This window comes from Miscanthus floridulus, chromosome 8, assembly GCF_019320115.1.
Source record: "Miscanthus floridulus cultivar M001 chromosome 8, ASM1932011v1, whole genome shotgun sequence".
In the NCBI taxonomy this organism is placed as follows: domain Eukaryota; kingdom Viridiplantae; phylum Streptophyta; class Magnoliopsida; order Poales; family Poaceae; genus Miscanthus; species Miscanthus floridulus.
The window spans coordinates 159,678,806-159,750,894 of NC_089587.1; the positions used below are offsets into that span (position 1 = coordinate 159,678,806).

General features: G+C 45.9%; 3 protein-coding genes across 3 annotated transcripts; 1 reads left to right on the forward strand and 2 right to left on the reverse strand.

The window, feature by feature from the left end:
• Positions 1-14,388: 14,388 nt before the first annotated feature.
• On the forward strand, positions 14,389-15,673 carry LOC136473844 (uncharacterized). The gene has a single exon (XM_066471489.1). The coding sequence runs from the start codon at positions 14,487-14,489 to the stop codon at positions 15,291-15,293; it is 807 nt and encodes a 268-aa protein (XP_066327586.1). The 5' UTR covers positions 14,389-14,486; the 3' UTR covers positions 15,294-15,673.
• Positions 15,674-19,995: 4,322 nt separating this feature from the next.
• LOC136470073 (NDR1/HIN1-like protein 6) lies at positions 19,996-20,718 on the reverse strand. Its single transcript, XM_066468039.1, has one exon. The coding sequence runs from the start codon at positions 20,716-20,718 to the stop codon at positions 19,996-19,998; it is 723 nt and encodes a 240-aa protein (XP_066324136.1).
• A 1,197-nt stretch (positions 20,719-21,915) lies between these two features.
• LOC136473845 (gamma carbonic anhydrase-like 2, mitochondrial) lies at positions 21,916-25,041 on the reverse strand. Its single transcript, XM_066471490.1, has 2 exons — positions 24,530-25,041; positions 21,916-22,523 (listed from the first exon to the last, which is right to left on the reverse strand). Exons 1-2 carry the CDS (start codon positions 24,939-24,941, stop codon positions 22,147-22,149), a joined length of 789 nt encoding a protein of 262 aa, XP_066327587.1. The 5' UTR covers positions 24,942-25,041; the 3' UTR covers positions 21,916-22,146.
• Positions 25,042-72,089: the final 47,048 nt, after the last annotated feature.

The window sequence follows — 72,089 nt, forward strand, 5'->3', positions numbered from 1 at the left end:
CCGTATCCTTCTTGCATATGCATCACATCATGAAATGAAATTATATCAAATGGATGTGAAAAGTGCATTCTTAAATGGCTTTATTAATGAACTAGTCTATGTTGATCAACCTCCCGGGTTTGAAGACCCTAGATATCCTAATCATGTTTATAGGTTGTCCAAGGCACTATATGGGCTTAAGCAAGCCCCAAGAGCTTGGTATGAGCGCCTTCGGGACTTCCTTATTAAGAAGGGCTTCACCATTGGGAAGGTGGACACCACACTATTCACCAAGAAGCTTGATGGGCATATCTTCATTTGTCAAGTATATGTTGATGATATCATCTTTGGATCATCAAATGAAGACTCATGCAAAGAATTTGGTGAATTGATGTCTAAGGAGTTCGAGATGTCAATGATTGGTGAGCTTACATTCTTTTTTGGTTTTCAAGTCAAGCAAATGAAAGAAGGCATCTTCATCTCTCAAGAGAAATACACTAAAGATCTTCTCAAGAGATTCAAGATGGATGAATGTAAGCCAATCAAGACCCCAATGCCTACCAATGGACATCTCGACCTAGATGAGGGAGGTAACTCGGTTGATCAAACTCTCTACCGTTCTATGATTGGTAGCTTGTTATATTTAACCGCATCTAGGCCCGACATCATGTTTAGTGTGTGTATGTGTGCTAGATTTCAAGCTAGTCCTAAGGAAACACATTTAATTGCCGTAAAAAGAATCCTTAGGTATCTTAAGCACACACCAAGCATTGGCCTTTGGTATCCCAAAGGAGCTTTATTTGAATTAATTGGCTATTCCGATTCGGACTACGCCGGATGCAAAGTTGATAGAAAGAGCACATCCGGAGGGTGCCATTTGCTTGGTAGATCACTTGTGTCTTGGTCCTCCAAGAAGCAAAATAGTGTGGCTTTGTCCACCGCCGAAGCGGAATACATTGCCGCGGGTGCTTGTTGTGCACAAATATTATACATGAAACAAACTTTACTAGACTATGGAGTAGTTCTAGAGAAAGTACCTCTTTTGTGCGATAATGAAAGTGCGGTAAAACTTGCAAATAATCCGGTTCAACATTCTCGCACCAAGCATATAGATATCCGCCATCACTTTCTAAGAGATAATGTAGCCAAAAATAATATATCACTAGAGGGTGTAAGATCCGAAGATCAATTAGCGGATATCTTTACTAAACCGCTAGATGAAGCTACCTTCTGTAGATTGCGAAATGAGCTCAATGTACTTGATTTTAGCAACTTCACTAAAAATTGAGTTTGTGTTGTCCCTTGCATTCATTGTAATATACAACATGTTTAATTTGTGGCAATGCATATAGGGCTTGTCTAACATGGTTAAGATAACCGCCGAAAAGCGTGTGAAGAAGCTTAACCTTGGATCAAACTTGACAAGCAACTAGATTTACTTACAAGCATTACATATGCATGAATGTTGTTTTGTCGTTTTGTTCCATTTGCCCTCTTGTTGCCTATTTTCTTAAAAAGAATTATAGCCTAGGGCAAAATATTTTGAAAAATATGAGGGTTTGAGAGAGGTCACTCACATCAGTCTCAATTGGTGTTTATTTGGATCTTATTCAAGTTGGGACTTGATTGGGAACAGGCAGCGCGAAGGAAGGTTGAAGGTTTGCTGGAAAAGGTGCACCGGACGCTGCACCGGACGCTGCTGTCCAGCGTCCGGTCAGTTCACAGGAGGTGAACTGCTGTTGAAGGAGTGACCGGACGCTGCGTCTGTGCGTCCGGTCATAAAGGGTCCAGCGTCCGGTCGATGAAGAAAGGACAAGCTGTACTGACCGGACCCTGCCTGCGTCCGGTCATGGACCACCGGACGCGTCCGGTCGCGATTTTAGAGGATTTGGACCTCTCTGGAATCGACCGGACGCTGGGTGATAGCGTCCGGTCGCTACCACCGGAGCGTCCGGTCAGTGGATCTCGCGCGTCTTAAGGACTTTTTTCCCGTTTCCTGTTTTATCACGTGTTGGGGGATTACTTAACTGCCAGCAACCCCTGTCTCCCATCGAACCCTAGCCCGAGCCGCCGCCACATCGCCACCGTGACCCACGCCCAAGTCGCCGCCGTACTGTTGCGCCGCCGCCTCCTCGCGCCTCACCTCGTGCCGCGCCTTCGTGCCCCTGCCCAGCCGCGCCGCCGCAGCCTCCCCGTGCCCGCAGCCGAGCCTCGTGCCCTGGCCTAGCGCGCCACCAAGCCTCGCGGCTCGTCCAACGCGCCACCGCCTGCTCAGCTTCTCGCCGGCCTTCTCGCGCCCAAGCTCATCGTTCCATCAGTGCCAAGGCTGAAAATCCTCGCCAAGTGATCTTGCCCTATCCTCCCATTGTTTGGTAAGGCGAGTTTTTGCGTTTCAATCTTGATCTCCAATTGTGACCTAGATCAATTCTAAATGCTCTAATTCCCCATTGCATTCAGGGCGTTTGACCTAACCCTAGCCCGATTCCGAGTATCCCCCACGTGATACCTTATCTCTTCTCGGATCGCCGTTCGTCAGGTAGAAAGCCACTCGATTCAATTTCGCATCTACATTGCTTTCTCTATTAGGATTTCGCATCTATTAGACATATGGTATTTATTTGTATATCCATCTATTCTATCGTGCAGCGAGTTGGTTCCGTTGTGTTTCGTCTGGCAGTTGGCAGTTAACTCAGAGCCAGCTCGCGAGTAAGGATCGAGGCCAAGCCTCGAAAGCGGCAGGTTGACAGTTGATCTTCATCAGCGTCAGTACACCATCTTGTTAGTTCAGATGGCTCGCACCAAGAATGTTGGTGGTGGCCCAGGTGATGATGATCGGAGGCCCCCGCCTCGCCAGCCAGCCGGATCGAAGGGCAAGGCAACCAAGCAGATGACATCCAAGAAGCGGAAGTACCCCAACGCAGAGACAGCGAGAGCAGCAGCTGTTGCAGAGGCTGCAGAGCGTGCCGAGAGAGGAGGTGCCCGCAGCGGAGTTGTCATTGCAGATCAGCCGGTTTCACCAGCACTCAGAGCTGCGATTGAGGAGGTTGAGCATCGTCACGGTAGTCCAGCTGGGACTGCCACGTTTGCAGGACGACGGGTCGCCATTGAAGAGGGTCCGTCAGCACAGCAACAGCCCCCACCAGCAGAGCCTCAGCCAGCCCAGAAGACTCAGGAGAGTCAGGAGACCGAGCCGGCACCTCAGCTACGCCGCTCGAGTCGTACCAGTGCTACAGTTCCACCGAGGCCAGTTACACAGCGCAGGGGTTCACGCCCTCCGCCCAGACCACAGGGTCCGCCTCCAGTGGTTCACCTCGACTTGAGGGCCGCTACAGCCAGGCAGGTTCAGCAGCTGCGGTTTGTTGAGTTTGAGGTTTGGTTTCCTCCCAGGAGGGATGAGAGAGCAGCTGAGGGGTTCTACACGCCACTGCATGAGGATTTCTACAATGCATATCTTAACAGTGGGGCAGTGTTCAGATCACAGAGGGTCTGTCAGATAGAGTCCATTGTGGCAGCAGCCGGAGAGGGCATTCGGCAATACTTGTCATATTTGCCAGGACTGACAGATTTGATTGGACGGACGGGCATATATGTACCTTCTTGGGTCCGTCAGTTTTATGCCTCGCTCTACATTGATCCTCATCACAGATTCATTCACTTTGCTTTCAAAGGCAAAGACTACAGAGTGACTAGTGGCAGAGTCAGGGAGATACTGAGACTACAGGAGCAGCCTGTAAAGATGCATGAGGTTTGCTATGGACATCAGGAGCCTCCTAGGTGTCCTCATGGAGGGCAGGTGCCCCCTACAGATCTAGTGCGGCATTGCTTCAAGGAGCCGTTTAGTGAGGGGTCGAGCAGGAACCCCAGTGACTTGACTCCTACAGCGAGGATACTAGAGGCCATCATCAGGAGGACACTGCTTCCCAGGTTGGGATACAGGGAGGGCCTGACTCGCTTACAGCTCTGGCTTCTTAATGCCATCATGCAGATGACAGTGTTTGACATCTGGGACCTCCTTCTTTCAGAGATGGAGGATACTATAGCTGAGGGATTCAAGGGTCGCAGGCAGCTTCCCTATGCTCACTGGATCACGTTCCTCATCCACAGAGTTGTGATTGATAAGCCCCCTGGCATGATGGATGAGTATACAGGTGCCACTACAGAGTTCCCAGCTTACAACCTGTCACAGAGGATCAGACACGCCACTCCTCAGGCACCCAGTCAGCCTAGCCGTCGCCCCGACGTGCCAGAGTCTGCAGCTCAGCAGGATGAGATCATCAGAGGGATTGCAGCCACTGAGGAGGAGGAGCTAGAGGCACAGCAGGGAGTGAGTGAGTACAGTGACAGCTCTGACGACGACTACCAGCCTATACCTCAGATGCCTCCACGCAGACACGATGCAGAGGCCGGTAGCTCCAGTTCTGCTCCACCTGCTCCATAGATAGACCCCGCTCTCATTGCTATTCTTGAGCGGATGCAGCAGGATTAGACACGACAGGCACAGGAGATAGCTACAAACTTCGCACAGTTTCAGGCTCGTCAGGACGAGTTTCAGTGGCAGCAGCAGCTCCTTCAGCACCAGTAGTTACATATGCAGCAGCAGCTCATGGGATTCATGCAGCATGTAGTGACAGCCATTGGGATCCCACTGCCACAGACTTCGCCCCAGCTTGCACAGCCACCTACCACTTTGACGACTCCAGCAGTACAGCCCATCGGGCTTCAGAGTCAGGGACAGCCTCCAGCTCAGTTCACGTCACCTCTAGTACAGGTGTCCCAGTGGTTAGCTTCACCTGGTGTAGCCCCGCAGTTCACTCCTTATCACATGGGTTTCTCACCAGAGCAGACTTCTTCGCTATTCGTGCCTGAGTCGTCAGTCTCCAGGAGCCTTGGAGCATCATTCAGTGAGTTGACCGGCATGCCTACTCCGCCTCACATGCATCCTGCCGGTCCGTCTACAGCAGCTCCAACTATTATGACCACTCAGAGGCTCCCCTCGTCTGTCGCCTCGTCAGATCCTACGACAGACATACTTGCAGCGTCACAGGCAGCACCAGCCCCTGCTCAGACCCAGACCACTTCAGCGACACTTCCTGCTTTAGAGGGTTAGTCAGTTCAGAGCTCAGGGTCAGATGATGATGGCGCCCAGTTCCATCTTGCTCCACGTACTTCAGCGCCCGACTCGTCCACTGCAGCCCTGCCAACCGACCCTTAGGTTTTGGTGTTTGATGCCAAAGGGGGAGAGGGTTTTGAGTATGTAGACTCAGGGGGAGCGAGCTTTAGGGGGAGCTAGTTATCCAGTATTAGCTTATTATATACATTTGGAGTTTTATTTGTGTGATACACTATTACTTATGCATTCGTGTGTTTACTTTCATGCATACTACTATATATATGTGATAGTGCTATCTACGTGATTGTGATATTTGACATGTGTGATTTCTATTTTGCATTATCTATATGTCATATCACTTATGTAATGCTCATTTGTTTTTGCTTCCGCGTTTATACTTCGAAGCAAATGAGCTTTGTTAATTGTACTCATGCTTAATTCATATCCTTTGAGTACATTGTGTTGGCTTGGGTCATATAAGCTTGACTAACTCTTTTGTTCTTATTGACAAAAGCTTATATGAACCAAGCCCGTCAAAAACCTCACTCCATAACATACTCGAGGTGGTATTGTCATCAATCACCAAAAAGGGGGAGATTGAAAGCATCTAGGCCCCTAGTTGGATTTCGGTGATTAATGTCAATACAAGATTACTATGACTAACGTGTGTTTTGCAGAGGCAATTAAGTTAGGTCATGGTAATGGAGATCGATTGGGCAATCGAGGTTGTCATGCCCCTACGATGGAAATCGTTTTGGTTTTCAAAGGATGGACGACAAGGTTAAGGATGACTAGTTCTAAGTGTCGATTGGAGTTGGAAAGACACTTAGAGTAGTTTAGGACTTTGTTTTTCCTTTGGCCGTACTATGAAGGGGGGTATGAACGGGTAGCTTGACCTAGTTGAGTCTAGTGAGTTAGGTGTGGTGCACACTTGTTAAAACTAGCTCTAGGTAGCTCCTATGAATGCCTAAGATCCTTTGGAGCAAACTTCATTCACATATGTTCGAAAGTTGGAAGTGAATGGAGGGTCAAACACTGACCGGACGCTGGCTCCGGTGCGACCGGACGCTGGCCGCAGGGTCCGGTCAGTTCGTTTGACTGAGGTGGATAAGTCTGTTGTGACCGGACGCTGGAAGGCCTTGTGATCGGACGCTGAGGGCTAGCGTCCGGTCGACTCCAGTAAGGGTCCAGACTTGGGAAAGAGTGACCGGACGCGTCCGGTCAGTGCTGACCGGACCCTGAGGGTTCAGCGTCCGGTCGAGTCCAGTAAGGTTCCAGTAAGGGTTTTATGCGACCGGACGCATCCGGTCAGTGCTGACCGGACCCTGCCAGCGTCCGGTCGACTCGTTACTACTGGTTCGCGGGTTGAACTGACCGGAGCGTCCGGTCATCACGACCGGAGCGTCCGGTCATCCCGCAGAAGCTTATAACGGTTCGTTTTTCAGGCTGGCTTATAAATAGAAGCTCCACTCGTGAGTGGAGCATCCTTTGCTCATTCAAACAGCTGAAAAACATGTTTGTGAGTGCCAAGAAGAGCAAGATCCTAGTGAGGTGTTTGTGATTTGAGAATCCAAGAGAGTAGCCTCACTAGCAAATCAAGAGTAGCAAAGTGTGCATCCATCTTCTCATTAGGCTTCGCGTGGTCAAGTGAGAGTTCGTGCTTGTTACTCTTGGTGATCGCCATCACCTAGACGGCTTGGTGGTGATTGGGAGTTTGGTGTTCACCCGGCGGAGCTTGTGGGTGACCCAACTCAAGTTGTGAGCGGCTTTGGGTGATTCGCCGTGACGGAGTGTCGAAGAATCAACCCGTAGAGAGCACTTGATCCTTGCGCGGATCAAGGGGGAGCTACACCCTTGCGCGGGTGCTCCAACGAGGACTAGTGGGGAGTGGCGACTCTCCGATACCTCGGCAAAACATCGCCGCGTTCCTTTCTCTCTCTATTTACTTTGAGCAATTCAATACTTGTTTTTACATCCATAGAATTGCTTGCTAGAGTAAGTTTGGAACTTAGGTTGCGAGGTTGTTGTGCATTAGTTTGATATAAACACTTTTCTAGGCACAAGGGGTTAATTGGGCTATCCGTAGGATTTGATTATTGAAAGAAAATTTAGAATTAGCCCAATTCACCCCCCCCCTCTTGGGCATCTTGATCCTTTCAGACGGCCACGACAGTGTCGAGCCAGGCCGTGCCTAACTCCCCTGTCTCCGCTGTCGCCATGGCCGGCGGGGCCATTTCTTTTGATTCGCCATGATGGCAGCACCATAATCCAATTAGTCGCGTCCTCGGCTTCGCTGGGTAGCCAGCCATCCAACTGACCCCACCTCGCTACTTGTGTCCCCGCACTGTGCCTCAATTTTGAAGTGCTGCTCCACCGGGCACTTAAGACTGGGGTGGCCTACGTCGTCGGCAAGCCACGTAACCAAAGCATATCGTTTCAATTCTTTGCGTCAATAGACTCGTCTCCACCGGCTAAGCACCCCGCGCACCTTGGCCATAACGCTACCATAGCCTAGCTTTCCCTAACGCGGCTGTGCCATCGCCGTGCGCCGCCGCACCACCCCGCGCGCACGCAGCCAGCTCGGCTCGGGCCATCTCTGAACGAATCACCGTCTCGAAGGGTTCCATGGTGAGTCACTAGAGCTCGCTAGCTACCTATTTTGCCCTAGCCTTGCTGACATTCACTGGAACAGCACCGTCGTGACTGCAGGACCTCCGCCACCGTGGTCAGATTGCGCTGCTACATCCCGGCTCACGCTTCTTTCACCCGGCACTTCGTGTTCGATCCTAGGTAAGGGTCGGCTCGGTTGTTGGGGAGGGGAAGGTCTGCTGTGGCCACCGTATGCTGCTGGTGCCAGCGACACCGCGCCAGAGCATGAGCGCGGGTGTTGGGGATGTAGCTGTTGTGAAGGTAGGATTTTCCGAGGCCGTAGCTGTAAAATGGTAGACTAGCGGAACAGGGCGTTTAGCGCTCGCGGAAATACAGAGTAGTCCGAGGGTGTTTCTGCTTATTGCCTGGCGCGCGTGGGTCTTTCCCTCCGTGGGCCATCATCGGGCTGAACCGCGCCCCCGTGTGGGCCGCGCTGCGCTTGCGTGCGTGTCGCGCCGTTGTGGGCCTAGCCGTGCGAGTTGGGCCGCAAGTTAGAAATTAGTTTCTTCAATTTCCAGTAAAGTAGAAATGCTTATTTAATTTAGTTATGAGCTGAACTTTGATAAATTGTAGTAAATTGTGTAGTTGTCCAAAAATAGTGAAACCAATTTTGTTAGATTCACAAAATTACCATCTACTTGTTAGTACAGTTAGATTACAGTTAGCTATGACGATGGTAGGGTCATAAATTTAAACTAAAGAGCTTAGTATTATGTAGATTAATATTTGTAGGAATATTTGTGGAAAATTAGTGATAGCTATAGATATGAAATTTTTACAGTAGGCTCACTAGGTTGGTAGGTACTTGCTGTAAATTTTGTAGTCCTAGGGTAAGTTGATAAGTAGAGTAGCTATTATCCTTGTTGTATCATATATAGCGTAAATCAGCAATGAGAGTAAGAATACCTGTAGCTGCTATAATAATGTGTGACATGCTTCAAACTTGTTATCAGTAACAATAGATAGCTTAGTACCATAGTCGGTAGTACTAGCTTAGTAGTTAGACAGAGGTACTTTTATTTTAAGAATTGTTGTTGCTATATTACTAAGCATTGCATCATCATTTCAAGCATGTAGATCACGAGCTGGTAGAATTCATGCCCGTCGACGAACAGGAGTACGACGAGGTGATTGAGGAGTACGAGGAGGAGATCCTCGTGTAGGAGGGAGCCCTGGAGCTATTTGGGGCTGACCTTACGACCCGTCGCCTGCCCAAGGCAAGCTCTGGTGCATAACCCATATTTTAAATGATCACTGAATATATATCTATGATGTGCATTTATGTTACAGGCATTTTATGGAAACTACATACATAAATATGTCTACCTATGAGTCCTACTAGTACAGGTCGAGTAGTTGTTATGCTCAGGATATCGGTAGCGTGAGTAACCTGCTGTTACTCGCAAATAGGTGATAAATATGATCACTCATGGTAAAATGGTGGAAAGAAAAATGATGATCGTGCAGGAATATGGTTTGGGTACTGGTGGGTCTAAGGGGTTGTGTCCTGCGGCCAACAGGGTATGACTTGGTTACAATTTTTTCCTATCCGTGTCGATTAAGAACCGGTCGTTGCAATGGACGCTAGGCAAGTCACAGATCTATTGTCCCGAGCGCATACTTGGGTATGGGCGCAGGAAAGACTTGTTGCTCTCTTGTCGCTGATCCAGCTCTTTCCGGACCGACTGATTGGAGGCGAAGATGGTGGAGGTCCTTGCACCACACTGAGTCCGAGACTCAGGAGTGGGGGCTTGGAGTCCAAGTTTGGACGAGGACCGGAGACCCGGGACAGGAGAGTGATGAGTTAGTCCTGCTTGTGCCTAGGGTACAATCGAGGCGTGCGTTTTTGGGGCACCCAGCTGGGCACATTGATTCACGAATCGTCACCGAGTCGGTATGACTTGTCTTAACTCTAGCATCGTAGTAAGAACTGAAAGATGAAAGATGAGGAAATATAACCGATTGCTCATCTCTTGCTTAAAAGTAGCACATGTGCTTATATAGACTTGCTAGATAATAACTTAATACGACTGATAATAATAACATAAATAATGACTCACTATTAGTATTGCTTTCGATTAAAGAAAATCAATAAACCATAAAGCTTATCATATTCCTTGAAGTCGGGAAATTATTCCCACTAGTCGGATAAGTCTTGTGAGTACATTGTGTACTCAGGGTTTATTTACCCCTGTTGCAGGTGATGCATGAGAAGTACCTTGTGTGGAGGATTCTTCTGGTGGGCACAGACAGATCCTCGTCCCTTATCGCTAGCTGTTATTTTTAAATTCCACTGTTTATTATTCCACACTCTGATATTTGGTATTGTAATAATGTACTTTTTAAGAAACTCTGATGTATGAAATGGACCAGTATTATAACTCGTTCTCATTATTGGATTCTTGGAAAAAATATGGATCTTTCGGGTTCTCCCTTGGGCTGTGCCCGACGGATACCGTCTGTTGTACCTTGCTTTTCAGGGTGCTTAGTGTCTGATGGAAGGCGATCACCTCCGTAAGTATGTTATTTCGGACGGTTCTACCACAAGGTGTCAATCTAGTTTCAGTCTTTCAAATGTGTTCATAAAAATAGAGAGTATATGTGTTCGTATCGGCTAGTGTCCGCGACTGCATGTGACATTTCAGGCAAGCAAAAGTATCAAGTCATTTGTCCTAATTTGAGGGTCTGTTCGGTTGGTATTAAAGCTGGCTGAAGCTGTTTTGTTGTGAGAGAAAAAATACTGTAGATTAGCTGATAAGCCGGCTGATAAGTTCAAACGAAAAAACCCTGAAACATCAAGTTATTTGTGAAAGTAGCAATGTTTTATGCCCAAGAACCAATACCAATGTAGCAGCATATACTATCTCTCAAAAGAATGTAACTCTACATATAGATGATTAATTCGTGAACAACAAAGGATGTATATACCATTACATCTTTTTTATTCTTTCCATGCGTTGATTGAACTTGATTGCATCCATAATCTCTGTACTTCTATTGCATCATGTATATATAGCGCCCCTTTTTAGGTTGCGGCACCTATACTTGAGGGTCCCACATTCTGTTCTAAAGCTAGAGTGATATTCCTTTTTGATAATATGTGAGTACTAAAACTGTACTCTTTCTAGATAGAGTACACAACAACAGTCATAACGTATAAAAAAACGTTTTTTTATCAAATGACATGTCAATTTTGAAGATCAGACAGTACATCGGTACCCCCTTCGTCCCAAAATAAATGACGTTTTTTTACTTTCACACATCTTATTTGACCGTTCATCTTATTCAAAATTTTTATATAAATATTATCTATTTTTTACTTAATTTATCATTAGAAATACTTAAATAATGATTTATTTATTTTATAATTTATAGAAAATTTTTGAAGAAGACGAGCGATCAAACATGATGTCAAAAACGTTACTTTTTTTTTTTGGGCCAAAGGAGTAAGTCATGGCAGTCGCCTGAGACACCGTATAGATATAAGTACAGGCAATATATAGCTTAGGAAAAAAAAGAGCAACACGTAGAACAATCATTTTCCCGTGTTTAATCAATGCAAGCATTCATCAGTGAAAAGTAGACGCGGCAGAAATTCATCACTCACTCCTGCTTAGCGTGTAAACATTGCTGCTATGTAGACTGCACCTTTTTTTTTACTTCGTAGACTGCACTAATTGCCTGGCTGGTACTGTGAACAGTGCTACCGTACGTGGCATTTACAGAAAAAGGAAATCCTTCGGCCCCTTCCCTTCCCCAATTCGAACCCATGCTAGTACAGTAGCACTGTACCCCGGACACGGAGCACGGTATACTGCGGCTGCTCCAGGACGCACGAGTTCCCTCCAGCCGGTTGGAGCGACACCACTGACAGCTGGCCCACCACCATCGTGCGTGGGCGACCGCGTGGGACCCGGCCCGGACCTGGGCTCACACACACTCCAGTGAACTCCTGTGAGCCGGAAGCCCGGAATCCGCGAGGCCCCCCCGGGCTGGGCTCGGACCTCCCGAGACGATGCCACGTCGTGAGTCGTGACCCACGCCCTCGCCCGTCTCGATGACACTGTCTCCCTCGACTACCACCCAAAATATAGTCCAAAATTCAATATCTATTTTTGTCTTCTCAAATAATAAAATTAAAAAAATAATTCTTTCTATAAATAGATCTCTAAAAAAAATTACTAAGATTTAAATTATATCACTTCTAATATTTAAAATAGATTTTCTATATGGATACTCTGTTAAGACCTATTTTTGATTTGAGCTGGGTCCCGTCGGAGACAGCCTCACGGGCTCCGGCGAAGCCGCTAGCGGCGATAAGATCGCCCGCGCGCGACCACCCCGCCACCGGCAGCTGCCCGTGGGTGCTCGCGGGCTAACGAACGGGGAGTACGGGACGGGGGCAGCGCCCGCGCGGAACGGACGGCCCCAATGGGCCTGGAGCGGTTACGTGGGCGCCATCGGACGGCTTTGCATCCGTCTCCGGTCAGGGAGGCTGCTGATAGGCGGTTGTTCTGCTCCAGGCGGAGAATCCTGGGAAACTGCGTTCGCCTAAAAAGAAAAGATGCAGTGTTCCCCACTCCCCCCTCGTTAAACTGCCATATTGCATTGCATCATATAAAACCTGAGCACACTAGACACTTGCTGCTCTAGCACACCACGGAAGCCGCTGGTTGGTTTGCTCTGTTTTGTGCATCGGTATCTATACGGATTTAATTTAATCAAGAGCAATGCAACGCACAGTAATCCTTACAAACTTTGGCACGAAAATACTCCTGTTAAAATAAATAAACTTCTACAATTGTTGTAAGTCAAACATTTTGAACTTCAATCAACCTTACCGAAAAAGAATGCCTCACATGTAATCCCTCCATCCCAGAAAGAAATATGTTATGGGACGTGTGCAGGTCAAACTTTATCGAGTTTGATTAGGTTTGTAAAAAACACGTGCAACATTTATATCTCCAAATAAGTTTATTATGAAAGTATATTCAATGATCTATCTAATGATACTAATTATGTATTATAAATATTAATATTCTTTTATATATAATTGGTCAAAGTTAAAAAAAAATTGACTTCTCAAGAAGCGAGAACGTCTTCTATTTTGGGACAGAGGGAGTATGTCATCAAAAATCATGTTATGAAAATATGTTTTATAAATTATTTAAATACACTAATTATATATCATAAATATTGGTGTTCTTTTTTCATAGATTTAATTAATAAACTTATAAAAAGTAGAAAAAAATCTAGAAGTTAATTTATTTAGAAGAGGAAGTAACATTGAAGGCCCCTGCCATTGAACATGGATTGCTATTATTACACACACATTATCAATACAAGTTGGTCCAACCACGGCCATGTTTAGATCGCCGACTCCGCGCCGACCGATACACTGTAGCTACACTGTAGCTACAGTGTGTTTTGTTTTTATTTGTTAATACTTGTCCAATCGTTGGCTAATTAGGCTTAAAACGTTCGTCTCGCAAAGTACAACCAAATTATGCAATTAGTTTTTGATTTCGTCAACATTTAATACTCTATACATGTACCACAAATTTGATGTGACGAAGAATCTTCTTTTTACATAGTGTCAAAATTGAGAATTTGGAGTGAACTAAACATGGCCCACATAGTGAATTACTTCTTTTGAGCTGTGACCTATTGCTACTCTAGCACTCACAAAAGCATTTAGTTAATGTGTCATCATTCATCGGTTTCTTGCTCTCCCATTACTGCATAGTATGATGATATAATGAAGACTAAAGATCGATTGGTCAATCTGCACGAGGAGTCATCTTTTCCGCCTAATTCGTATTATAATAATCTATGTTTGCTATACAACTCACACACGAGCTGCTTGCATGTGCACACACTTTGGCTCTTACGTATGAATCGTCTATGTTCTTTAAAAGAGAACTCATATACGTTATCCCTAACTATAGTTCTAACGGTGGTTATCATTTTCCACTACATGTCAATGTTATACACTCAATTTACCACAACTGAGGTTGGAAGAAAGATCCATCAACGATTTGATGTGAGTTGCAACAACATTGCATCTATATTTATGCTAAGCATAATCATTTTAGCTGGACAAACCAAGAACTCATCATCTACCATACTACATTAAAATTGTTTTTTTTTTGTCAAGGAAGTAGTCTATCTTCAAGAGAAAAGTGAGGCCACATCATTCATTTTCTGGCGGGACGAACTGGAAACACTGATGAGAGTGAAGTCGTATAGTAGAAGCATTTGCGTCTCGTTCATTTTCTGGGCGAGATGAACACAAACACTGATGTGGGTTTATGAATATAAATGAAGCTATATAATAGAAGCATTTGTGTATAAATGAAGGGTTTTTTAGCCGGTTGGCTGATTCGTATTGTTGGTGGTTCGTTTATGTGAGAAAGAACTGCGGCTGACTGGTTAATGTGATTGAACATAAAACAACTGCATTAATGAATGACACGAAGTAGGACTGTAGGAGGAATGCAAAACGCGAAAATTCGGAGGAGCATCCTGAGAGAGCGGCAGAGAGCAGAAAAGTTGAGCGGAGAAGGCAAAAGAGCAGCAGCGCACCTCGCCCCTATAAGCGCTCCTCCCGAAGGGCCAACCCCGCGCCCCCCCCCCCCCCCCCCATTCCTCCTCAGCCCCAAACCCTAACAGCCCACCAGCCCTCCGCGACGAGGTGGGGCTTAAACCCTACCGCCACCGCCACCGCCCCCGAGGCCCAGCGGCGGCCATGAAGGCGCTGTGCCCCAAGCCCGGCAAGGGCGGCAAGATCCACCCGTCGCCCGCCGAGGACCCCATCGCGGCGGCGTTCCGGCTCCTCCCGGCCGCCATCCTCGTCCTCGTCGCCGGGCTGTGCCCCGAGGACCAGCGGGTGCTGGCCCACCTCGTCACGCGCTCGTTCCTGGTGGGCTGGGACGCCGCCACGGCGCCGCCGCCGGAGCAGCAGGCGCGCGGAGGCGGCGGCACGCGTCGCCGAGCACGCGGCCACCCGCCGACCGTCGGGTGCCTGTGCTTCGAGTGCTACGGCAGCTTCTGGTCGCGGTGGGACTGCTCCCCGCAGCACGACCGCATCCACGACGTCCTCGAGGCCTTCGAGGAGCACCTCAGCGCCGCCGAGTCCGCCGCCGCCGCCACACCTCCCTCCTCCAAGCGCCGCGACAAGGGCAAGCGCGGCAGGGCTCCTGCCGCCACTACGCCTCCGCCGCAGCCGCCGGTGCCGGCGCGGAGCAGCCCCGAGTCCCCGGAGCCCGCCGCTTCCGAGGTGGTGGCCCAGGAACCCCTCTCGTCGCCGCTCCTTCCTTCCTGCCCTTCTACCCCGCCGGCTCCCGCGGCGTGCCTCTCCGAGAACAAGGAGAATGTCCCGGAAGAGACTGCCGCCGCGGAGGAGGCCCAAGCGGAGGAATGCGGCGGCGGAGAGGTGGCGGTGGAGGCCGAGGAGGAGAGGAAGCGCGGGTGGGCGGACGTGATGGGCGGGGTGCTCAACCTCCGCCGCTGGGGGATTTGGAGCCCTGCCGCCGTGGAGAGCGGCGCCACCTAGGGGCAGCAGCAGCAGGCGGCGAATGGCATTCCTGTAAATGCCGGGCCTCTCTAGGGTACTTTTGGCAAAAGATCGGACTCACTGCGTAGTAGGCAGCAGCAGCAGAGGTAAAAAAAAAAGCGCTGGTAATTCTCTCAGTTGGGGAAGGGAAATGGAAATCTGCAAGCGCGGGTAGCTAAGCTATATTGTAGTATGGGGATAATTATGGCAACCAGTGACGGTGCAACTGATGAACATCACTTGGTGCTGGATAACTGTGTGAATTATGGTCTTGCGTGCCTGCTCTTGCTTGACTGTTCCATCTGTGGGATGCAGGTGTAAAGCCCTTTGCTTTTGCGATGTAGTTCGGCGGCAGGTTCATCCCGAGTCAATGATTGATCCGGTGGTGTTGGTGCCGGTTTAGTTTTCAAAATTTTGCAAAATTTTTCAAGATTTCCCATAAAGTATTAAATATAAATAAAAAATAAAACTAATTACATAGTTTAGACGAAATTTACGAGACAAATCTTTTAAGTCTAATTAGACTATGATTAGACACTAATTACTAAATAACAACGAAAATGTTATCGGACTTTTTTCTAAAAAAAAAAATTTCGTCAACTAAACCAGGCCTTAACTCTTGCCTGGATTGCCCTGCTTATCCCCAACCGCAGACATTAGTCGCTCCGTTTGTGCCTTTGTGGTCCGAGTCAGGTTGCCGGATTCGTACACTGCCGTCCCGTGCCGTGGCAGCCGGGCAATGCAGTTCGGTGGTGAATGGTGATCGATGTGACCTGACGACTTGCGCTTGGATGGGTGGTCCTGGTCCAGGAGCGACGAGACGCTGCTGCTAACGGAAGCGCGTCGCCGACCCGTCGCTGTACGCATTCACTCCTCCTGCTCCTGCCCCCGTGTGGCAGAGATGAGCACAAGCACACCGCATACGCGCTCCTCCTTCGGTCCTCCGCGTCCGCTCTACTCCGTACCGAGTACTACATATGGACCGCTGGAAACTGAATAATATTTCAAAGGGAAACTGTTGGAGCAAAACTGCGAGGGTATATATATGTGCATCGGCAGAGCACCCTCTCAGGTGAGGTGCTGGGGACACGCCACTTTTCACTGTGTAGTACTACGTATAATACAGTACGGAGAACGTAAGTATACGCTGCCCGTGCATATGTCTTCTGGACGGCTGGAGTGGAGAGAGGGAGCTCTGCTCATGGGCCCCTCCCTTCCCACAGGCTGCCGATAGACCACACCCGTCGGGCCACAATGGCGTGTTCGGGCCGTGGCTATATAGAGTACAGTACGTTGGACCACATGTTTGAGTACAAACCCACTAACCCCATCCGGTGACTAGTAACTCGGCCTGACAGTGAGCGCTAGCGCTCGAACGTCCGGACGGGACGTCGCGTCCGGACGCAGCTACCTCGCCCGCATTCCGTTCCATGCCCCACGTCCGCGTCCGCGTCCGCATCCCGCCCCGTCGCGTCCCCGTGTCCGCATCCCGCCCAGCGCTCGTGTTCGTCGCAGGACCCGCGCCCACACGAGGAAACCCACGTGGGTTGACCCACGACTGCACCTAGCAGCAGGCGGCGGCAGGCCCCTATCCACCAGCCCCTGGCACCGTGCAACACCCCGATCTACTTTCGAAACATACAAAAGAAACATTTGTAACATACGTATAAAACAAATGAAACACTTGAAACATGCTCTTGAAACATGTGTGTATAGGCATAGCAATATATGCACCATTCAGATCTACTGTTGCATCATCTAGATGAAACATTTGCAACATAAGTATGAAACATACGAAACACTTGGAACATATGTTTGAAACATGCGAATAGAGCCATAGCAACATATGCAACATCGAGATGGAACACTTAAAACATAGGCTTACAACATGCGTATATTGTGATTGCAACATATGCAACATTCCAGATCTACTTTTGCAACATCCAGATGAAACACTTAAAACATAAGTCTGAAACGGCTGAAACACTTGAAACACAGCATCGCCGGCGACCACGGCCTACCTAGTGTCCTGGTGGGGAACTGCGGTAGCCAGCAAGCTTGGGTCAGGCAGACGTCGAGAGCTGCCCAGCATACACCCAAGCGTAGGGGCAAGCCTCCTCTTCCTATCGCGGTGGCTTCGGCTGGCCACGGTGCACGCCATGGCCGTGACAGCGCGAGGTGGATGGGGGCATAGCGCGGGGCGCGGAAGAGCGCGGGATGGGAGCTGAGTGCGGCGCGCCCACGCTAGAGAAGGCGAGTGGCGCGGTGGATGCGCCAGTGGATGTACTTTTTGGGTAAGGAGAAAGCTCAGTGTCTACCACAAGGCTCAAGCTCTTCTTCAACCTTCTCCTTTCTTCTTCCCGAGCTTACACAACAAGCATCAGCACCATGCCAACTCCATTCCCAAATCCAATGTAGTGGCACTTCCCTTTTCCTCTGCTCTGAGCCTCTGATCCTCCTCCTTGGAAGACCAATAGGAACGGTGGCCGAGAAACACAAGCACCTATTTTTTTTTCGACAACAACAGAAGTGCAGCAGACAGAGGAAGGAGAAGAAGAAGATTGGTGTGGCGCCGATTCATGATTACTCGAGAGGACCTATGGAACCTCCTAAATGCCCATTTTTCGGGTCTACAGGGGCCAACCGATAATGTTAGGCCGTGTTTGGCACCGGCTCTATGTGTTGCGTACTGTTCGTCCCTGTAGCTAGGAGCCGGTCAGCTCTTTCTCTTGCAAAAAATAACGCCTAAGCAGGAGGAGCATGCAATTGGGTGCTCCGGCGGCTCCGCCACAGTGCTGCTACAGTGTCGGAGCCCTAGCCGCCGGAGCTCCATCAAAGACCCTTAGTGGCGACGCATGCATGTGTGGGTGTGGCGAGAGCATGCATGACAAGAAAACGGTGGTATCTTGTATGTACGTGAACTTTAAATCTCTGACAATGATATTTAGCGAAGAGTTTCTTAAACGGCTAATAGCGAACTCAAATGAAGCAATAGTCAGTAATGTTTTAAATCTTATATAGTAGCATCTAACGAGAGTCTCTCAATAAACGGCTAATAGTAGAGCTAGATGAGGCTATAGTGCTATAGCCACCAAATTGTATATGAACATAGATAGTTTCACCCTGTCTCAAACAGCTATAATAGCAGCTATATTGGAGATTTAAAACCTTGACTAGACGAAGAGCACATAGTCGAATCAAATCAAAGTTTTCAAATAAAATAAAGTGCAAGGTTCAACCGGCAACAAAAAAGTGACAACTCAAACATCCTTTGCATGGGCAACCTTCACAGAAGTGGATCACAATGTTCGGAAACACTTATTTAATATCTATAAGTTATACAATTTTTTACGCCGTTCTTCACTCTTGCTCTTTCTGTATTTACGGGTCTGTCTACCCAACAACTATGTGTTTTATGCAGTTTCAACACATGAATTTTTTTACACCATAGGATTAAGATCCAACAGCCTCCACCCTTCTTTTACATCCAGCCTCCACAGATCACACGTCACAGACCACGTATCACAGATCACAATTTTTTTATGGAAGGACAAAAAGACAAAGTCAGTGACACGCGGGGCCCACGGGGTGAGTTGGCTTCGGGAGCTCGTCGCCGCCATGGCCGGCGGCTGGAACGCCCAGCTCATCGTCGACGCCCCGGACACCACCCCGCCGTCGACGTCTAGCAGCCGCCGCCCGCCCGCCACCAGCCTCTCGCTAGCCGCCGCCGCGCGACGCACGGGCGGCCGCTACGCCCGCGTCGACGTCTCTCCGGAAGAGTCCGACCACTCCGGCTCCTCGTCCTCCGCCACAGAGGCGGCCATGCCGCGGCTGGAGGCCGTGGACCTTCTCCTGCTGGACGCGCGGCGCCGGGAAGAGTCCGACCACTCCGGCTCCTCGTCCTCCGCCACAGAGGCGGCCATGGCGCGGCTGGAGGCCGTGGAGCTTCTCCCGCTGGACGCACGGCGCCGGGATGCGGCGGCCGTGCTCAGGGCGGCGTGGGGATGCGACGCCTACAAAAAATGGTGTGGCAGCTCTTGATAAAACACCCGTGTGGTGTTTAGCATTTCCGAATATAAAATCCACGATAGGTACCTAAAACCCCAAATGGCATATGACAAACGTAGACGTATAGCAACTCATAAGGCTCGACATAATATTGTAGTCACGCTAGTGTCGTTCTACTCATGTTGTGATCTAATTATTTGAGCCTGAGCCTATTCGATGACGTGCCACGCACGTGACTCATCTTCTACCTTTATTAATCACACACAGGTGCATAAATAGCAGCCTATTTATGGTGGGTCAACCTCTACTTCAGTCAACTCTTTTATTTAAGGCGAGTTAATCGATCTCTAGTCAACTTTTCATTCGAGATTAATCATTTTATCGCATCTAATATTCATTATGAGAGTTATAATGTTTCTTACTCAATTGATGCCAAGCGCACTTAAATCCAACAAAGATAAATAGCTCATTACTATTGACATATACACCGGTCGAGAGAACCGTACAACAAATTATATGTTCTATTGCAACGCATGACACGTTTGTTAGTAAACAAATCGTTTCCTACAAATTTTAAAATGGCTCGTATTCTTGTATATATATTGCAAAAAAAAAAAAAAAATAGTTCCCTAATATCCTCGCCGATAAACTATATGCCTAAACCAAACCTAGTCTAAGTCGTGGGTGATGACGATCACCAGAGCTTGATGCTTAACTTGCAGTCCATGCTCTTGACCCCGAGGCTGCCCTCGGTGGCGAGCCTGTTGAGCACGAGGTCGCAGCGGACGCTGGGCGTGACCTTGGCCGTGGTGAATGGCCCGACCTTGACCCGCACGGGCACCTCGCCGCGGAACACGAGCGGCAGCTCCCCGTCGGCGTCGTTGACGTGCCTCATCACCTCGACGACGCCCGTGCCCTGCAGGCGCGCCTCGCTCATGGCGACGCGCACGAGCGCGGCGTCGCCGTGTGGGCCCTGGTAGAACGCCGGGAGCGCGCCCCGGGACAGGCGGTACCCGCCGAACCAGACGGAGAGGTCGGAGCCTTCCTCGTAGCGGATGCCGATGGCGCTGTTGGGGTTCTCGAACCGCACCGACGCATCGAACGTGGCGCGCGCGGTCATGTCGTCGTCCATGCCGAACGCCGTCACGTTGAGCTCGTGCACCGTGTACCGGGGCACCTTCGGGTCCAGCGCCAGGTACAGCGCGCCCAGGAGCGCGGCGACGAGCGCCGCGGCGAGGAGGGCGGCGCAGGCGACGCGGCAGCAGCAGCCGACGACGCGCGCCCGCCGCTTCTGCTTGTTCTTCCGTGAGGGCTTGTTGTTCGCCGATGTGGAAGGTGATGACGCCGGCGCCGGAGAGTCTTGTCGTCCGGCCTCGAGGTCCACCTCCACCTCGTGGGTCGTGTCGAGACGTGCCATTGCTTTTTTTTTCCCCTGCTACTACGTCGTCGCCGCCCGGGCAGTCAGACGGCAATTCTGCATGCAACGGCCGGCTGAGGCTGACGCAGTACGTACACGTACGGGCCGGTGTACTAGCTAGTATCACGGCGAGTCGTGGACAAGGAATTGCATGCAGGGATCCTCTGATATTTATAAGGAAGGTCTGTGCCGTGCCCACCTCAGCACTCATGCCTGAATCGGAAAGGGAAGTAGTTCGATTTTCGATCGATGCGCCCGTGCGTTCGGAGTCGGATTAGCTTCTCCGAAATCCGAATAGGAACCCGAATTGAAATAGTAATCGTAACACATACTACCCGTATAGGTAGCTCGAAGCACGTACTTGGAGTCTGGACCACGCACCATGGATTGGATTTGTTTGGCTTTCGCTAGGAAGGATAAATATTTCATATGAGTTTCAGTGTTACCGCAAACAAAGCCAAATCCTGAGAACGAAAGGAGCAATCAGCCGGGTAATGCATGTAAACAGAGCCAAATCCTGAGAACGAAAGGAGCAATCAGCCCGGGTAATGCAAACAAAGCCAAATACTATGTTTAAATGGGATAAGAGAGTGGTCGTTAAAAATCTACAGGGTGTTCGGATTTACAGATAAGAGAATTGCATTGGGACTAGGATTTAGGCCCTTTTCTACCCCTGCAATTGTCAACCTCAACTTCTAATCAGCCTAAAGTAGATTGGGAATCCTAAATCAGTCAGTAACTTCAGATTAACAATACAAAACTATGATTGTGGCGTCAAATAAAAGAGGAGAATTCAGGGTTTGGGTGATGTTCTCCGGAGCTTTGGATGCGGCCTCAGGTACTAGACTGGCAGCCAAATCTGACCGTTAGGCAGCCGGTTTTCACAGCCGCTAGCCTGTTCAATTGGCTGATTCGTATCGTTGCTGGTTCGTGAAGAAGTACCGCTGATTAGTTTATGTGAGAGAAAAATACTGTTCCGGCTGAAAATTTACGATCGCTTACAACAAGCCACAGCCAAACAAACAGGCCGTGGCTGCTGCCGGCTCTCACAGAAATACTGTGCTAACAGCCAGCAGCAGCAGCAGGCCATGCCAAGGGACAGGCAGGACGGCCGAAAAACGTCGAGTGCAATTTGTTCCAACTTCAGCTAACTGTAAAGTCTGCAATTTGGCATCTCCCATTGAGTAATAAAATTGAAAGTGATCGACAGAATGAAAAAAAAGACAGTTCATTGGGTTGGGTAAAAAGATACGAAGACATGACATGATTCCTGCACGTGTCCCCATGCTCACAACAACAATGAACAAAAAAAAAATTGATCAGAACAGATCCAACCCAGAGTAGAAGTTTGATTCAATACAAAACATCTAGTATTTGGGAACCTTTATTTCCTCGTTCATTCAACTGGACGAGGGGGGCAACATGCTCTTACAGGGGGATCGAGAACGACTTCTTCAACTTCTCTACCTCCAAATAAGCGTTAGAGTAAGGAAGGAACTCCGAGAAATGGCTTTGCATCAGATCGTTGATGGCTGTTGCGAGCTTTGGAATCTCCATGATCTCCTCATTGGTCAGCTTCCGGACAAACCTAGCTGGGCTTCCAGCCCAGAGTTCACTGGTCGGAATCCGCCTTCCTGGGGGCAATACAGAGCCAGCTTCAAGGATTGAGTTGGTCTCGACCAGCGAACCTTCCATGAGGATAGAGTGCTGGCCAATGATGCACTCAGGCTCGATGGTGCAAGAGCGCAGCAGACAGTAGGCACCCACTGTCACATACCGATCGACAAGTGTCTCAGCTGGAAGCCCTGTAAACAGCACACATTGGAGATGAGATCAAATCCAACCTTTCCCAACAGGTTACATACAGAGTATGGACATTATAATACAAGGAGGTGAAAATCTAAAAATTCCTTCTCATGGTACCTTATAGCAAGTTGGTTTCCAGTGGTGGAAAGTATTCACATATGTCCAGAACAAATTTGCGTAAACAGGGGAAATCTAATAAGGTAAAATGATGTCTATTGGATAGACCCAATGATGGCCAAGTGAGGACCAAGGCTAAAGCAAAATTTGAATTTTGAACAAAACCAAATAACACATGTGGGTTTCTTTTATCAAATATCCGTGCTTATATTTGCAACTCATGCATCATTTCTGTAAAAATAGCAAGAGATGCAATTAGCGATAATAGATAGATTTAATGAGTCAGTAGGCAAGTTTCCAATCCAACAAAGATCAAAATTTAACACTAACAGAGATTTCCAATCCATCTAGACTTAAACTGTATGCCACGTGGCAAGGCTGCGTGTTCAGAGTAAAGGGAAAGTACCACCCAGAAACCACAGTTCACAAATTGATTCTAACAAATGTTTACTAGTGCAACTTATAATAGAATGCAATCTTATCATGAAAATTTATGAACAAAGCTATGGACCACTAGGAGAGATTACCTATTAAAGGACGTACCCAGTGCAGAGAGCTCCCGCTCTGTGCGGGGTTTGGGGAAGGGTGTCAGTGGCAAGCCTTACCCTCGCCTGTGCAATGCGAGGAGACCGCGACTCGAACCCGGGACCTTCCGATCACAGGCGGTAAGACTCTACCGCTTGCACTAGGCCCGCCCTTCAAAGATTACCTATTCTAAAATAAAATACACATATAGTGATATAAACATCACATTCAGCAAAAAAGGGCATGAAGAACAACAGACAAGAGAGTTAGATGGTATATTCATGTATAAGAGCACATGTCTAGCATCCTAGACAAACAGGTTCAGCATTAGAGTTAATTTACAGAATTTAGGTTGTGCAGTGAAGAGAGTCACAGAACAACAAGACACAAGAGTGATGGTGGCGCAGGGGATGAAACTAGGCTTTGTGCCACAGGAAATGGGAGTAGAAACCACAGAATGCCAGACAAAATGGACATATCTAATGGCAATACGGCCCATGTGACAAGGGTGGCACAACTACGCAAGACAAAATAGCACAATCTTTGAGTGAACCAAAATCTGAAGTACCATGAAAAAGAGTAAACAAAACTTTCATAGCTGTCTGACATAGCTCCCTCTAATTGTAAAGTACCTTTTGAGCTGACTGAAATTGACGTTCTTTGCACCACATAGCATTACAAGTTCAGGGACCTCCAGTGTAGTACATGGATGTCCAATAACAGGCTAACTAGTGGGTCATCAGTAGTCTAAGATAATTATTGTGAGGTATGAGAACTGGTATATTACCAAAAACAAATGTGGCTCCTTGAATGAGTTAAAGATAGTAATTTCACATTTTGCTATGAGATTGCAAGTGTAACAGAACAGTACAATATATATTGAAATCAACTAAGTGCATCTGAGAATTCCAAGAAACAGCTTGTGAACAAACTCGCATGCAATCTAGTTAATATGGATCCTTTTTCCATCTAAATGAATCAAAGATTAACTTAATGCACGACTAGTGTAATTGGACAGCCCTATCTACAAGAGCATTTTTTACAGGTAAACACGGTTCAACTTTCCTTAACAACCTGCTATGCAGTATCCATCCAGTACGAGATGAACCATGGAATGGAGCAAATGTTAATGCCGATTTGTACACGAAATTCGTAAATCATTCAGGGCAAGTAACTCCTCAGAAACGCAATGGTTCAGTTCAGTCTCAAGCTGCGCAAGGCATCATCAAATTACAAGCCACACCTGACTGCTCACTACACCAACCGAAACGAAAACAGTCCCACCGTGTCCTAGATCCCCTAAGAAATTCAGGTAACAGTTCTAAGCCTAACCAGATCTAGCATTTCGAGTGATGAGGGTGACCTGTGGGCGCCGCCCATGCGGCATGGAGGACGCATCGCTCCTGGACGCTGGCGCAGAATCCGAGCGTGATCTTGTTGAGGTCCCCACGCAGGACGGCGCCGCTCCAGACGGAGGCGCCGTCGTGGACGGTGACCTGGCCGGCGAGCACGGCCTCGGGAGCGACGTACGCGTCCACGGCCACCTTGGGCATCCACTGTCCCAGAGGCACGAGCTGCCGTTGCCCGCGGTAGTCCCACCGCACCCGATCCGCACCCACGGCCGCGGCGGCGGCCGCGCTGGGGGGCGGCGGCGGGGCGGATGCCGCGGCGGGGGCGGTGGAGGTGGCCGAGAGGAGGCGCCGGAAGGATGGCGCCGCGGCGGCGGCGGACGTGGTGGCGCGGCGGGAGAGGCGCGCGAGGGAGGCGGCCGCCATGGTGGTGGTGGTCGTCGGAGGTGGAGAGGTGTGGCCGTGCGCGTGGGGGAGTGGGCGGAGCGTGTGATGGGTTCGAGGGGACGTTCACGACCAGCTGGTGGACTGGACGTTTGGGCTGGGCTGTTATGTGCAAATGGGCCTGCGCAGTGTGGTTCTCTTAGCCCAACATTTAGCTGTCTGTACATGTTTGCTACAGAGCATAGAGTAGTAATAAGGGACGACTAGCGCCCGGACGTCCGCAACGCGGCGTCTGTCCGGACGGCAGCTCCCACACCCGCCCCACGGGCGGCGACCTCCTAGTGGCGTCAGGGTGGTGGTGGCGCTTTGCATGCCATGGCCGCGCCTAGCGAGGTGGATGGGTCACGGCGGTGGATGCCCCGCGTGGCGCGGGATGCGGCGTGAGATTGGGGTGGGTGCGGTGCAGGATGGGGTGCGGCGGCGAGGCAGAGCAGGTGAGCGGACGACGCATCGTACAGTCAACACGGCGTTGCGAGGGGATGACGCGATAAAAAAGTGGTACAAGTCGCGAGTGGGAAAATATTCGGGAGTAGAAGAACGGATGTTGCGTGTTGGGCCCAATCGATACGCAGGCCCAGGAACGGGGCGTCGGGCCCGACATGCCCGGACTGACATCCTCATCAAAGCATTATCGTAGTAGTAATCTCCGATTTTCTATTTTTAGAAAAAAGTGTAGGATCTCTGGTACGTCTAGAGGGGGGTTGAATAGGCCTGTAACAATTCAACTCAAACCAAAGTCTAATTCATTAGCGGCACTGCCGTTGTTTGAGCGGTACTGCCGCACCTGCAGGAGAGATTAGTTCACAGTTCAAAATCTACCCAATAAAATTTAGATCGGGTAAATTTCTTAGCTTCCTGCAGAGTGGTAGATCACAGATCGACAGCTGAAAGTGGTGGAAACACCACACACAAGTAGATCAGCCTTAATCTTATAAATTACCTAAACAACAACAAGAACACAAGTGTAGCAACACAAGCACAGGATGACACAAGGATTTATTCCGTGGTTCAGCTTGCCACCAAAGCTTGTCGAAATCCATGTTGTTGAGGTATACCACTAAGGCTGAGGGATTTACAACCCTACCTCGTTCTCAAGTCAAGAGAGTAAACTCTGGAGATGAGGGATGATTTTACTTACTACAAGAGATGGTTACAAACCTCCCGAGGCTACCACATAAGTTGGCAAGCTCACCGGGCGACGCTATAGCCGGCTAGGATCTAAGCTCCAAGAGTAATAAACACAACCACCGGCCAAAACGTGAACCAAGTGCTCTTTAGAGTTTGGAATCAATGGAGATGCTCTCTTATCAATTTTTGGACCCTTATCCCTCAAGGATTGATGGGAAAAATCAATGGATTTGCTTGGGGGCTTGAGATCAACAATGGAGTGAGAGAGAGAGAGCTCCGGCTCTATTTTGAGTGTGCTAAAGTGAGGAAGAAGGGAGTAGGTTGGTTCATTGCCATTGGGAATAAAAGGGAAAGGTATATATACCCCCAGGCCCCAACGGTCACTTAAATCGCAGATAGCCGTTGGTGAGAAAAAGAAAAAGGTATATATACCCCTAGCCCCCAATAGACATTGCACCTAATAGGTCACAAGAGACGAGGTCCACGGCCTTGAGGTCGGGCGAGATGAGGCCGCCACCAAAGGGTCGGGCGAGCCAGAGCCCACGACCAAAGGGTCGGGCGAGACGGAGCCTGCGACCAAAGGTCGGACGAGACAGAGCCCGCCACCAAAGGGCCGGACAAGACGGAGCCCACGACCTTGGGGTCGGTCGACATGAAGCCCATGACCAAAGGGTCAGACGACCCAGAGCCCGTGACCTTGGGGTCGGGCGAGACGGAGCCCGCGACCAAGGGTCGGGCGAGACGGAGCCCGTGACCTTGGGGTCGAGCGAGATGGATCCCGCACCCAAGGGGTCAGGCGAGTCAGAGCCCACACCCAAAGGGTCGGGTGAGCCGGATACCGCACCCAAGGGGTCGGGTGAGTCAGAGCCCACACCCAAAGGGTCGAGTGAGCCGGAGCCCGCACCCAAGGGGTCGAGCGAGCCAGAGCCCGCACCCAAGGGGTCAGGCGAGTCGGAGCTCACACCTCGCAAGACAGTAAGGATAATAGTGAAGTGTAGACTGTCTTAGCTATGAATCTGAGGATGCATGTGGTTGTTTGAGCATTTGGTAGCACAGATTAGCTTAAGCATTGTGCCCCCCCCTTTATAGTACGGTTTTTCCTATACTCAAATTCAATATATAAAAGAATTTAAACCTCCTTTGAGTTTGAAGCCATCTATATTTGTAGTTGGGGGCTCCTCCGTTTCATGTAGCATCCTCGAATAGAAATTTCCTGCTTGTCATCTCGATAAATCTCATTAGTTCTCTAATTACGAGGTCATTATCACCAAAACCCACAATTAAGGCTTGATTGCACTTTCAATCTCCCCCTTTTTGGTGATTGATGACAACCCAATTAGAACTTACAAAAGATATGAAATAAATACTGAGGCTTTTCGAGCCATGGGTGTAGAGTCTCTCCCTAAATAGGTGAATAGAGAATTAAATTCTCAAATTGGCATAAGAAGCCAAGATTCACATTTTAGTGAAAGTGATGAGGCTCCCCCTACATCCAAGCTCCTGTGGGGTGCTGCATACTGTGTCAGGTATGTAAAACATGATACAAATGACAGTTTATGCACACATGTTCTTGCTATTGTGCGGCAGAGCCGCACCTAACTGTACGAGCAAGATAGAGTCAAGCACCACACAGCTAGCTCAGACAAAAGGATATGCAACCTAGCACAATAAGATGACTTCTAATCCACACAACGATACATGTACATATCCGATAAACAAAGAGTCAAATAGTAGCATTATTTCACAATTTAAAGTTTTGAGCAACTCTCAAACTTTCCACCTAGCAAAGACTAACACTCATCGAATAGGACATGAAGCGCAGTTGTTGCTAAAAGTTGTTGACCCCAGTTGTTGACCCCTCTAATTTTCTTCTCCTTTGGCATAAAGCACCAAAAAGAGAGGAAAATAAGAAAGATCAACACCTACTCGTCATCTCCCTGGATGTTAGTCCAATCAATATCATCACCTCTTGCAGTAGTCCTAGCACCACCATCATAATCATCATCATTGGAGTCAATACGTGCATGGCCCTGACGGTGAGTGGTGGCGGTGTAGCAAGTGGAACGAGTGGAATGCCTCGGCTCCTGTCTCTGACAGTATCCCTCTAGGGTCTCATCCCAATTTGCTGCTCATCCCTACTGCTCCTCCTCCTCATCTGAATCTATGTTAGAGAGACTCGAAAGGTCATACTGTGGAGGAGGTGGAATAGGAGGAAGTGGTGGAAGGTCCTGTCCATGCTACTGATGTTGCTCAAGCTATGTCTCATACGCTCTGTCAGCTGCATAGGTGCACTTTCTGAAGATTGCCTTCAACTACTTGCCAAACTTCTTCATCTTGCCTCCACTGCGAGACCTAAAGCGGGGAGATTTAGGGATATCTATATCAGCATGAGAGCTCTCCGCTCCCTGAGTAGCTGCAACAGGCTAGGTCTTCTCAATTTTGTAGACGGTGTGCATCCCATCCTTCGGAAAAAAAATCCAATGACCCTCTCAATCATGAACATGAGGTAGGGGGCATAGGGCAGACCCCTCCTCCCATCCTCCACAACAAATCTCAATTCAGTGCACATGAATCTAGGGACATTGAACCTGTCCCCACCTAGAGCAAATCTAGCTAACACATTTCTCACATAGCCATTAATATCTAAGGTTGCTCCTTCCTTTGGGTTGATGGTGTTCCTGATGAGGTTGTCGAGGATGTAATAGAAGCTCTGTAGACCACTCCTCTTGCCATCTGCAATCCTTCTATCTCTCCACATGTAACTGATGTCACGGATCTCAGCTCGAGGCTCATCATGAATGTAAGTGTAACCTCTGTGCTCCTCGCTAAAGCCAAGAATCTAGCTAAAAGTGATAAAGTCAACTCGGTAGTGCCGGCCATCAGTCATCCAGTGAATCTCATCAGAGATCTTGTCATAGAAGTATGTGGCATGAAACTGTGCAAGGACTTCCTCATTCCAGTTATACTGGAAACCCATGATGTCTGAAAAGCTGGAACCTATCATAAATTTTGATCACCTTGTCAAACTTAGGCTCCTCCTTCTCCTTCATCTCATCCCAATCAATATACTACATCTTGATGATCTTGGTTTTCTTGGATGCAAGAATGGTAGTAGCATAAAAGTTAGAATGAAACTCATTCCAGAATCTATAATCAATGCCCAAATCTTTGCGCACTGCATAGGGATTGATCTCCCTTGCCTCTTCCACCAGCTTCCAACTCTTGGAATAGTTGACAATTGCATGCTGACGGGAGTCATCTAGAGGTCTCATGATGATCTCACCCTCAAAATCTCTCATGTATCTATCATCAAACTCAGAAAGATGTTGTGGGGTGTTGGGAATGACATCAGTGGTACAACCTATCATCTCTAGCCTCTCCTCATCTTTAATGTATTGCTCATGCCTCCCCTTGTCACCAAGTCTCCTTTGAGCTGCACTACTGCCTGCTCCTGTTGACCTCCCTCGACCACGATGAGGTGGATCCTTGTCTCTTTGCTCATTCATCTTCCTTTTCCCCTTCGGTCATTATCTCTGTGCTCCATCTTCTCAACCGAGGATAGGAGAGGAGAGGGAACAAACTGCTCAGGCCAGGGGTAGTAGCAGCTGTCAGCGTCATTGAGGGAGAGCTAGCAGCTGCCACGACACTGCCAGAGATTGGCAACGCGTGGCCAAGCGACGGCGACGCCGTGGGCGCGAGAGGAGAGTGAGGTGTGGGCGTTGGCGTCGAGGGGAAAGAGAGAGAGGGAAGGAAGTTACTACAGTCCTGAGGATAAGAGGAAGAATAAATGGGCCCTGCAGTAAAATCGTTTGGGCTGAATCTCAATTAAGATTCAAAGTGCGACACTGTCGCATGGCAGGCGCGGCACTGCCGCACTCCCTAAAATAGTGGGAGTTAGCTATAATCTATATGACTCTCTCTGTATTAGATATGGACACATGTCACCTATATACCATGACCAGAAACAAATAATCAGTACAGGCCATGATCATGATATATAAGTTGTCTTTTATAAATCATTTTCATGCACAATATGAACTTTTTCAACTCTTTTGCCTAGATACTGGTTTATCAAACAGAGGCATGCTAAAATTCAAACCACGTTACGAGAATCAAGTATATTTAGCTCACTACGTAAAGCACAAAACATTGACTCATCGAGGGGCTTTGTGAAGATATCGGCTAGTTGCTTTTTGGTGCTCACATGGCGAGTTTTGATATCTCCTTTGGTTTCGTGATCTCTCAAGAAATAATGACGGATGTCTATGTGCTTGGTTCTAGAGTGACTTACGGGATTGTTTGCAAGCTTAATGGCACTCTCATTGTCACATAATAATGGGATTTTGGTAAAATGACATCCGAAATCTTGAAGGGTTTGCCTCATCCAAAGTAGTTGAGCACAACATACACCGGCTGCAACATACTCGACCTCGGCGGTGGAAAGGGCTACACAATTTTGCTTTTTAGAACTCCAAGACACTAGGGATCGTTTAAGGAATTGACATGTCCCTGAAGTACTTTTTTTATCTACTTTGCAACCGACGTAATCGGAATCCAAATACCCAAGTAGATCAAACTTGGAGCCCTTAGGATACCACAAGCCAAGGTTAGGAGTGTGTACTAGATATCTCAAGATTCTCTTAACGACCACTAAGTGACACTCCTTAGGGTTAGTTTGAAATCTAGCACACATGCACACACTATGCATAATATCGGGCCTAGATGCGCACAAATAAAGTAGAGAGCCGATCATGGAACGATATACCTTGGTATCCACGGCTTTCCCTTCAATGTTGAGATCAAGATGTCCATTGGTTGGCATGTTAGTTTTGATAGGCTTGGCATTCACCATGTCAAACTTCTTGAGCATATCATGGGTGTACTTTGTTTGGCTAATGAAAGTTCCATCCTTCACTTGCTTGATTTGAAATCCAAGGAAGAACTTCAATTCACCCATCATGGACATCTCAAATCTCTTGGTCATGATCCTACTAAATTCCTCACAAAAAGAATGATTGGTACTCCCAAATATTATGTCATCGGCATATATTTGTCACACAAATATATCTTTCCCAACTTTGTGAGTGAAAAGGGTAGGGTCGGCTTTGCCTATTTCAAAGCTTTGTTTAAGCAAGAATTCCTTAAGGCATTCATACCATGCTCTTGGTGCTTGCTTAAGCCCATAGAGTGCCTTTTGGAGTTTGTAGACGTGGTTGGGAAACTTGGGATCTTCAAAACCCGGTGGTTGCTCAACATAGACAAGTTCTTGAATGGGGCCGTTGAGGAATACACTCTTCATATCCATTTGATATAGCTTGAAATTGTGATGAGCGGCATAGGCTAGAAGCATTCGGATTGCTTAAAGTCTTGCCACCGGTGCATATGTTTTCTCAAAGTCCAAGCCCTCTACTTGAGTAAAACCTTGAGCAACCAATCTTGCCTTGTTTCTTGTCACTACGCCATTCTCATCTTGCTTGTTGCGGAAGACCCACTTGGTGCCAATAATATTGGTGTTGGGTCTCTCTATCAAGGTCCACACTTGGTTTCTTTCGAAGTAATTGAGCTCTTCTTGCATGGCCATCACCCAATCCGGGTCTCCAAGTGCTTGCTCAACCTTAAGAGGTTCCAAAGAGGAAACAAACGAATAATATTGGCAAAAGTTTGCTAAATGTGAACAAGTTGTTACCCCCTTTCAAAGACTCCTAAGGATGTTGTCAATAGGATGATCCCATTGTATTGTTTACCTTCGCCTTGGATAATCAATGGCCTCTTGTCCATCTTTTGGATCTTTATTATCTTCTTGCTCGAATATAGGTTGTAGGTTCTGTCCTTGAATCGGAGTTGGACTTGCTGTTGCTGTCAGAGGGAGTGCGGCACTGCCGCTCTTATGTGCGGCACTACCGCTCTTATGTGCGGCACTACCGCTCTGCTGATTTGTAGCAGGGTGAAAGGTCCTAATATGGCTAGAGGGGGGGGGGTGAATAGCCTATTTAAAATTCTACAAATCAACTAGAGCAATTTGATTAGTAAGACAAATAGCGAAATGCAAACTTGCTCTAGCTCTACGAGGGTTGCAAGCCACCTATCCAACAATTCTAGTTGCAATGATTACTTAGACACAACTTGCTATGGAAATACTCACTAAGATCTCTCAATCTTACTACACTAAAAAGCTCCACTAGATGAACTTAAATAACAAATCAAGCTCTCAATTCTAATTACACTAAAGAGCTTGCCACAACTAGCTTGCAAGAATATTAAAGAGTGAGTAGGGTGATTATACCGCCATGAAGAGGGATGAACCAATCACAAAATGAATATGAAACCAATCATCGGGAGAATATCAAATGGCAAGAGACAACCAATTTTTCTCCCGAGGTTCACGTGCTTGCCAACACGCTAGTCCCCGTTGTGTCGACCAACACTTGGTGGTTCAGCGTCTAAGAGGTGTTTCACAAACCTCATCCACACGATTGGACACCGCAAGAACCTACCCACAAGTGAGATAACTCAATGACACAAGCAATTTACTAGAGTTACCTTTCGGCACTCCGTCGGGGAAGGTACAACTCCCCTTACAATCACCGGAGACGGCCATGAACAATCACCAACTCGTGCCGATCCTCCACCGCTGCACCAAGCCATCTAGGTGGTGGCAACCACCAAGAGCAACAAGCGAAATACGTAGCAAAACACGAATACCAAGTGCCTCTAGATGCAATCACTCAAGCAATGCACTTGGATTCTCTCCCAATCTCACAAAGATGATGAATCAATGATGGAGATGAGTGGGAGGGATTTGGCTAAGCTCACAAGGTTGCTATGTCAATGCAAATGGCCAAGAGAGTGAGCTTGAGCCGGCCATGGGGCTTAAATAGAAGCCCCATGAAATAGAGCCGTTGGGCTCCTCACTGCACTAAACACGGGCCGACCGGACGCTCCTATTAGATTGACCGGACACTAGACCTCAGCATCCGGTCGAGCGATGTGCGCCACGTGTCTTCGGCTTCAAACGCTGATCGCTCGATTTCAACGGTCAAGTGGTGACCGGACACGTCAGTTAGAAAGTGACCGGACGCTGGACCTCAGCGTCCGGTCGTTTCCAGTAAGGTTCCAAACATGAATTTTCACGACTGGACGCGTCCGGTCATGCCTGACTGGACTCACCCAGCGTTCGGTCACTCAATGTCTCTTCTGTGTGTCCCACGTCAGCGTACGTCAGCACTAACCAGACGCACCTTGCCAGCATCCAGTCACTTTTAGTGCCAGCGTCCGATCGAAGACCGAAACACGCGCTCACTGTTGCTACTGACCGGACGCGCTGGTCCAATAGTGACCAGCGTCCGGTCACTTATAGTGACCTCTGTCTTTTTTGTCTAGGGTGCCGGTGGCACCGTCGGACTGTCCGCACTCTACGGGTGAATACTCCATCGGTGAAGTTTCTAACCCTTGCTCAAATGTGCTAACCACCAAGTGTATCACCTTGTGCACATGTGTTAGCTTATTTTCACAAACATTTTCAAGGGTGTTAGCACTCCACTAGATCCTAAATGCATATGCAATGAGTTAGAGCATCTAGTGGCACTTTGATAAACGCATTTCAATACGAGTTTCACCCCTCTTAATAGTACGGCTATCGATCCTAAATGTGATCACACTCGCTAAGTGCCTCGATCACTAAAAACAAAATGGCTCCTACAATTTTCACCTTTGCCTTAAGCCTTTTGTTTTTCTCTTTCTTCTTTTCCAAGTTTAAGCATTTGATCATCACCATGCCATCACCATCATCATGATCTTCGCCATTGCTTCATTACTTGGAGTAGTGCTACCTATCTCATAATCACTTTGATAAACTAGGTTAGCACTTAGGGTTTCATCAATTAACCAAAACCAAACTAGAGCTTTCACAGGGGTCGGCTCTCCCTTAGCATCAGGTACGTCAGTGGAACTTTGTTCATCAGCAGCTTGAGGAACCACCACTTCAGTGACTTCATCTTCTGATAAGGGTCGGAGATCACCAACAGTAAGATACCGATGGAAACCTCCTCGGAGTGGCCTGATCTTCATGACAGTAGGTTGGAAATCACAAGATAACTTGCTGCGAATAGCGTAGGATAACTAGCTTTATACCTGCCAAGATTGGATGTGACCAAGCGATGGGGAAAGAGGCACCGAAACCGCAAAGACTTCGACTCGATCTCTGAACGACCGCAGAACCACAACCGGGACTAATCCACACAAAATGGTGCAACCATACTGGAAACCATAGAGCACGAAGTAGAGGACCCCAGAGGGATCTCTTCACAAGTCCAGGAAGAACAAGGAAGAACAAGGGTGTGCAAGGCACTCAGCAGCTCGGCTGCAAAACCATATAGTTAGAGCATATGCAATGAGTTAGAGCATCTAGTGGCACTTTGATAAACGCATTTCAATACGAGTTTCACCCCTCTTAATAGTACGGCTATCGATCCTAAATGTGATCACACTCACTAAGTGCCTCGATCACTAAAAACAAAATGGCTCCTACAATTTTCACCTTTGTCTTAAGCCTTTTGTTTTTCTCTTTCTTCTTTTCCAAGTTTAAGCATTTGATCATCACCATGCCATCACCATCGTCATGATCTTTGCCATTACTTCATTACTTGGAGTAGTGCTACCTATCTCATAATCACTTTGATAAACTAGGTTAGCACTTAGGGTTTCATCAATTAACCAAAACCAAACTAGAGCTTTCACAGGGGTCGGCTCTCCCTTAGCATCAGGTATGTCAGCGGAACTTTGTTCATCAGCAGCTTGAGGAACCACCACTTCAGTGACTTCATCTTCTGATAAGGGTCGGAGATCACCAACAGCAAGATACCGATGGAAACCTCCTCGGAGTGGCCTGATCTTCACGACAGTAGGTTGGAAATCACAAGATAACTTGCTGTGAACAGCGTAGGATAACTAGCTTTATACCTGCCAAGATTGGATGTGACCAAGCAATGGGGAAAGAGGCACCGAAACCGCAAAGACTTCGACTCGATCTCTGAACGACCGCAGAACCACAACCGGGACTAATCCACACAAAACGGTGCAACCATACTGGAAACCATAGAGCACGAAGTAGAGGACCCCAGAGGGATCTCTTCACAAGTCTAGGAAGAACAAGGAAGAACAAGGGTGTGCAAGGCACTCAGCAGCTCGGCTGCAAAACCATATAGTTAGAGCATATGCAATGAGTTAGAGCATCTAGTGGCACTTTGATAAACACATTTCAATACAAGTTTCACCCCTCTTAATAGTACGACTATCGATCCTAAATGTGATCACACTCGCTAAGTGTCTCGATCACTAAAAACAAAATGTCTCCTACAATTTTCACCTTTGCCTTGAGCCTTTTGTTTTTCTCTTTCTTCTTTTCCAAGTTTAAGCATTTGATCATCACTATGCCATCACCATCGTCATGATCTTCGCCATTGCTTCATTACTTGGAGTAGTGCTACCTATCTCATAATCACTTTGATAAACTAGGTTAGCACTTAGGGTTTCATCAATTAACCAAAACCAAACTAGAGCTTTCAATCTCCCCCTTTTTGGTAATTGATGACAACCCTTACACAAAAGATATGAATTGAGATTTAATTGAATCCATGTTGCTTGCCCAAGCATATTTACCATGTGTAAAAGAATATGGACAAGTTTCATGAACTCCAAATGGTAGTAATTGCTCCCCCTACATATGTGCTAAGAGTTTGGATTGTAGCTTCACATATGCTTAGATATGAAATATAGGAGTCAATTTCTACCAAATGATGCTAAGGTATAAGAGATGGACCTTTGAAGTGTGATACCAATCGGAGTGCACCAATATACCATCCTTAGCACCATTAGTAACTAGACATACACAAAAACTAGAATACCCCATGAGATCAACATTACAAGCAAGGGTCTAGTTTCCATAGAATGAACATAAGTCTAGTTACTTTAGCCTATGCATGCTAGTTTTTCATTTCATCATTCAAGCCTATAACTAGCATACACCACACAAGCATGGATATAGAAATTTAGAACTTGTGCTATGCAAGCAAATATATGAAATGCACATCAAAATGCAACATACAAGTTTATGAGCTTGCTCCCCCGACTTGTGTGCATTTTTTATTGATCCCCTTACAATGTCATTTCATTTGTTTGCTCCTCCTATCTTATTATCTTTGTGAATTTCTCTCCCCCTTTGTCAACAATTAGCATAAAAGGTGGGCTCAAATTATAGATAGGTTGGGGTGAAACTATATGAAATGAGGATCATTTTCCTAATTTGGTTCAATCTAGATTACTTTGCAAAAGATATTTAACTCGGTTTGATCCAAGGACAAGCTTCTTCACACCTCCAAATAAGGGTTATCTTATACCATGTTGAGTTAAACACTTATAGCTCATTTTATAGATCAAACACTAGGGTTACAAGCCCACAGACATATCATATGCTACCACTAGATCATTTCAAACATACAAGCAATAGTGGTACCATACAAGCATCAAATTCATTTGAATTTCATGAATGAGCCTATTCAAATGTGAAATATGTCTAGATGCACTAATCTTGTCCTTAGCAAGGATGTATGCCATGCCGATCAACTTTTACCTTGGATTACTCGAAGGAGAGGCATGTCATATAAATTGGAGGGGGGGGGTGCATCAACACATATTGGAGAAATCAAGTATGTTCAATTCATTCCTTAGCTTGCAAAACCTCTTCTCATCAAGTGGCTTGGTGAAGATATCGGCAAGTTGATCTTCGGTGCCTACACTCTTAATGCAAATGTCCCCTTTTTATTGGTGATCTCTTATAAAATGATGGCGGACATCAATATGCTTTGTTCTTGAATGTTGAACCGGGTTGTTGGTGAGCTTTACGGCACTCTCATTGTCACATAGCAATGGCACTTGCTTGAATTTGATTCCAAAGTCACTCAAAGTAGCCTTCATCCAAAGTAATTGAGCACAACAACTACCGGCCGAAATGTACTCTGCTTTAAAGGTTGAAAGTGCTACACTATTTTGCTTCTTTGATGACCAAGACACAAGTGATCTTCCCAATAGTTGACATGTGCCCGATGTGCTCTTTCTCTCAACTTTGCATCCCGCATAATCGGAGTCCGAATATCCAATCAACTCAAATCTTGCTCCTTTGGGATACCACAATTCAACATTTTGTGTATGCTTCAAGTACCTCAATATTCTCTTTGTTGCCTTAAAATGACTTTCTCTTGGTGAGGCTTGAAATCTAGCACATGCATACACTAAACATCACATCCGGCCTTGATGCGGTCACATAGAGTAGGCTTCCAATCATAGACCGATACATCTTTCGATCCACCATGTTGCCACTAGCATCACTATCCAAGCTTCCACTTGTCCCCATTGGTGTACTAATATCTTTACTATCATCCATTCCAAACTTCTTGAGTATGTCCTTGATATACTTGCCTTGACTCACAAATGTGCCATTCTTCATTTGCTTGATTTGGAGACCAAGGAAGTAGCTAAGCTCTTCAATCATGGACATCTCAAACTCACTTGCCATCATATTGCCAAACTAATGAAGACATCCCTAGCATTCACTCATCTCCAAATGAAGCTACACTTGATATAGCTGGTCCAATTACAAGGAGTAGAGCTAAACAATTGGAGAAGGAAATTCATTCTCAGGTGAACGCTAACCTTGTGCTTAATAATCAGATTACATTGAATGAACCTATGCTTTTGAGTACTTGTTTCAATGTTCTTAGGAATGATGAAGTGCACGAACAAGCATGGGATGATGATGGATTCTGCCCGCCAAATATATGCATGGAACCTGGACGTGCATGAGAGAGGAAAGGCCATTTAGCTACCATGAATATCAGCCATTGAAGTGCAAGCAAATAATTTGGGATTTAGGAATGCATGCAACCAGCAACTGGGTTGCTGTCCACACACACTCCAGCATGCATGCAAAGAATACCAACCAGCTAGGTGCCCTACTAGGCTTGGTTATTAATAAAAGTAGTGCTGCAACTTCCCACTACATGTTCTCAATTATTTTCCACCAAACTGAAACTCCACTAGTGCTATATATCCCTGTAATGGATGATATGAACAGGAACTCGTGATTGCAATTTCAGAAATACCAACTCTTGGAATTCTTGTTCCAGCGTGAGTCTTGAGAGGCTTGCAAACTTGTTCTTTCGATTCCTGAGGGAGTTGTAGAACGCCGAACTGTGGTTCACCCAGTTTGTGCCTTCACGTCTATATGGCGTGATTGCGTGGGCTGTTCGTCGGTACGTGGAAGGGTGATTGTCTCGGTAGTTCATCGCGTGGACAGCCTCGCGGTGCATTGCCTCTTCACCAGGTCGCGCAACGATAATTTATCAAGTTCGCAGATCCTACGAGAAGATCGGGCCACAACAACTTGCTACACGTGCTGCATAGACGTGTGCACATCATCTGGTACCAGAGCCTCCGTTTACTCGTTAGGATTGTTCTTGTTTTTGGTAGGATAGAGTTTATATACCTACTATCCACTAATAGCCAAAAAAAGAAAACCTACAGCCCAAATTCATATGTGCTACTGATTTTGTAGTTTGCTTTATCGAGTTTTAATCCTTTAAGATTTGTCTAGTTGCTGAATTTTTCTTTTCCACATCATTCTAGTTGTTATCATTGTTCTAATCATCAAATCGCTTGCTGCATGTACTCTACTGAAAAGAAGGCAAAGCTTGCAGCCATTGAGTTTAAAGGCTATGCCATAACTCTGAAAAGAAGGCAAAGCTTGCAGCCATTGAGTTTAAAGGCTATGCCATAACTTGGTGGAATCAGGTCCGTACTGAATATCAGAGAGTTGGGCATGTTTGTATAACTTGGGAAGACATGAAGAGAGAAATGCGACGTCGTTTTGTTCCAGCATATTACTCTCGTGATCTACATTTGAAGCTGAAACGTCTTGTGCAAGGTACTCGTACTGTTGATGAATATTTTCAAGAATTGGAAATGTGTGTACTTCGTACAGGGATAACTGAAGATGAGGAATCCACAATGGCTCGGTTTCTAGTTGGCCTCAATAAACCCATTGCTGATAAAGTGGATATGATAACCTACACATGTCTCACCGAGTTGGTTCATTTTGCAAAGAGGGCTAAAAGGCAAATTGCTACGTCTTACAAATACAATGCTTCATGGCGTCATTCCCAACAGCAAGGGGATGTCACGCCTCAATTCCAACAGCAAGGAGCTGCAACGCCCAAATCTTCATCTCGTGGAGCAAATAGATATCTTCCAACTTCTTCCAAACAATTGGATGTGAAAGGTAAAGCTGTGAGTTCAAGTCAGCCCACTTCTTCTACTGCAGCCACCCAACGCAAGACAAGCAAGATTGAGTGTTTTAAGTGTGGTGGTCATGGGCATAAGCAAGCTGAATGTCCCAATCGTCGTACTATTATTGCACTTGCTGATGGTTCTTATGATTCCCAAAGTGAAGAGGAGGACGAGTTTAACAATGTATTTGCAGATCTTAATCTTGACACTTGTGAGTATTCAGCAGAGGATGGTACATTTGAGCTAGGTCTAAATTGTTTAGCCATTCAACCTATTCCAACTTTTGCTCATAATGACCTATTACAAGATGTTGTTTCTCCATCTTTCGACGAGATTACTAGTGATGATTTTGATGAGTTGCTTGCTGATTTTCCTGATTTGACGCATTCTATAATGAACACACCATCTCCTTCTTTGGTGGTGAGGCGAGTTCTTTCCACTCAATTTGTTGCTGCTGAACAAGGACAACACCATAATTTGTTTCAATCCAGATGCAAAGTGAAAGGACAAGTGTGCCGTTTCATCATAGATGGTGGGAGCTGCAATAATATTGTTAGTGCTTTGCTTGTTGCAAAGCTTGGCTTGCAGCCACATCGCCATCCACATCCATACCATATGCAATGGTTGAATAATTCTAGGACAGTTAAGGTTTCAGCCATGATTCGTTTGTCATTTTCCATTGGTGATTATCATGGAGAGGTGGATTGTGATATTGTCCCCATGCAAGCATGCCATTTGCTGCTTGGTCGGCCCTAGCAATTTGATGTGGACTCGGTGCATTTTGGATGGTCTAACAAACACACTTTCATTCACAATGACAAGAAGGTGGTTCTTATTCCATTATCTCCAGAGGAGATACATGCTTCAGATATGGCTCGCAAGAAAAGAGAGGAATCTGACAAAAGAAAATTGAGTGAGATCCCCAACACAAGTAAGGGAGAGAGTTCTAACCCATCTAGCCACATAAAGACTCATGCCAATCCTAAACAGCCATGCCACACTGAGTGTCTCTTTGTGATCAAGAGTGATATGAGAGAAGTGAGAAACACCACAGCCCCATTCTTTGTGCTCTTGCACAAGGAGGTCCTACTTTCAACTAACGATTTACCTTCATCGCTGCCTAGTGTTGTTCTTGATCTCTTACAGGACTTCGAAGATGTTTTTCCCGATGAGATACCAGCTGGACTTCCTCCACTCCGTGGAATTGAGCATCAAATTGATTTGGTACCAGGTGCTTCTCTTCCAAATCGTCCAGCCTACCGCACCAATCCCACAGAGACAAAGGAAATTCAGCGACAGGTAAAAGAGCTTTTGGACAAAGGGTATGTTCACGAATCCTTATCACCATGTGTTGTTCCTGTTCTTTTAGTTCCAAAGAAAGATGGCTCTTGGCGCATGTGTGTTGATTGTCGTGCTATCAATGCTATAACTGTTCGATATCGCCATCCCATTCCACGACTTGATGACATGTTAGATGAATTGAGTGGTTCCATCATTTTCACCAAGATTGATTTGCGTAGTGGCTATCATCAAATCCGCATGAAACTTGGTGATGAATGGAAAACAACGTTTAAAACTAAAATTGGTCTCTATGAATGGCTTGTGATGCCATTTGGCTTGACAAATGCTCCTTCAACTTTTATGCGCTTAATGAACCATGTTTTACGAGCTTTCATTGGCAAGTTTGTAGTTGTTTATTTTGATGATATTATGATCTATAGCAAATCATTTGATGAACATCTTGATCATATCCGTCAAGTACTTGCTGTTTTGATGGAAGAGAAATTGTATGACAACATTGCTAAGTGCACCTTTTGCACAAACCGTGTTGTTTTCCTTGGCTTTGTTGTTTCCGCAGATGGTATTCAGGTTGATGAAGAGAAGGTTAAAGCAATACAGGATTGGCCTACACCGGTAAATGTGAGCCAAGTTCGAAGCTTTCATGGTCTTGCAAGTTTCTATAGGCGTTTTGTCAAAAATTTCAGCACCCTCGCTGCACCCCTTAACAATCTCACAAAGAAGGATGTTCCATTCATGTGGGGCCATGACGAAGACCAAGCATTTCACACACTAAAAACACAGCTTTGTGAAGCACCGCTGCTACAACTTCCTGATTTTGGTAAGACATTTGAGATCGAATGTGATGCAAGTGGTATTGGCATAGGAGGTGTACTACTGCAAGAAGGTAAACCTGTTGCCTACTTTTCTGAAAAGCTAAATGGTCCACATCTGAATTACTTGGTTTATGACAAAGAGCTTTATGCCTTAGTTCGCGTTTTGGAAGTTTGGCACCATTACTTGTTACCTAAAGAATTTGTAATTCATTCTGATCATGAAGCATTGAAATATCTTAAAAGCCAAGGCAAGCTGAACCGTCGACATGCTAAATGGATTGAGTTCATTGAAACATTTCCCTATGTTGTCAAACATAAGCGTGGTAAAGATAACATTGTTGCCGATGCCTTGTCTAGAAGATGTGCATTGATTACACAACTAGATACAAAAGTGCTTGGTTTGGAATCCATTAAAACACTTTATGCTGTTGATGCTGATTTTAACGAACCTTTCTCTCGTTGCATTGATGGAAAAGGTTGGGATAAATATTATGTGCATGATGGCTTCTTGTTTCAGACTAACAAGATATGCATTCTAGCTTGTTCGATTCGTCAAGTTCTTTTGCAGGAAGCACATGCAGGTGGACTGGCTGGTCATTTTGGTGTCAAAAAGACATTGGACATGCTCTCTGATCATTTGTTTTGGCCACATATGCGACGTGATGTCCAGTGGCACGTTGGGTGCTGCATCGTTTGCTTGAAAGCTAAGTCCCGCCTCAATCCCCATGGTTTATATACTCCATTACCTATTCCACATGTACCTTGGGAAGATATATCTATGGACTTTGTTCTGGGGTTACCTCGGTCTCAGAGGGGGAGGGATTCTATTTATGTTGTTGTAGATCGCTTTTCTAAAATGGCACATTTTATCCCATGTCATAAGAGCGATGATGCTTCACACATTGCTGATTTGTTTTTCAGGGAGATCGTTCGTTTACATGGAGTTCCAAAGACTATTGTTTCAGACCGGGATACAAAATTTCTCAGCTACTTTTGGAAGACATTGTGGGCTAAGCTTGGCACAAAGTTGTTATTTTCAACCACTTGTCATCCACAAACGGATGGGCAAACAGAAGTTGTCAACCATACCTTGTCAACCATGTTGCGTGCTGTGTTGAAAAAGAATTTGAAGCTCTGGGAAGACTGCCTTCCACAAGTTGAATTTGCTTATAACAGGGCAGTCCATTCTACAACAAACTCTTGTCCATTTGAAATTGTTTATGGGTTTAAACCGCATACTCCCATGGATCTTTTGCCTTTACCATTACAGGAACAAGTTAACTTGGATGCTACGAAAAGATCAGACTTTATCAAGCGGTTACATGTGGAGACAAGAAAGAATATTGAGAAGAAATCAGCACAATATGCAAAGCAAGCAAACAAAGGAAAGAAGAAGGTTACATTCTAGCCAGGAGATCTTGTATGGTTGCATCTACGCAAGGATCGCTTTCCCCAACAGCGTAAGAGTAAGTTATCCCCTAGGGGTGATTGTCCGTTCAAGGTTCTCCAACAGATAAATGATAATGCTTACAAACTTGAGCTGCCACCTAAATATTCCAATGTGAGTACCACATTCAATGTCAAAGACTTGCTTCCATTTCCTGGTGAGCCTGAGTCGAGGATGACTCCTTCCCAAGAGGGGGAGGCTAATGAAGACATCCCTAGCATTCACTCATCTCCAAATGAAGCTACACTTGATATAGCTGGTCCAATTACAAGGAGTAGAGCTAAACAATTGGAGAAGGAAATTCATTCTCAGGTGAACACTAACCTTGTGCTTAATAATCAGATTACATTGAATGAACCTATGCTTTTGAGTACTTGTTTCAATGTTCTTAGGAATGATGGAGTGCACGAACAAGCATGGGATGATGATGGATTCTGCCCGCCAAATATATGCATGGAACCTGGACGTGCATGAGAGAGGAAAGGCCATTCAGCTACCATGAATATCAGCCGTTGAAGTGCAAGCAAATAATTTGGGAGTTAGGAATGCATGCAACCAGCAACTGGGTTGCTGTCCACACACGCTCCAGCATGCATGCAAAGAATACCAACCAGCTAGGCGCCCTACTAGGCTTGGTTATTAATAAAAGTAGTGCTGCAACTTCCCACTACATGTTCTCAATTATTTTCCACCAAACTAAAACTCCACTAGTGCTATATATCCCTGTAATGGATGACGTGAACAGGAACTCGTGATTGCAATTTCAGAAATACCAACTCTTGGAATTCTTGTTCCAGCGTGAGTCTTGAGAGGCTTGCAAACTTGTTCTTTCGATTCCTGAGGGAGTTGTAGAACGCCGAACTGCGGTTCACCCAGTTTGTGCCTTCACGTCTATACGGCGTGATTGCGTGGGCTATTCGTCGATACGTGGAAGGGTGATTGTCTCGGTAGTTCATCGAGTGGATAGCCTCGCGGTGCATTGCCTCTTCACTAGGTCACGCAACAACAATTTATCAAGTTCGCAGATCCTACGAGAAGATCGGGCCACAACAACTTGCTACACGTGCTGCATAGACGTGTGCACATCATAAACTCCTCACAAAAATCTTGATTTGTTGATCCAAATATGATATCATCAACATAGATTTGCAATACAAACAAGTCATTTCCAAGCTTCTTGGTGAAGAGAGTGGTGTCAACCTTTCCCATCTTGAACCCCTTAGAGAGTAGGAAATCTCTCAATCTCTCATACCATGCTCTAGGTGCTTGCTTTAATGCATACAAAGCCTTTCTCAACTTGTAAACATGGTTGGGTTTCTTCTCATCTTCAAAATCGGGAGATTGCTCAACATACACAAGCTCATTGATGTACCCATTGAAAAATGCACTCTTCACATCCATTTGATACAACTTGATGTTGTAGGCACAAGCATAGGCTAACAAGATCCTAATTGCTTCCAATCTTGCAACCGGGGCATATGTTTCTCCAAAGTCAAGACCTTCAACTTGAGTGTAACCTTGAGCCACTAATCTTGCTTTGTTTCTTATTACTATCCCATCTTGATCTTGCTTGTTCCGAAAGACCCACTTGGTTCCAATCACATTATGATCCTTAGGCCTCTCAACTAACTCCCATACTTGGTTTCTTATGAAGTTGTTTAGCTCTTCATGCATAGCATTGACCCAATCAACATCCCTCAAAGCTTCATCTATCTTCTTAGGTTCAATGGATGACACAAATGAAAAATGCTCACAAAATGAAGCCAATCTTGATCTAGTTTGCACACCTCTTGAAATATCACCAATGATAGTGTCCAATGGATGATCTCTTGCAACATTGGTTGGTTGGAACACTTGCAGTTGATTGCTTGCATTAGATTGATTACTTGGTTGAGATGATGAACTAGCCACTTGTTGATCTTGCACTTTGTCATGACTAGTACTTGCTTGAACTTGATCATGAGAACCACTAGCTTGCACATTTGAGTTAGAGAGCACTTGATTCTTGTCATCTTCAACATCAATCACCTCTCTAGGCCTTATATCACCAATGTTTATGTTCTTCATTGCATTGACCAATTGAGTGCCTCTTACATCATCTAGATTCTCATCTTCCTCTTGGGAACCATTTGTTTCATCAAATTCCACATCATGAACCTCCTCAAGAGTACCACTAGCCAAATTTCAAACTCTATAAGCCTTGCTAGTAGTGGAGTAACCAAGCAAGAAACCTTCATCACATTTCTTTTCAAACTTGCTCAATCTAGTGCCTTTCTTCAATATGTAGCATTTACAACCAAAAACCCAAAAGTATGCTATGTTGGGCTTTCTTCAATTTAAAAGCTCATAAGGTGTCTTCTCCATCATGGGGTGACAATAGAGTCAGTTGCTATAATAGCAAGCCGTGTTGATTGCTTCGGCCCAAAATGAATGACTCACATTGTACTCACTCAACATTGATCTTGCCATGTCAATGAAAGTTCTATTCTTCCTTTCAACTAAGCCATTTGATTGAGGAGTATACTTGGTCGAGAATTGATGTCTAATTCCAAATTCATCACATAATTCATCAATTCTTGTGTTCTTGAACTCACTACCATTGTCACTTCTTACTTTCTTGATAGTTGTTTCAAACTCATTGTGAATGCCTTTAACAAATGATTTGAATATTGCAAACACATCACTCTTGTCCACTAGAAAGAATACCCATGTGTATCTAGTGAAATCATCCATAATCACAAATCCATATTTGTTTCCACCGATGCTAGTGTATGTGGTTGGTCCAAACAAGTCCATGTGCATCAACTCAAATGCCTTAGATGTGCTCATCATGCTCTTCTTAGGATGTGTGTTACCAACTTACTTTCTGGCTTGATATGCACTACATAGCTTATCCTTCTCAAATGTGACATCTTTCAAGCCTCTAACTAAGTCATGCTTAATCAACTTGTTCAATTGTTTCATTCTAACATGACCAAGCCTTCTATGCCATAACCAACCCATGCTAGACTTAGTGATCAAACATGTTGTCAATTGAGCTTCTCTAGCATTGAAATCAACTAAGTATAGATTCACATATCTAAATCCTTTGAATATCAAGTTAGAGCCATCTACACTTATGATCTCTATATCATGCACACCAAATATGCACTTGAAACCAAGATCACATAATTGAGCCAGCGACAATAAGTTAAAGTTCAAGCTCTCTACTAGTAGCACATTGAAAATGCTCAAATCATTGGATATTGCAATCTTACCAAGCCCTTTGACCTTGCCTTTGCCATTTTCACCAAATATGATACTATCAATCCCATTGCTCTTGTTTTCATTGATTGAATTGAACATTCTTGGATCACCGGTCATGTATTGTGTACACCCACTATCAAGTACCCAATGCCTTCCTCCGGCTTTATAATTGACCTACAAAAGAAGATCAATTCTTTTTAGGTACCCAAACTTGCTTGGGTCCTTGTAGGTTAGTTACCAAGGTCTTTGGTACCCAAATGTCCTTCTTCTTTGGGCCCACAATTGGTGTACCAATGAACTTAGCCTTCACACCATTGGCACCATTAAAAAGCATGTAACAAGAATCAAATTTAATTGAGGATACATTAGGTAGCTTGTTCTTGTTAATCTTGCAATATTGCTCTATATGCCCAATTTGCTTGCATCTATTGCAAAACCGACCATTGCCCTTCACAAAGCTAGCTTTGGGAGTGACAAAGGCCATCTTGCCTTTCTTGGGGGTATAGCCTAATCCCTCTTTGTTGAGAAAAAACCTTTGGCTACCCAAGCACTTTAGCAAGCGGGCATCTCCACCATAGGCATTGCCTAAGGCACGAGTGAGCTAATTTACCTCCTTCTTGAGGGTCTCATTTTCCACTTTTAGTGAGGCATCACAAGTGATTCCATCACTCAAAGGTGAAGTAGAAGTGGTAGTGCTACAAGAGGGGTTAGTGGGAGCAACTAAAATAGACTCATGAAAAGATTTATTAATAAGATCACATGTTAGTCCCACATCACATGATGCGATCACTTGCTCCTTCTTAGGCTTCCTTCACGTTGACTTGCTCAATGAGAGATGAGTGAGCCTTTTCAAGCTTAGAGTGAGCTTTGCCAAGCTTCTCATGGGCTTCCATTAGCCTCTCATGAGTGGCATTGAGCTCATCAAAGGATTGCTCAAGAAATTTTACTTTCTTGCGCAATTCTTTGCACTCCTTTCTCTTTATCTCATTGCAAGCGTGCACTTGCTCACACATGTCCAAGAGCTCCTCCTTGGTGTACTCCTCATCCTCATCCTCATCATCATTATCATTCCTACAAGAGTCACTTTCACATTCATCATCATCACTCTCATCATATTTTACCTTGGTAGGCTTTGCCATGAGACATGTCGATGGAGTGTCAAAGATGGAGGGCTTGTTGTTGATGGCGATGCTTGCTAGTGCTTTCTTGATATATTTCTTGCCATCATCACTAGAGTCATCACTATCCGATGAGCCATCACTATCCCAAGTGACTACATAGCCTCCACCCTTCTTCTTTTGGAAGGTCATTCTCTTCTCCTTCTTCTCCTTCTTTTCATTCTTATCTTTCTTGTGCTTCTTCTTCTCATCTTCATCATTATCACTATTGTAGGGACAATTTGCTACATCATGATCGGGGCTCTTGCAATTGTAGCATCTTCTCACATACTCTTTGCTCTTGGTATGATCTCTTCTCTTTCTTGCACCGTAGCCCTTCTTCTTCATGAATTTTCCCATCTTGCGCACAAAGAGGGCCATGGCTTCATCATCAATGTCACTAAGATCATCATCACTACTTGATTCTTTCTTGGATTTGCCCTTGTTCTTGGATGATGATGAGCTAGCCTTGAATTCTATACTCTTCTTCTTGTCTTCTTCCTTCTTGTCCTCCTTGTCATCCCCTTCCCTTTCCACACGGTATGTCTCTTGGGTCATGACATCACCTAGTACTTGGTTGGGGGTAATCTCCTTCAATCCTCCTCTTATGATGAGCAATCTCAACATCTCAAATCTTGGAGGTAGGCACATCAAGAACCGATGAGAGACATCATCATCCTTAATCTTTTCTCCCAACGCCTTCAAATCATTGACAATCACTTGCAAATGATGGAACATCTCCGGAATGCTCTCATCTTCCTTCATCTTGAAGCTTGTCAATTTATCCTTGAGGATATACAATTTGGCACTCTTCACCGCCGGTGTGCCCTCATATATTTCCTCCAATCTCTTCCACACCTCATTTGCTCTTTCATAATCCTTGATTTGCTCAAACACCTTAGAATCAATGGCATTGTATATGGTGTTGAGAGCCATTGTATTGCATTGCTTGTTGGTCTTATCTTGGTTGGTGGGATCATCGGGATCAATGATAGCATAGTCATTCTTGGTCACTTCCCATACTTGATCATTGATTAAACCAAGATACATCCTCATCTTTCTCTTCCAATAATCATAGCATGTGCCATCAAAAAACGGTGGTTTGCCCCCCACATGGTTGAATACAACTTGAGCCATAATTTGACACCGAGGTTGTTAAGCCTTTAATCAAACAGTGACCATGGCTCCGATACCACTTGAAAGGTCCTAATATGGCTAGAGGGGGGAGGTGAATAGCCTATTTAAAATTCTACAAATCAACTAGAGCAATTTGATTAGTAAGACAAATAGCGAAATGCAAACTTGCTCTAGCTCTACGAGGGTTGCAAGCCACCTATCCAACAATTCTAGTTGCAATGATTACTTAGACACAACTTGCTATGGAAATACTCACTAAGATCTCTCAATCTTACTACACTAAAAAGCTCCACTAGATGAACTTAAATAACAAATCAAGCTCTCAATTCTAATTACACTAAAGAGCTTGCCACAACTAGCTTGCAAGAATATTAAAGAGTGAGTAGGGTGATTATACCGCCGTGAAGAGGGATGAACCAATCACAAAATGAATATGAAACCAATCACCGGGAGAATATCAAATGGCAAGAGACAACCAATTTTTCGCCCGAGGTTCACGTGCTTGCCAACACGCTAGTCCCCGTTGTGTTGACCAACACTTGGTGGTTCGGCGGCTAAGAGGTGTTTCACAAACCTCATCCACACGATTGGACACCGCAAGAACCTACCCACAAGTGAGATAACTCAATGACACAAGCAATTTACTAGAGTTACCTTTCGGCACTCCATCGGGGAAGGTACAACTCCCCTTACAATCACCGGAGACGGCCACGAACAATCACTAACTCGTGCCGATCCTCCACTGCTACACCAAGCCATCTAGGTAGTGGCAACCACCAAGAGCAACAAGCGAAATACGTAGCAAAACACGGATACCAAGTGCCTCTAGATGCAATCACTCAAGCAATGCACTTGGATTCTCTCGCAATCTCACAAAGATGATGAATCAATGATGGAGATGAGTGGGAGGGCTTTGGCTAAGCTCACAAGGTTGCTATGTCAATGCAAATGGCCAAGAGAGTGAGCTTGAGCCGGCCATGGGACTTAAATAGAAGCCCCCATGAAATAGAGCCGTTGGGCTCCTCACTGCACTGAACACGGGCTGACCGGATGCTCCGGTCAGATTGACCGGACACTAGACCTCAGCGTTCGGTCGAGCAATGTGCGCCACGTGTCTTCGGCTTCAAACATTGATCGCTCGATTTCAACGATCAAGTGGTGACCAGACACATCAGTTAGAAAGTGATCGGACGCTGGACCTCAGCATCCGGTCGTTTCCAGTAAGGTTCCAAACGCGAATTTTCACGACCGGACGCGTCCGGTCATGCCTGACCAGACTCACCCAGCGTTCGGTCACTCAATGTCTCTTCTGTGCGCCCCACGTCAGCGTACGTCAGCACTGACCGGACGCACCCTGCCAGCGTCTAGTCACTTTTAGCGCCAGCGTCCGGTCGAAGACCGAAACACGCGCTCACTGTTGCTACTGACCGGATGTGCTGGTCCAATAGTGACCAGTGTCCGGTCATTTACAGTGACCTCTGTCTTTTCTGTCTAGGGCGCCGGTGGCACCGTCGGACTGTCCACACTCTACGGGCGGACACTCCACCGGTGAAGTTTCTAACCCTTGCTCAAATGTGCTAACCACCAAGTGTATCACCTTGTGCACATGTGTTAGCTTATTTTCACAAACATTTTCAAGGGTGTTAGCACTCCACTAGATCCTAAATGCATATGCAATGAGTTAGAGCATCTAGTGGCACTTTGATAAACGCATTTCAATACGAGTTTCACCCCTCTTAATAGTACGGCTATCGATCCTAAATGTGATCACACTCGCTAAGTGCCTCGATCACTAAAAACAAAATGGCTCCTACAATTTTCACCTTTGCCTTAAGCCTTTTGTTTTTCTCTTTCTTCTTTTCCAAGTTTAAGCATTTGATCATCACCATGCCATCACCATCGTCATGATCTTCGCCATTGCTTCATTACTTGGAGTAGTGCTACCTATCTCATAATCACTTTGATAAACTAGGTTAGCACTTAGGGTTTCATCAATTAACCAAAACCAAACTAGAGCTTTCACAGGGGTCGGCTCTCCCTCAGCATCAGGTACGTCAGCGGAACTTTGTTCATCAGTAGCTTGAGGAACCACCACTTCAGTGACTTCATCTTCTGATAAGGGTCGGAGATCACCAACAGCAAGATACCGATGGAAACCTCCTCGGAGTGGCCTGATCTTCACGACAGTAGGTTGGAAATCACAAGATAACTTGCTGCGAACAGCGTAGGATAACTAGCTTTATACCTGCCAAGATTGGATGTGACCAAGCAATGGGGAGAGAGGCACCGAAACCGCAAAGACTTCGACTCGATCTCTAAACGACCGCAGAACCACAACCGGGACTAATCCACACAAAACGGTGCAACCATACTAGAAACCATAGAGCATGAAGTAGAGGACCCCAGAGGGATCTCTTCACGAGTCCAGGAAGAACAAGGAAGAACAAGGGTGTGCAAGGCACTCAGCAGCTCGGCTGCAAAACCATACAGGTTATGTGTTCATTCACAAAAATGATCAAAATTTGTCCCCTTTGCAGCAGTACATAGGGGTATTTACTAGTAACAAGTCTCTAAGATAAGTGTGAACTGAAGTCTCCACGTTGGGAAGGTGGAAGGCCAACAGGTGAAGCACTCCCAAGATGGTCTTTAATTCCCACGCGTCTCAGGGTCTTCTGCGCAGTCTTCACGAAAATGGCCATTACTCCTAGCTCGGAAGTCGAAATGACATACCGTCTGTTGCGTTGGAAACTAGACTTGAAGCACTTTCTAACCATGTATATTATGACCCCCGTCTCTTCCTAAGATGGTACAGTTTTGCCTTGGAAGTTGGAGCAGTTGCTGTGTAACACTGGGTCTTGGCGCGTAACCCATTCTCCTCAGGAGCAGCTGCCTTGGTGTTCTTGGCATAGCCCTCAGCGTCCTCGATGTAACCCAACATTGTCGCCTCTTGTGTAAACCTAAGTAACATAAGAGTACACGATTTAGGCAATATATAATTCTCATCAATATCAAGGTGTAACCGAGAGAGGAAAGTATGCACCTCTTGTTGGAGTAACTTTGCACGGCTGCGTGTAACGGGTCCTTCATAGGCTTAAGCGCCTGTATCCATGGCTTTGCTTGGTGTAACTTGTGGCGTAACCGATGCACTTAGGTTACGGATGGCTGGGATGTCCTCATCATCCTCCCCCTCTTGAAAAGGAGTCATCCTCGACTCTTCCAATCCAAAGAAAGGAGACAGATCGGCGACATTGAAACTTGTACACACCATAAGTACTTGGAAGATCAATTTCATATGCATTGTCATTGATCTTGCGAAGCACTTTGAATGGACCATCGGCTTGGGGCTGCAACTTGTTCTTCTTGCGTTGTTCAGGAAAGCGGTCCTTGCGTAGGTGCACCCAAACCAAGTCTCCTAGTTCAAACAACATCTTCTTGCGCCCTTTGTTTGCACGCTGCTCATATAGCTTGGTCATCTTCTCTATGTTTTCTCTTGCTCGATCATGAAATTTCTTTACAAATTCAGCTCGCTTGCTTGCATCAAAGTTCATATGTTCCTGCATAGGCAAAGGCAAAAGATCGATGGGAGCAAAAGGTTTGAAACCATAGACAATCTCGAATGGACAAAATTTTGTGGTTGAGTGTACCGCCCTGTTGTATGCAAATTCCACATGAGGCAAGCTTTCTTCCCACAATTTCAGATTCTTCTTTAGGACAGCTCGCAACAAAGTTGATAGTGTGCAGTTCACAACTTCGGTTTGGCCATCAGTTTGAGGATGACACGTTGTAGAGAACAGCAGCCTTGTTCCAAGTTTTCCCCACAAGGTCTTCCAGAAGTAGCTCAAAAACTTGGTGTCACAATCAGACATAATGGTACGTGGCACTCCATGTAGATGTACAATTTCCCTGAAAAACAATTCAGCAATGTGTGAAGCATCGTCGCTCTTATGACAGGGAATAAAGTGTGCCATTTTGCTGAAGCAATCAACCACAACAAAGATTGAATCCCTCCCCCTCTTTGTTTGAGGTAAACCAAGAACAAAGTCCATAGAAATATCTTCCCATGGAACACTAGGAATAGGCAAAGGGGTATATAAACCATAAGGGTTCAAACGTGACTTAGCTTTGTGCCATGTTATGCAACGAAGAACATGTCTCTCCACATCTCGCCACATCTTTGGCCAAAAGAAATGATCAGCCAGCACTTGCTCTGTTTTCTTGGCACCAAAGTGGCCCATAAGTCCTCCGGCATGAGCTTCCTACAAAAGCATTAGGCGAACAGAGCAATCTGGAATGCAAAGTTTGTTAGCTCGAAACAAAAATCCATCATGTAAATGGAACTTTTCCCATCCCTTGACATCACAACATTTTGCAAATGGTTCAGCAAAGAATGAATCTGTAGCATACAAATCTTTTATGTTCTCCAAACCAAGAATTTTAACATCAAGTTGGGACAACAAAGCATGACGTCTAGATAAAGCATCTGCAACAACATTTTCCTTTCCTTTCTTGTATTTGACAATATAAGGAAAAGACTCAATGAATTCACTCCATTTAGCACGTCTTTTGTTCAGTTTTAATTGGCCCTTTAAATGTTTCAAAGATTCATGGTCTGAATGTATCACAAATTCTTTGGGCAATAGATAGTGTTGCCAAGTTTCCAAACTCCTCACAAGATCATAAAGTTCTTTATCATAAACTGAATAATTTAGAGTTGGACCACTTAGCTTTTCACTGAAGTATGCAATGGGTCTTCCTTCTTGCATGAGCATGCCTCCAATCCCTACACCACTTGCATCACATTCAATCTCAAAGGTCTTACCAAAATCTGGAAGTGCAAGGAGTGGGGCTGATGTCAACTTCTTTTTCAACTCTTCAAATGCCTTCTCTTGTGCTTCCCCCCATTGGAATGAAATGTCCTTCTTTGTCAACTCATTGATTGGGGCAGCAATAGAACTGAAATCTTTCACAAACCGACGATAGAAACCATCAAGTCCAAGGAAGCTTCGCACTTGGCTCATATTTTGTGGAGGCTTCCACTCTCGAACAGCTTTGATCTTCTCCTCATCCACCTCAACGCCATGAGCTGAAACAACAAAACCAAGAAACACAACCTTGTCGGTGCAAAAGGTGCACTTGGCAAGGTTAGCATACAAGCATTCCTTCCTCAAAACAACAAGCACATATTTTATATGTTCAACATGTTCATCAAGAGACTTGCTATAAATCAAGATATCATCAAAGTAAACAACAACAAACTTGTCAATAAAAGTTCTAAGCACATGATTCATCAATCTCATGAAGGTGCTAGGTGCATTGGTCAAACCAAATGGCATTACCAACCATTCATACAACCCAAACTTGGTTTTGAAGGCTATTTTCCATTCATCTCCTTCTCTCATTCGGATTTGGTGGTAGCCACTTCTCAAATCAATTTTGGTGAAAATGATAGCACCACTAAGCTCATCAAGCATATCATCAAGTCGAGGTATGGGATGTCTATACCTTATGGTGATGTTATTAATGGCTCGGCAATCAACACACATTCTCCAAGAGCCATCTTTTTTTGGAACTAAAAGGACAGGAACAACACAAGGTGATAGACTTTCCTTTACAAAACCTTTGTTGATGAGCTCCTGCACTTGGCGCTGAATTTCTTTTGTTTCCTCCAGATTGGTGCGATATGGTGCACGGTTAGGAAGTGGAGCACCAGGAACAAGATCGATTTGATGTTCAATCCCTCTCTTTGGTGGCAGCCCTGGTGGTACTTCCTCAGAAAACACATCTTCATATTCCTGTAACACATAAAAAACAACACTAGGCAAAGTAGAGGGTAAGTCGTTAGTGACAAGAAAATTGTCCTTGTATAGGAGTACATAGAACACAGCATTGGGTTCACTCAATTCTTTTAAATCCCCCTTCCTAGCCATCATCACTAAACCCTCTTTTCCCTTTGGCTCGGTTCTTTGCAGCTGTGGAGTTTTATTTGGCTTTGGAAACACTCCTTCACTATGTTTGTGTGTCACTCACAAGTGGTTCTCGCTTGCTCGCTGTTTTCTTTTCAGATCATCTCTCACAATCTCCTCCGGCGACAAAGGAAGCAAAGTGATGCGCTCTCCTTTGTACATGAGAACAATCTTGTTGGCGTGACCGCAAATCTGAGCATCTCGGTCATACAACCAAGGTCTTTCTAACAGCAATTGGCATGCTTCCATTGGAACCACATCACACTCCACATGATCATTGTACCGCCCAATGGAGAAGGGAACGGTCACAATGTTTGTTACACGCAGCGCACCACAATCATTTAACCATTGCATCTTGTATGGAGAAGGGTGGCGCCGCTGTTTCAGTCCCAATCTTTCAACTAATTCTTGACTTGCAATATTATTGCAGCTATCATTGTCAACAATGATTCGACACAACTTGTCCTTGATCACGCCCCGGGTGTGAAAAGGATTGTGCCGCTAATTATTCTCTTCTTGGACAGCAGTAACACTAAGCACTTGGTGAGAAATGAAGCAATTATTGTCTCCATCATCAGGTTGAATTTCATCACCTTCATCTTGCATAATTTCTTCATCATATATTGGAGCTTCTTCCTCAGGTTTGCTTTCAGATTCCCATTCACCTTGCTCATTTATAATCATGGTCCTTCGACTAGGACATTGAGCAGCAACATGTCCTCGACCTTGGCACTTGTGACAAACAATGCCTTGGGTATGGGAAGAAGAAGCAACAGCTGATGCAACAGAAGGGGTTGCTGTGCTTGCAGCAGGACGTCGCTGTTCTTGCTAAATTGCAGGTGAAGAAGCAGTAGAAACCATTGTCTTTGTAGCACCAATGGATGGAGAAGGCCTAGTAGCAACTCCTTGTGATCTTCCCCCACCAACAGAGCTACCGGGCTGCTGCCGATGCCATAGGGCTGAAATTGATTGGCTCCCATAAGACCTTCTTCGTCCCTCTTGCTGAATTTTCCTCTCGGTGCGCATAGATTGATCAACAAGGTCTTGCAAATTATGATATGGAAATATCTCAACAAAACCTAAAATTTCTTCATTGAGACCATTCAAAAATCTTGCCATTTTTTACTCTTCATCTTCTCTAATTCCAGATCTCACCAAGAGTAACTCCATCTCCTTGAAGTAGTCATCAACAGATTTTGATCCTTGTCTCAATGTTTGTAACCTATTGCGGAGGTCACGCTGATAGCTTGATGGCACAAAGCATCTTCTCATCACTCTCTTCATCTCAGCCCATGTGTTGATATGATCACGTCCCAACACACGTTGATTTTCTTGAACTTGGTTCCACCATGTGAGAGCGTAACCTAAAAACTCAACAGAAGCAAGGTTGACACGCCTCTGATCAGAAAGATTATGCACTCTAAAAATCTAATCACATTGCTCCTCCCATTCAAGATAAGCATCAACATTTTCTTTCCCTAAAAATTTTGGGACACTTAACTTTACACGAGCAATGCTATCCGGATCATCTCTATTGCGACGACCACGATGATTTTCCCCATCATGACCAGCACCACGATGATGTTCATGTGGCTGTCCAAAATGCCCATGGTGACCAAAAGGATTTTCATTATCATTAAATCCCTCCTCATACTCATCATGAACCTCATCTTCATCATCAAAATGTACACGATGATCACGTCCACGTCCTCCTCCACGCTGATGATCAAATTCAGCACGCCGTCCACCACCGCGCTGATCAAAATCAGCACGATGCCCTCCACCATGACCACCACGACCATTGCCGTCGTGGCCATGAAATCCAGCACCCAAACCAGAATTTTCATCACCAAATTCTTCACGGTGATTATCTTCATGTTGATGTTGTGGACCTCGACCACCCGCTGCAGGAAGACATTCGTTGAACATCCTCTCCATCGCCTCCAAGAGCGAGTTGGCCATTTGGCGTAGCTCCGCCCGTGCAATAGGGGTTCTTCATCTCCATGGTTCCCACCATGAACACTCGAATTAGATCCTGCCATGTTAGACTAGTTGCAAGAAAAAGTGGAATAGGTAAATTTGTGGAAACACACAATCTCACCTCTTGCTTACCCAAGTTCTTGCTCGTTCTCAAGGACCGTGAATGTGCTCAAAGTGATGTAACACAGCTGTGATTAAGCGGTCGAAAGGATTACGAAACGAGAGGTCCAGTTTATGGCTTTTTGTGGAGCTATAGGTGGCTGTTCAAGGGAGGCTATGGTACTGTAACAAAGTGGTGTAACCGTTCAAATGATGTATAAATGCTGCTGTTAGTGCACCACAATCCGCAACATAGATATGAAATTTGTAGTTACACAATCCGCAACACAACCCTCTTTGCTTCTTTTTTTGTTTTTTTTCAGCAAACACACGATGACATATGAGGGGTGCGGATAAAAGTTAAACAAGAGTACGGCGGAAGAACAAAGATGGTGACTAGCAACAAGATGAACAAAACAAACACAAAGTAACAGTACCACGAAATGGCTATAGGATTTTTTGTGGCTTTTTAGTGGACTGTAGGATATGGCGAAACAAATATATGTGATGGATAAAAGCAGTGGTAGATGGTAAACGAATAGATAGATAAGTAGGTAATAACAAAACCTACCGTGACAACGATAGCTCTGATACCACATGATAAGGGTCGGAGATCACCAACAGCAAGATACCGATGGAAACCTCCTTGGAGTGGCCCGATCTTCACGACAGTAGGTTGGAAATCACAAGATAACTTGCTACGAACAGTGGAGGATAACTAGCTTTATACCTGCCAAGGTTGGATGCGACCAAGCGACGGGGAGAGAGGCACCGAAACCGCGAAGACTTCAACTCGATCTCCGAACGACCGTAGAACCACAACCGGGACTAATCCACACAAAATGGTGCAGCCATACTGGAAACCATAGAGCATGAAGTAGAGGACCCCAGAGGGATCTCTTCACACGTCCAGGAAGAACAAGGGTGTGCAAGGCACTCAGTAGCCCGGCTGCAAAACCATACAGTTTATGTGTTCATTCACAAAAATGATCCAAATTTGTCCCCTTTGCAGCAGTACATAGGGGTATTTACTAGTAACAAGTCTCTAAGATAAGTGTGAACTGAAGTCTCCATGTTGGGAAGGTGGAAGACCAACAGGTGAAGCACTCCTGAGATGGTCTTTAATTCCCGCGCGTCTTAGGGTCTTCTATGCAGTCTTCACGAAAATGGCCATTACTCCTAGCTCGGAAGTCCAAATGACGTGCCGTCAGTTGCGTTGGAAACTAGACTTGAAGCACTTTCTAACCATGTATATTATGACCCCCGTATCTTCCCGAGATGGTACAGTTTTGCCTTGGAAGTTGGAGCAGTTGCTGTGTAACACTGGGTCATGGCGTGTAACCCATTCTCCTCAGGAGCAGCCGCCTTGGTGTTCTTGGCGTAGCCCTCAGCGTCCTCGATGTAACCCGACATTGTCGCCTCTTGTGTAAACCTAAGTACCATAAGAGTACACAATTTAGGCAGTATATAATTCTCATCAATATCAAGGTGTAACCGAGAGAGGAAAGTATGCACCTCTTGTTGGAGTAACTTTGCACGGCTACGTGTAATGGGTCCTTCATCGGCTTGAGTGCCTGTATCCATGGCTTTGCTTGGTGTAACTTGTGGCATAACCGATGCACTCGGGTTACGGATGGCTGGGATGTCCTCATCATCTTCTTGTGGTCTAATATCACCAATAACCAATTGCTTGATTGCTTCACATGGTGGATCCTCCTTTCCTACAACACTTAAATCAACTTGCTCCATTTGAGAGCCATTAGATTCATCAAACGTTACATATACCGCTATTTCAACTCTCTCAGAGGTTTTGTTGAAAATACGATAGGCATGCTCATTTCATATATAACCAAGAATAAAACCTTTATCAACTTTAGGTGCAAACACAGAGGTTTTGAGTTTCTTATTAAGTATGAAACATTTGCACCCAAACACTCTAAAGTAGGACACCTTTGGTTTGTTACCGGTTAGAAGCTCATATGAAGTTTTCTTCAACTTCTTGTGTAGGTAAAGGCGGTTGATGGCATGGCAAGCGGTGTTGACGGCTTCGCACCAAAAGAGGTCCGGCGTCTTGTGCTCATCTAGCATTGTCCTTGCCATGTCAATTAGTGTATGATTCTTTCTCTCTACTACACCACTTTGTTGAGGGGTGTATGTAGTTGAAAACTCATGCTTGATGCCCTCTTCATCAAGAAACTCCTCAACTTGGGTGTTCTTGAATTCGGTCCTATTGCCGCTTCTCATTTTCTTGATGGGGAGACCAAACTCCTTTTGAGCTCGTCTAACAAAAGTCTTCACTTTATCTCTAACTTGACACTTTTCAAACAAGAAAAATACCCAAGTGAAACGGGAATAATCATCAACAATAACAAAACCATATTTGTTACCCCAGATACTTAGGTAGGTGACCGGTCCAAAAGAGATCCATGTGTATGAGCTCCAATGGTTGCGTCGTGGTCATGATGCTCTTTGGTGGGTGAGGTACGCCAACTTACTTTCTAGCTTGACAAGCGCTACATATCCTATCTTTCTCAAAGTGAACATTTGTTAGCCCAAAGACGTGTTCATCTTTTAGATGTTTGGCCAAGTTCCTCATCCCAACATGGGCTAGTCGACGATGCCAAAGCCAACCCATGCTAGATTTTGCCACTAAACAAGTCTCAAGCTTAGCTTTACTTTTGTTGAAATTAACTAAGTAAAGCTTGTTCTTTAATTGACCTATAAAGACAATAGAAGAATCTCCACTTCTAAAGACTTTCACACCCTTATCCGAAAAGACACAATTGTAGCCCATCTCTCACAATTGAGAAACGGACAACAAATTGTAACTCAACGAATCAACATATAATACATTTGTAATTGAATGCTCAAGGGTTATAGCAACTTTACCGAGACCAATCACATCCCCTTTGAATTGTCTCCAAAGACAATATTTTCATTTGAGTGCATCATCAGGGAATATGATGAGAACATACTCCTTTCTCTGGTCATATGATTTGTACATCCACTATCAAGCACCCAACTTAATCCACCGGAGGAGTATGCCTACAAAACAGATTTAGTTGCTTGATTTAGGTCCCCAATTTGACTTGGGGCCTTGCATGTTAGTCACAAGAAATTTAGGAACCAAATAGAAGTGTTCCTATATGTGTTGGCTTTCTTTCCAACATATTTGGCAACCACTTCTCCACTGTTGTTGTTCCTCAAAATAAAACATGAAGTCAAGCTTTGTCGAGGTGCATAAGTCTTTGGTTGATAGGCATACTTATTCGTAGTGCCCCACACTGATTCCTTTGGCTTCTGCTGAACCTGTTTCTGATGTAACACCATCTTCTTGGGCTTACTTTGATCAGGAGCAGAGTTGGTAGCCTTCCCATTTTTGTGGGGAGCGTCACAGTCGGCCTTCACTGCGGCACTACCGCTGTCTGTGCAGGCTAATCTGTACCAACTCTTTTCTTCCTCTCAAACTTGACACACTCATAGCCATTTATGATCTTTCTTCCATTTGTCTTGGCTCCTGTAGTGTGCCCAAGCCCATGCTTGATTGAGGGGTGTCTCCCTTGCTTGAATTGAGGCACTTTTGAATTATTTGCCTTCTTATCACTTACTTGAGCCTTACCACTCAAGAAGCCCTTGCCAATGATCTCATTGAGTCTAGCAATTTCTTTTCTCATTGCCTCCATGTTTGTAAGGTTAGTAGAATAAGCATTTAAATCAATATTATAACAGTTTCTACTAGCTTAACTAGTGGAGGTAGTAGAGGCATCCTTTGCTTTAGAGGGATGTGAGTTGCTATCCCAAAGAATGTTATATTGTAGCTCAAGTTCTTTGTGTTTTTCCTCTAAGTCACAATACTTTTTCTTGAGAGTAATATTTTCTTTCTTTGTGATAGCATGGTCTCCTTGTTTTTTGGCCAAGGCCTTGCGCAAGGATTCCATCTCACTTCTCTCTAATGCAAGAGTTTTCTTGCTAGCAATGTAGAGATCCTCTTGTTGGATAAGAGTTTTCTCTCTAGATTCTAGCTCAGCTTGGACACTCTCTAAGTCCTCCATTAGCTTAGTGATGAATAATTTGGTCTTTCTATCCAAACTTTTAGTTATCATGTTTATTTCTTCATCACTAGAGTCATTATCACTAGAGCTATCACTAAGATCACTACTACAGATGTCACTAGGAGGTGGAGGTGGAGGAGCTTTGGCCTTGGATTTGTATTTTACCTTCTCACCCTTTGCCATGAGACAAATGTGAGGGGAGTAGTAGTCATCATCGGACATGTTGGTGAAGATTCTTGGTGAAGAAGATGACTCATGGATAGCAATGGTTGCAACTTTCTCATCTTCTTCACATGAGCTTTCTTTAGTTGAGTCCTATTCATGCCCAATGTGAGCCTCTCCCATATACTTCTTGCTCTTTCCTTTCTTGTTCTTCTTGCTATGCACTCGGTAGGACTCATCATCATCACCATCTTTGGAGCTGCTAGATAGCTCACTTGAAGATGCATTGGAAGCTTTTGCTTCTTGTTCCTTTTTCTTTCTTGCTTCTCTTCTTTTTCTTCTAGCTTCTCTCTTGATTCTTCTTTTTTCTTTTCTTGCTTTTTTCTCTTCTAACCGCTGCTGCTCCTTCTTCTTTTTCTCTCTTGCTTCTCTTTTCTCTTTTCTAGCTGCTCTTTTTCTTCTTCCTTCTTCTTCATTTTGAGCTTTTTCGGCATCGGTTGCCTCTAGCTGCGGGAGCGTGGAGTTGCTCGTTGTAGAGGCGCTAAGCTCACTGATGTTGGTGTCATGCAGTCCAACGTCCTTCGGATCAACGTTGATGGGCTTCATGACACCGGATCCTCCCCTGGGCTCAATACCTCATGCGGTGAAGCGTACACGAGGTAACCTGTTTGAGCACGGTACTGCCGCACCTGCAGAAGAGATTAGTTCACAGTTCAAAATCTACCCAACGGAATTTAGATCGGGTAAATAGCTTAGCTTCCTGCAGGGTGGTAGATCACAGATCGACAACTGAAAGTGGTGAAAACACCATACACAAGTAGATCAACCTCAATCCTAGAAATCACCTCAACAATAACAAGAACACAAGTGTAGCAACACAAGCATAGGATGACACAAGGATTTATCCCATGGTTCAGCTCGCCACCAAGGTTTGCCTAAGTCCATGTTGTTGAGGTATACCACTAAGGCTTAGGGATTTGCAACCCTACCTCGTTCTCAAGTTAGGAGAGTGAACTCTTGAGATGATGGGTGATTTTACTTGCTGCAAGAGGTGGTTACAAACCTCCTGGGGCTACCACACAAGATGGCAAGCTCACCGGGCGACGCTCTAGCCGGCTAGGAGTCAAGCTCCAAGAGTAACAAACACAACCGCCGACCAAAATGTGAACCAAGTGCTCTTTAGAGTTTGGAATCAATGGAGATGCTCTCTTATCAAATTTTAGACCCTTATCCCTCAAGGATTGATGGGGAAATCAATGGATTTGCTTGGGGGCTTGAGGTCAACAATGGAGTGAGAGAGAGAGAGCTCCTGCCCTATTTTGAGTGTGCTGAAGTGAGGAAGAAGGGAGCAAGTTGGTTCATTGCCGTTGGGAATGAAAGGGAAAGGTATATATATCCCCAAGCCCCAACAGTCACTTAAATCGTAGATAGCCGTTGGGGAGAAAAAAAGGTATATATACCCCCAGCCCCCAACGGACATTGCACCTAAGAGGTTGGGAGAGACGAGGTCCAAAGCCTTGAGGTCAGGCGAGACAAGGCCACCACCAAAGGGTCAGGCGAGCCGGAGCTCGCGACCAAAGGGTCTGGCGAGACGGAGCCCGCGACCAAAGGGTCAGGCGAGCCGGAGCCCGCGACCTTGGGGTCGGGCGACACGAAGCCCGCGACCAAAGGGTCGGGCGACCCAAAGCCCGCAACCATGGGGTTGGGCGAGATAGAGCCCACGACCAAGGGTCGGGCGAGACGGAGCCTGCGACCAAAGGGTCGGGCGAACCGGAGCCCGCACCAAGGGGTCCGGCGAGTCGGAGCTCGCACCCCGTAAGATAGTAAGGATAATAGTGAAGTATAGACTGTCTTGGCTGTGAATCTAAGGATGCATGTGGTTGTTTGAGCACTTGGCAGCACAGATTAGCTTAAGCATTGTGCCCCCTTTATAGTACGGCTTTTCCTATACTCAAATTCAATATATAAAAGAATTTAAACCTTCTTTGAGTTTGAAGCCATTTATATTTGTAGTTGGGGGCTCCTCCGTTTCATGTAGCATCCTCGAATAGAAATTCCCTGCTTGTCATCTCGATAAATCTCATTAGTTCTCTAATTACGAGGTCATTATCACCAAAACCCACAATTAAGGATTGATTGCACTTTCAAGAAGAACGGAAAGGAGGATTCAAAAGGAGCCCGTCTTGTATTCATGTTTGTAGAAGTTTTCTTTTGCCAGGGGACATGGATTCTATTAGGGTCTGTCTACTGCAGACTCGGGTGATTTATGTCCTCCTGTCACCTGAGTGAGCCAGGGCTAAAAATCACTCGGTTCTGCAAAGAAGACAGAATCGAGTGATTTGAAGACATCAATCACCTGATTTGCAAAAACCACGAGAACCAAATCCAGTGGACCAAATAAAATCAAATTATCAGATTATTTTTATGAAATGCAATTTGAATAAATTCAAAAGAAAAACAGATAAAACATACAAATTGCAAATAAAAACAAAAGAAAATTACCAGATCAGTTCTATGGAAGGCAAATTGGAAGAAATTCAAATATAACAGAAAGAAATAAAAATTTCAAAATGCAGATTTAGAAAAATGATCAAACTAAAGCAAATTACATCAACAAACACATAAGTTTACACCCAAATTGGAATAGTAAAATATGCTACAGTAAGATGTAATCTGCAACTAGAAGCACGAGGAAGTGGTTGCGGGCGACGAGGACTAGGACACAGGCGCCGTACTCCCTGCTGCGGTCACCGCCGGTGACGTGACGGAGAGGGGTTGCGGTTACCTGCCCCTGCCGGGCCTCTCCGCGCCCGCGTTGCTCCGGCCATGCGGGACAACACTGGTCCTCCTCCGGCAGGATGGTAGGGCGCAGGGCGCGCGGCGTGGTGGCGCCGGGATGGCGGGGCAGCAGGGGCACGCAGCGCGGCGTCTGCGGTGATGTAGGCGAGGCGGTGGTGCAGTGGGGCAAGAAGTTGCGGTCAACCACGCGGGAGGCATAGTCGGATAAGATTGAGAAACCATAGCACCGTGGGGCCCGCCACCGGTCAGTTGCTGCGTTGCCGCGCTTCGTCCGCATCGTGGAAGCGTCATCCGATGGCCAGGAAAATCGAGTGACGGGATCGTGAGAATCACCCGAGCGAGCCATAGATTTAGTGTTCTATTAACTAAAACAAACCCTATGCATTGTTTTGGGACTTCTTAGAATAAAGTCGTTGCACGTTTGAGTTTGAGCTGCATGTTCTTGCATCGGTTCCTGTCAAAATTTATCAAGATAACGAAAGAATTCAATAATACAACATTTGATCAAATTACAAGATGATGGAACATGAATTCGGATGCAACGTGTTCACGTTGGAGAGAGAGAAACGACCCATTACCTAGCAATATATGATTTTTTGCACGCACTCCTGAATGCTTGGTAGAAGAACATAGAATCGATCGATAGACCCTAAAGTTTGAACAAGCACAGGTGACACCATATAAACCAAATTAAGAGAAAACAAGATTGTCTAGTAGTTGATGGAGAAGGGTAAGAGATTGTCTAGTAGTACGAGATCAATGAATTTAGCATGAATGCATGATGGAACGTGTTCGTTTGGTTCCAAGTAGTAGACGGTCGTACCAACCCATGAAACAAAAACCGGGTGGCTAAGGAATCTTAATGACATGGAGGAAGACAATTGGACATTTTAGACAACAATGATGTAGAGACGTAGAGTGTTGTAGTACAAGATAGAATTTGTTGTAGCATTTTGCATTATAAGAGACATAGACTAGAGAATAATTATATCCCTATTTAAATTGAGATAACTTTTCGATCATCGCAAGATTCAGAATTCACGGTAACATGGAGATGTAATATAAGCAACATGACCATCCCACCAATCGCATAAACCTAGCAAAAACAAAAATAATATGAAGAACACTGGGTTGGATGCCTTTTCACACTGGGTTCCCCTTAAGAAACAAGATCGGCAAAGATCGTTAGACGAGGTAATTCGATAGCCTGTAGGACATAATTTATTCAATCTAAACCCTAACTACCACGATTAGGATGAATGAAAAGGAGTCATCGCTACTGCTTGCCAACGGCAAGGTTGCTTCACGAGGAGGAGGAGATAAACCCTAACTACTACGACTAAGTTGAACGAAAAAGATTCCTCGCTACTGGTTACACCCGATAAGGCCGCTGCACAGGAAGGAGGAATAGGACCAACAATGGTGATGTGGAAAGGCGGCTTCAGTAACAGGTTACAGTGGTGATGGCTCTATGACCTAATATGTGAATGTTGTGCTTGTAGATGGTTTGCTCTTGGTGAGAGTTGCCAAGGACACGCGCTATGTCTAAGGGTCCAACCAAACACACTTGTTCATACTTTTGTAGCTTAATACTAGTAAATGTGTCAGTGCGATGTATGGAACCTAATACATCTTGAATCAGACACCGTACCATCTTTAGACGTAAGTTCTTGTAACTCATACGAAGTTAATAAATTCAGATTACACACAGATACAGATGGCACGAGAACAATTTCGCAAATAAAAAAAGTGTGACTGAAGAAGCACTTCAGTCTTGTCTTTGAATATTAGGTATAGTCATAGATAGGTCGAAACAAACAGAAAATTACGAAACCATTAGTACCTGTCAACATTAGTCATGTGTGGAACGAGTGGCTTTGTAGTATGAAGCAGCAAAATGGGACCTCAAACTGACAGAAACCTGGGGGGTCCACGGACCTTTGTCCTTGGGAGAGAATTGGAGGAGTTTCTGGACGGATGATGAAAAGCGTGTTTCAGGCTGCGTTATTCTGCGTGTGTTTTAACAAAATGTTTTATTTTATTGTGTGTTGCGTGTGGCCTCGATCTAGCTGCAGCACCCAAGTGATGGCGAGTTTCACGGCGGAAGGGCGGATCTGCCAGGAGTATAGCTGTACTAGTACGCGAGATGTATGATTTTTTTTTTTCCAACGTCAGTGAGCACACAGTGCCAAAACGATAGTGATGTTGGCATGAACAAGTTCGATTTCTCAGTTAGAGCTCGTTCGCCGTTCGGGCAAGCGGACCCCGTCTGAACAGCGGAAAAAGACTACTAGAAGAGGGGGCCTGAGGGGATATGCAATACGGAGTACAATCGAATCAATAGCCGGTGGTGTTCATTCTGAGCCTGTACACAGCTGCTCAGTCTGAAAATCGATGAACCAAGCATATGACGGAAGAAGGAACAGAGAATAGCATAATAATTCCCTGAATACAACACACTGCGGTATCCGGATTGTTCGCCGCAGCTAAACAAATTCATAAGAGACACCACCAACAAACAAACAGTAATACTACTTAGTACTTGTAGCTTAGGTTCATCATTCCGTTTCCACGCAGGCAGGCAACACGATGAGCAGAGACATCCATCAACAAAGAGTAGCGCTAGTACATGAGGAAGAGGAAATGGGTGAAGAAAACCGTCCTGACCTGGCGAGAGGCACTCACCACTCAGGCACCTAGCTAGCCGGCGTAGATGTGGACGCCGATGGCGATGAGGAAGATGGTGATGAGCGCGAAGTAGAGGACGGCGTGGACGAGGATGGCGATGCCGCTGGTGTGCATGGTGCCGAAGCCCACGATGCGGCCGTGCGCCGGCAGCTGGAACAGCAGGCCCGGCGTCAGCAGCACGAACAGCACCGTCGCGATCACCACGGGGCCCCAGTCAGCCATGGTTTCCTGACGGACGACGAGCGAGCTATGGATCGATCGATGAGCTCTCTCTCTCTCTCTGAGCTCTGAAGCAGCGAGAGGACGGGGAGTAATTAATGGTCTGCACGGCAGGTGAGGAGTGCGGGCGACGTTGCTCTTCTTTGCGTTTATAGGGAGTCGCTGCCAGTGCCGCCCACTGGGCAGAGCAAACGGTCGGCGAGAAGAGCCAAGAAGTGTGAGTGGCTGACCTCTGGGGCCCCCGCCTCGGTCCCTACCGAGAGCCACGTGGGCGGACGCGTGGCCGCGGACGGAACGGCAGGGCTCACGGGCTCGGGCCGCGGGGGAAAGGGAGCCAGGACCAGGAACGGGCGGTTGCACGTGAGGACGCCTCGGGCTCGGGCTACGCGCGTGTCCGTGTCCGCGTCCACTTCTCGAGTCATTTTGGACGGTCTCTCCCTCGAGTCCCATGCGAAGCGAGCACACGCAGACTGTTTGGCCGGGGCTGATACCATTATACGATCGTGAATTATTATTGCTAACTAGTTTAATGTGAAAAAAAATATTATTTAGCTAGAAATTTATGATCGTTTATGATCAAACGAACAGACTGTCTGTGTTGAACCTAACTTGGTCGTGTAGGGCAGGGCGGCCTCGGGCGAGTCGAGACTGTCAGAGTGGTCTCTCCATGCGTCGCGTCGTCTCTCAGGCTCGCGTCGCGGCGCCGCTTGGTCTCGTGCGGCTGCCGGAGCGCAGTGGAGCCCCGCCGTGTTCGTGCTGTTGCCTTTACGGTCGGGTTGGTCTTTCGTGACACACGCACACGCACACACACCTTCGATGAAATGCAAAGAGCTGTCCACGGCTTGCTCATTAGTTTTCGAATCCTTTAATTTGGGCGGCCAGGCCTGGCGTCTTCTCCGTGCAGCCTTTCGTGACACACGCACACGCACACGCACACGCACACACACCTTCGATGAAATGCAAAGAGCTGTCCACGGCTTGCTCATTAGTTTTCGAATCCTTTAATTTGGGCGGCCAGGCCTGCCGTTTCCTCCTCGATCCAGGATCGCCGCCCTGTCGCAGTGCACTTGCCTTGTGTTAGACTGTCTCAAACCGTGGGAACCTAAAAACGAAAGGCATTTCATCCTTTGTGTCGCGCACAGCCAATGGGTTAGAACTCAAAACATCACCCTTTCCAACAGACAACGCAAAAGATCCGGTGGTCACGTCCTCCTCCGTGCCGGCGTGCCGCTGCCTTCGGCCTCCCTCTCTTCTCCCTCTCCTCTCCCTCTATCTCCTCCCTCCGGCGGTGCGGGACCCCTCCTAGGCAGGCGAGCGAGGTGCGCAGCGGACGGTGGGGGCCGAATCCGTCTCGCCACGCCTTGCTGGCCGCGCTCCGCCTTGCCGGCCGTGGGAGCAGCCGCGGCCGCAGGCTCGAAGGAGTCGCCGTCGCCGTGGGGGAGAAGCAGCCCGCGGCGACCTTGCCGAGGCCGTTGGCGAGGAGCGAGGTGACGGCGTCGAGCCCCGTCGTCCTCGAGAAGGTCCAGCGTGACCTCGACCAGCTCCTCCCCGTCGTCGGAGCTCCGGTCAGAGCCGCACGGTGAGGAGCCCGTGCTCCCCCGGTGTGCCGACGCCCGGTCACAGGTTTGGGTCGCGCGTCTGGGAGAAGGCAAATTTGCCTCCCCTCTCTCCTCCCACCCAAAATGCGTGCCGGCTCTGCGTCGTCTGTTGGAGCCGGTTCTAAGAACGCAAATGCACTGTGGCGGACGCAATTTTGCGGTTGCGTCGCGTCGTTGGAGTCAGTCTTACCGCGTGCAATTGTCGGGGAGTACTCGTACGGGCGTAGTAGTCGGTGGATTGACTGCCTCGCGGCTAATGATGCTTTGTTTTCCTTTCTCGCGGCTAATGATGCTTTGTTTCATGCTTTCAGCAATGGAATTGGAAAGCGCGCCTTTTTTTTCAGCAATCAGGAGGAGCTGGTGATCACGCTGAAAAGAAGGGCCATTTTCAGCATCCAATCCAAAGCCATAGGTGTGCGTGCTTTTTTTTTTTTACTAGTAAGAGCAAGGATAATAGCAGACCGTAAGCCGACTAAATGCTGAGTGGAGTAGAGAGGGAAGGAGAAAGAGAAAAAGCGGGCTGTAAGCTTACAGCCGGTTTGGGCACAAGAACCAAGAAAGTCTATGAAAAAGACAAGTGTGTCATGTATTAACTGTAAAAAGCTAACTACTATATGAGTGGGCTGAGAGAAGGCTGCAAGGAACCTTACAGGCAGCAAGCCGGCTGTATTATTAGCCTTGCTCTAAAAATGAAATGGGCCCCTTTGATTTTTTTTCTTTTTTCTTTTTTGAAAAAGAAGGAACGGCAAATGCGCTTTATATAAAGCTTGTGAATCATTTGATGCGGCGTTCTTCAGAAAGATCAATCTAGTATAGGCAGTTGTTACAAACAAAAATACTGAAATCGAAAAGATCGAGTTGGACTCCTGGTGTGTGTCGACTCGATCTTGCAAGAAGCAAGTGGCAGTCTGCACATGCGACATGCCTCTCCCTAGCTTGTCGTTAAAGCTTATTCTCTACGACAGCAAATCGCTGAATATTGCACAACGGTCTGAACTTGTGATCGCCAAATAAAAGCCCACGAACATGCGCAGCACTCCTACAGCGTTACAGATTTTGCTTACGAAGGATCGGAGGAGGAGACAGGAATCATCGACCTTGCACCACCATCAAGTTACATACTACATACCCTCCTTTTGACTTTAGGTTGCTTGGAAATAAGAACTATAAGAACTACAAAGATTAGACGATTAGACGTGGTTGGCATCCAAATTATTCTCAGATAAAATTTAATAACAGGAGTTGTTGACAACAAAAAATGTTCATTTTGTGAAGTTGTCAAAATATGACACGGACTTCATCATTGCGTTCCTCTCGTCGAGACGGTCAAAAAAAAATGGAACGTCTAATTCGAAGTCCGGATGGAGAAGTTATGCCCTTGGAAAGATGCTTCGTTGTCGGGAGTTCCGACCCAAGTCGGGACTTCCGACTGTCGGAAGTTCTAACGGGTGTCGGGACTTCCAGGAAGCCTGAAGAAATCTGCTCGGGTGTCTGGGGTTATCCCTACGTCGGGAGTTCCGACAAAAGTAGGAAGTTCCGACTGTCGGGACTTCCGACCCAAGTCGGGACTTCCGACATACCTAACAGAAAATCCTTTTCGGATCTGGCCTTTTGGATTCCGATCTGAACTGTTCCAAACTCGTGGGAAACTTGAAAAATAAGGCTTGAAGAGGTTTTCTACTGTGATAAGACCCCCTCTATATATGTGAGAGGATCATGGCCGATTGAGTTCCCATCTATCCAATCGTCAAACAAATCAATCTACTACCTCTACTCCAACCCTTTTGCCTTCTTCTCCAACCCCATGCTGTTCATCCCTTGATCCAACGACCAAGGATGGCGCCCTAGGCTTGCCAGCCGACCTAGGGTAACCTGACACGTCCTTGCCCAGACGGGGTCCCTCTCGGGCGAGAGCCTCGACGGTTCCTTTGCTAGTTTACCTAAAAACTAGTCGGTTCTTCGTCACGTAAGCACGTTGGTTATTCTTTGGTGGTTTGCTTGTAAACCTCTCCGTTCTTCACCACAAAAGAGTGACATCCTCGCTGCATTCTTCGGTCTGTAGCGGCCCGGGCGTCCAAGGCCCTGTTGGTGTTTGATTCGGATCACTTCCGACGTCAACACACTTTTTGGCAATACTTCAAGCATGTATGGATAAGTTAGAGGGCAAGATGACCGATTGTGATCAATCGGGTGCCATGCAACAACCTCAGTTCGATATGCCTTTGAATTTTTATGAAAATCAAACCTCTCATGCTTCCGCTAGCCAATTTCAATCGGCCCCTTCGGCATCTAAAACCGATAAGGCCGGTCAACCTGGTGCTAGCACATCTACACGTACAGGTGTTGGTGCACAAAGTTCGGGTCGAGCTCTTCGAACCGATTATGGAGCATCAGCAAATAGAGCTTCAACGGGGCATAATGTTTTACCAAACCCACCGAAGTCACCTAGTCAAATTCCTACATTTAATGTTACTCCTAATGCTCCTACTACCGATTTTGATGACGCTTTGAATCGGTTTAAGGATGAATTGGCTAAATCTCTTGAGAGTAGTTTAGGAGTGCAACTTATATCTAGTAGGAATACTTATCAAAAGCCGTACCCTTCTACTTATGATTTCATGAAAGAACCTGATGGGTGGAGGGTACCTGACTTTCAGAAATTTAGTGGTGATGATAGTAAATCAACCATGGAGCATATTAGCATGTTTCTTGCACAATTGGGTGAAGCTAGTGCTTATGATTTTATGAAAGTTCGTAATTTTCGTTTATCTCTTACTGGCACAGCTTTTGCATGGTTTACTTCATTACCATCTTGTTCTATTGGTTCATGGGTTGAATTAGAAGAGAAATTTCATAATCACTTTTATAGCGGTGTTCATGAAACAAGATTGTCTCATCTTGCATCGGTTCGTCAAGGGTGTGATAAGTCCGTCCATGATTTTTTTCAAACGATTTAGAGAGATTAAGAACCGATGTTTCCATTTAAATATTTCTGAAAGAGATTTAACTGATTTATGCTTTGCTAGTTTACGTTCTAGTATTAGAGAAAAGCTTGAACATTATGAGTTTCACAATGTTAATCAACTTATGCAAAAGGCCGTTTCAATAGAATCGTGCCTTAAAGAGTCTCGTGATGCTTATAAATCTTATCATCAGAATGTACATTCTGTTGGTGATTATTCTGATGATGACAATAAAGAATATTTAGCTACTGAAATTAAATGGCCAGCAGAGAATAAATTGGTTACTTGTCCTTCTCTCAAGCCGATTCATAAAAATCGGAATGAGGAAATGAAATTTACTTTTGATATCTCTAAATGTGACCGAATCTTTGATGAACTGTTGAAATTCGGTTATATTAGAATCAATTATACATTACCTTCAGCTGATGAGTTAAAGAGAAGGGCTTATTACAAATATCATAATTCTTTTTCTCATGCCACTAATGATTGCAATGTTTTTCGTCGGCAGGTCCAATCGGCCCTTAATGAGGGACGATTGAGTCTTACTAAAATGCAAGTTGACAAGACTCCTTTTCCCATGCACATGGTTGAAGCAGGGGCGCCCGCTGTTTTGATTCGTCCAGAGCAAGCCGATAAAGGCCAAGGCAAGAACATGATTATCGGCGAACCACGTGTATCACCGAATGTCGAAACAAATTTGGGGCACAAAGTGGTGATTGAGAAGGATGATGAAGGCAAGAACAAGTTGAAGATCACCGTTGGATCAACACAATATTTGAAAAGGCAATGGTGGTATGAAACGACAGTGGCACAGCAGAGGCCGGCTAGGCCAACTCCACCAATTGGCCAAGCTGACTCCAGTACACAGTAGGGCCAGTTGGCTCAACCGACTTAAGAAGTCAGCTTAGCTAACTCTGCCACCACCTCAACCAAGTTAGCTGAGCCGACTACGCTAGTCGGCTTAGCCAACTCTCCTGGTTCCAACAGCTCCGGCGCCTTTGGTGTCCGTGTTTTGCATACATTTGTTCCACATCGACCGG

Bases quoted from the DNA above. Each gene is read 5' to 3' on its own strand.
- LOC136470073 (XM_066468039.1), bottom strand. From the start codon at position 20,718: ATGGCACGTCTCGACACGACCCACGAGGTGGAGGTGGACCTCGAGGCC.
- LOC136473845 (XM_066471490.1), bottom strand. From the start codon at position 24,941: ATGGCGGCCGCCTCCCTCGCGCGCCTCTCCCGCCGCGCCACCACGTCC. The intron at 22,524-24,529 runs GTCACCCTCATC...TGCTGTTTACAG, and splicing joins CGCATGGGCGGCGCCCACAG to GGCTTCCAGCTGAGACACTT.
- LOC136473844 (XM_066471489.1), top strand. From the start codon at position 14,487: ATGAAGGCGCTGTGCCCCAAGCCCGGCAAGGGCGGCAAGATCCACCCG.